The 72089-nt window shown below is 38.2% G+C and overlaps 1 protein-coding gene across 1 annotated transcript; it reads left to right on the top strand.

Annotated features, from left to right (window-relative positions):
• Positions 1–716: 716 nt before the first annotated feature.
• CA13 (carbonic anhydrase 13) lies at positions 717–30921 on the top strand (the record flags this gene model as incomplete). The annotated part of the gene is made up of 7 exons (XM_082858844.1): positions 717–783; positions 5139–5336; positions 11671–11789; positions 18034–18129; positions 19634–19696; positions 20229–20384; positions 30802–30921. Exons 1-7 carry the CDS (start codon positions 747–749, stop codon positions 30919–30921), a joined length of 789 nt encoding a protein of 262 aa, XP_082714970.1. The 5' UTR covers positions 717–746.
• Positions 30922–72089: the final 41168 nt, after the last annotated feature.

The following is a 72089-nucleotide window of genomic DNA, read 5'->3' on the forward strand; positions in this document are numbered from 1 at the left end:
GTTACTTAGTTTTTAAGCCTCATTCCCTTGTTTCCTAACTATTGGGAACTTATAGTGTCTTCCTCAAAAGACTGTTGTGAGGATCTAAAGGGAAAATGCGGGTAAACGTCTTGGCTAAGACCCTGGCCTGTGGTAAGTCCTTAATAAATAGCAGCAGAATTCTTTTTGTGGTTCTTATCATTGTCATTATTGCGCTGTATTGTCTTTGCAGTCGCCGCCACCACGACCATCCCCGCCCTCCTCACTTCTCCAGCCGGTTCCTCACCTCCCAGCCGGGCGGCTCCCGGCCTGGGTGGCTCATTCATTCCCTGGAGGGCCCGCTGGGCAACACTTGCCTCTCTACGATGACCGATTCTCAGAAGGCAGGAAAGCCCCTCTGGAAGCCCTTCTCTCTTTCTTTCCCTCCTCCCTCTCCATCTCCCCGCCTTCGTATCAAGCACTATGTCTTTCCCGAGTTCAAACAGTGAGAGGACTCGCACCGCAGGACTCAGCCCCGCTCCGAGCGCCCCCCCACTCGCAGCACCTTCGTCCTCCCTTCTCGGGCGCCTTCCCTGCCCGCCACTGCCCCCTGGCGGACGAGGCCGAGAGCGCCCTGGCCCCGGGGTTCAAGGGCCCTCCCGGTCCTCCGCGGCCCCCGCCCTAAGCTGGGCCCCCGCCAGCCCCACGCAAGCTCGCTCGCCCGGCCCGCTCCCTCCTTCTGCTCGCTGCCCCGCCACTTCTTCTTCTGCCTGCCACCCCGAGGGACCATGGCGAGGTTCAGCTGGGGATACGGCGAGCACAATGGTGAGCGCCTTCCGCGGATGGGAGGGGTGAGGGAGGGGGCTCTGCGCCGGGGACGGCCAAGGGGGACCGCCCGCTTCCCGGAGTCCGCCGACCGCACTCTGCCAATCCACACTTGGCGAGAAACTTTTCGGTTTGTCTTTTGAATGAGCAGCGCTCCCCGGAGCCACACGCAGGAAGCGGAGGGAAGGCATAGTCCTGCGTGGACAGGGAAAGCGTCTCGGAGGCTGTTGATAGTGGGGGTGAGTTGACGTGCGTTAGCCCTGTCACGATACCCCAGACCCCGAAATCTTCAGATATGTCCCCTCGCTTTCATTTGAAAAGCCGAAAACTTTCTCTAGTAGTAACTACTTATCAATCAAAGGCACCGAGTTTAGAAATCTGAGGACATATTTCAATGAATCGAGGACAAGTTTGCTTTCAGTCTTCTAAGCTCATTATCTCTACGGGGAAACAAATCATGGAAAATATTTGAAAATATACTTAAGAAATTTTAATGACTTGAATTGCAACATTGAAGATTTACGTTGCCTTCTTGTCAATCAATGTACCGCAACTTTCTTAATAGCTACCTGTTAGCTATAAAATATTCCCACAGCAACTTGCAGTTGGTTGACTGGTACTGCTGGTTTTACCAAGATTTTAGGTTCTTTCTTAGAAATGAAGTTATATTTTAAGCTACGTCTGCAGTCTGCATGCTTTCTCCTTCCCCTTCTACACATCCTTTCAGAGACTGAGGAATTAGCAAAGGATCATTGACATTGTAACACGTTGGTAAAAATGTGTTTATTGATGGGACCAACAGGAATAATAAGATGTATACTTTTCTTCTTGTATATCTTAAATTATCAAAAGTAAACCATTTTTCTTGTTTTTGTATTAAACTGAACTGATGATTTTCAAATAACCATTACTTGAAATGTTTGCAAAGTGACACCACGAAAGCCTTACAGTGAATCACTGTCAAAATTAGGTCTGAGAATAATGATAGTAATAATAATAATACTTTCTTGGATTAACATGCATATTATTCAGCAGTACTGTATAGTTAATTTTATAGAAAGCTTACTTTCACAAAGAAACAGAAAAGTTTCATTTCTAATTGTAGTCTTTTTGAGGCTATGACTAACTTGCCAGTTAAAAAATGGCAGCAGGTGAAAGAGTTTTAATAATGAAAGGTATAATTTAGGTGGATTTCTCTTTGAGACTGCAATTATAATCTTACATTTTGCTAATTTTCAATTTATGTTTGGGGAAAAAACCTACAAAACAAATTTCTTTTAATTTCCCTCTCTGCTGGAATAATTTCTGTTATTGTTATTTAATAGTCACTGGGTGTTAACAGTGCCCTCACTATGATTAGGAAGGAGAAGCGTATTTTCAATCAATGAGTATTGATTACTCTTTAATATGTTTGAAAATATTGGCTCCAATGAAGTGCATCTGAAATTTTAAAAATCCATCTTAGAAATATGTGAAGGAGGTTAAGAGGTACAAACTTCCAATTACAAAATAAATGAATCACGAAGATGAAATGTACAGCGTGGGGAATAAAGTTATGTAAACTTTTTACCTAAAGTAAAAAGTTATGTAATGTCTTTGTATTGTGACAGATGGTAAGTAGACTTATCATGGTGATCATTTTGAATTGTATAAAAATATTGAATCACTGTGTTGTGCACTAGGTACTAACATAGGTAAATTATGCTTCAAAAACAAACAAACAAACCTAGAGAAGAAGAGATCAGGTTTATGATTACCAGAGTGGGTGGGAAGGGGGAATTGGATGAAAGTGGTTAAAAGGTACACACTTCCAGTTATAAAATAAATAAGTACTAGGGATTTAATGCACAACATGCTACATATAATAAACACGGCTGTATGTTATATATATAAGTTGTCAAGAGAGTAAATCCTAAGAGTTCTCATCACAGGGAAAAAATATTTTTTCTATTTCTTTGATTTTGTATCTATATGAGATGACTGATGTTAACTAAACTTATTGTGGTAATCATATCATGGGGTATGTAAGTCACATCATTATGCTGTACACCTGAAACTTACATAGTGCTGTATATCAATTATATCTCAATAAAATTGGAGAAAACCGAAGAAAAAAATGAAAATTTGAAAACATAAAAAAAAAATTCATCTTAGAAAAGCCATTAACAAGGAGTGATTTTGTATTTCGGCTAAGAATTGTAGGACCATTCCCTGCTTTTAGATTCAATAGCTTTCTGAGGACCACACCTTTAAGTAGATCAACTTTGGCAAAATCCTATTGGAAATGTGTTGTATCCTGACTGGGCAAGTTTTGTTGCTTGCCAGTTTAGACTGGCAAGAGCAGTGAATGAGCAGACAAAAGGAAACTTTAGCTGGGAATAGTAGCAGTGATAAAATGGAACATCAAGAAGTGAGGCATTGGAAGTGGTTACCTTCACAAACAGCTTACAACTTCTTCCACAAACCTTTGACAGTTTTATTAATTTAGTTTAGGAAATGTGACAATCACTGAAAACTACCTATCTCTATGGATATTCAGAAAGTTCCTGAATCAATGGAAGAACTTCTGTATATCTCTATAACTATGTTTAAATGGGTTTAACGTTGCACGTAAAAGGCAAGGGAAAGGAACCTACCATTATGGTTAATAGATAATATTGACTAACGCAAAGTGCTATTATTTTTATCTTATTTTGTCTTGCCTCTGCTTTTAAAAATAGTTCTGGTTATAAAGGACTGGAAATAGGAGCATAAAGGAATTAAGAGGAGAAAGATGCTCTTTCCTGATTGGAAAAAAGTTAATATGACATATGTATTGCATACTTGAAATCTGATTCTCATTAGGTTAACTCATACTTGTGGGCAGTGAAATAGAACATTTTTTTCACATGAAAAAAGGACGAGATTGTATACAAAAAGAGTGTTAGAAAGGTAAATGAAAGTACTTAGTAAATAAGGAAATGCAATGCCTTTTCTGTAATAAGATGTAACGAAGGACTTTTGATGTTCAAGTTGCTTTCAAGTCCAAAGTGTATGATTCATAAGAGAACAATTTCTAAGTTATGTTTGTGGTTATGTATTCATGCTATGACTTTTTTGTACCTGAAGCATATGTAAAGGAAAGAATTTATGCTTTCTCTTTTGCAAAGAAGAAGAGTAATAAGGAGCGTTAGATTTAGAGATTGAAGCTGTTGATAATTATGATATATTTGCATTTCTTGAAATTTCATTCTAAATCTTATCTTTAAAAAATATTTGTTGTTAGTAACAAATGCTTAATTCATCGTCATGCTGTGTCATCTTAGTTAGTACTTCACTTTTAGAGAAAGCAAGTTAGTTGGTTAGTGGAGTAGGGAAAAGCTTAGTCAGCAGCCATGCTCTACAGACCTGGTGGAGGTGGTGTAAATTACAGGCAGAGTAGAGGAGGAAATAAGAACCTCTAACCTGTAAAGTCTGTAGACTGGCTTGGAGCTTACTTGAAGCTGCAACCTGGCTGTTGATTTTGAGAGGCAGAACTTGAATGAGTCTCCCAGAGAAGTGAGAGTATACAAGGGAATTGTCAGTTTATTGCTTCACCTCAATTTATCAAACATGTGTTCGATTTGGGAACTTGATGCGATTTTGACTTTGTGAATGAGGACCAGGATGCCAATTGTACCTTGTATTGGAATTCATGTAATATTGGCAAAACAACCCTGGAAGGACCTTCTGAAACACAGAAAGAGAGAAATAAATTGTTGCCTGACTCTACTGCAGAAAACCAACAATATTACATTTCCTGACATGGTGCAGTCATTTTATATGTGAAAAATTTACGTATTTCCTTAGTTTGCCTGTTGCACATTCACAGGAAATTGAGCTGAGAACTGGGTGACATGTGAAGATACAGTGAGTGATAGAAGTGGGGAGAGCATTTTAAAGAACTACACCCTTTTTTGCTACACAGCTTTCTCAGCTCTGTTAGTTCTTTCAGCCCATAAACCTGACCTGTGGAGCTCTCACAGATCATTCTTGGAGCTGAGACTGAATCTCATTGTTTTCAATGATGAATTGTAGTGTTGCTTTTAGTTCAGTAGAAGGCATTTGTGAAGTACTTTTAACATGCTCTTTTGTCTACAAGGGTGAGTTTAATTCTGAAGATGAATTAAGGCAAACCAGGAAGTTTCCATACCTATAATAAAAGCAGTTGGTCTTGTAAAACAAAACAATTAGATGTTAAAGTGCTGAGGGTAAAGATCGTGTTTTATTAATCTTTGTATTTTCTTCAATGTCAAGTACAGTGCATTGCACTCAACAAGTATTTGTTGAATGAAATAACTTATTCAGTCCTTTTCTTTTGGTCCTATATGTTAAAGGTCCTATTCATTGGAATGAATTTTTCCCTATTGCTGATGGAGATCAACAATCTCCAATTGAGATTAAAACCAAAGAAGTGAAATATGATTCTTCCCTCCGACCTCTTAGTATCAAGTACGACACAAGCTCAGCTAAAATCATCAGTAATAGTGGCCATTCCTTCAATGTTGACTTTGATGACACAGAGGACAAATCAGGTTGGCTTTTCTTTTTTTTCTTGGTTGGGGTGAGGAGCTTGGTTGATTGGATGGCACATTCTTATCTTTCATATTTGAACTACCTCAGCACTGTGTGTCCCTTATTAGTACTTTGCTAGAACTTAGAGTAAAAGTTTTGTTTGATTAGTTCATGGAATAATGTCTTTCACACGGTGAATAAATAATAGACCAACCAAAAAAAAAACAACTAGTTTATTTGTTAATTTAAAAACTGAGTGAAGTAGAAAAGAGCATTTCCTTTTAAAATGAACATTTAATCCTTATTCAAGTATACCTCCTGCCCAAAGAATAGATGATATCAAGTTTAAAAGTAAGATTAAAGAGAAGATCAGAGAGAATCATATTTTGGAACACTTTTTAAGGCTTCCGACAAATTATTTTTATCTTAAGTCTACTATTAGGATAATGCTGTATTTACTCTATTAATGAAAAATAAATTTTAAAAATCCTTAATTGGAAGAAAGTCTTCACTTATTCATTAAGCTCAGATTTAGTTTAGTAATAGTATCTTGTGTTTATGTAGTGCTATATTGTTAGCAAAAATTATAAGCCCATTACATTTCTTCCTCATATTTGTTAAATTCATATATGTGATTCGCTTTCATCAGAGCAATTTAAAAGATGCATAAGGAAAGATGAACACATGGTACTTTTCAACTTTTGGGTGGGTGGAGAAGTAACCTCACTTTTTACATATATTAAATTGTCTTTCCTTCAGACCCTCAGTTTTATGAATCTGTATTAATAGATATGGTTGATGTGATAGTACATTATAAAAGTAGTCCGAAGTTTCTAAGTACAAAGTTTATACCACCCATAATGGTAGTTTGATACTGTTTATGATCTCTCAAACAAAAAACTGAGGCTATCCTTTCCTACTTTTAGAATAAGAAATGATTAGATTGTACTTCATCTAAAACTTTCTCATAAAAAACCTTAGTCATAAAAAATTCTTACTTTAATTTGCTCAGTGATGATCCTGGTCTTCTCTCTCTCTCCCTCTCTTTCCCTCTCTCTTCCTCTCATTTTCCCTCTACTTTGGGTTAATCAGTGGAATTAGTTTGTCTGTGTTTCCAGATTTGACGCTGTGTCCGTGATGGGTAGTGTGTGCCCTCTCCCATAAGCAAAGGTCTCATTTCTATCTAGATCACAATGAAATTACCAGGGTTAATTGAAAATATCCATAAAGTACTTAGTATTCCTCTGAGACAGAAGCTACATATATATAGGTCATGAGTCTCATTCTTCTGTCTCAAGATAAATGAAGAGAATGTTTCATGGTAATTTGGGGGATTAAATTAATTAAAACATAGAAACCACCATGGCTAAAATAAATTGTTGCTGATTTTTCTTTTTCTTTGGTACAAACTATAAAAAACACAAAGATACTTCTGTAACAAGCCATTTTAACTTGAGTAAAACAGTCTCCATTTTATAAAGAAGCCATTCTTACCAAGGTTAACTCTCAATCCCACCAGTCAAGAGACCACAGGTGTGAAACCTTCCTCATGGTCCTGGCAGGGCTTCTCTGGCTGGGCAGCTGCACAACCAGTGGTTAAGCTGTGGGGAGCCACTCCTCAAAATTTTAATAGTCCTTTAAAAAGCGACAGGTAGATGTGAAATTCACACAGGAAGAAATTCATTAGAGATAACTCTCCAATTGGCTGTAGCAGACAAGGGTGTTCTCCCCCTAGCTTCTGGTTTTTCGGAACACAGACAAGGTCCCCCCTCCCTAGGAATCACACCTGACTGGCCCCGTCACCCCTCCTGTGGCATCCCAGGCCTGTCCTCTTACAGAACTTCCCACATTGCATTGTGACTGCCAGTTGGTTCTTTCCACTCAGCTAAAGGCTCCCTGTGAGCAACAGCTGTGTCTTACTCATTTACCTAGCCTGGTGCCTGGCACACAGAGGGTACTCAATAAACGTATGTTTCAGTTAAAAGCATTTTTTTGGTATGATGTTTCTTGGAGGATATGGACAACACCATGGTATGGCATTAGGGTACAGAATGCATTAGTATATGTAGGTGAAGTCCCGATAGAATTACAAACCACCAGAAATCAATTAATATTTACCGTTTGACACCTAAATAGTTTGAACATTGGTGGATTATTCATAGTTTGAACATGTAATTTTTAAAGGCTGTGGTACTAATTTTTAAGTTTTAATAAATGAAATAGTTCCTGACATATAGTAAATACTCAATAACTACTAATAACTAGTAATAAAAATAATAATAAATAATAATGGTCTGTGTCCCTTCTGTGGATAAGATATGTTGTGCTGAAATTTTAAAAAGATGTCAAAAGGAAGGAAGCTGCTTTCTTGCTAAGAAAGGCCTACTAGGAATGCTAGTAACTTGATGGATTCAGTGACTGTTCTTTAATTTTCATCTCTAAAAATTGTCAATTTCTCAGTTATAATCCTGTTATCTAGTTCTAGGTAACTGCCTGAAGTTAAACAAATGTACAAGGTCTTAAATTATATATTAAAAAAGAAAAAAACAGAGAAAGATGGGGGGTAAGCATACCTTAGTTGTGTGATCCATGCCCCGCCCCGCCCTGAGCCAAGATATACAGGAAACTAAATTGGCAATCTGTGACAGTGATGTATTATAAAACTTTATTATAATTATGTTTCCTTCTATAAGTTTCTTGAGGATAGGGATGGCCTTGCTCATTGTGTACTTAGTATTGAACACAGTTGCTGGCCCATTATAAGCTCTTAAGAATTGTTGAATGAATGAGTGATCAGAGAGTAACTTGGTGTGCACATGCTCAGAGCAAAGGAAGCCAGAAGCCAAACTAATGAAAACTGTCCTGGCTCTGAAAAGAATTCAAGGCCCCGTAGCTAGGACCATTCCTATCTTCGTTCTCTCTCTCTCTCTCTCTCTCTCTCTCACTATAATCCTGGCAGATCTGTGCTCTTTGTTCTTTTCCTAGATTCCAAGCAAAATATAGATGTGCTGTTCATTTAGTTTTACTTCAGAGAACTCTTTACCATACAGTGATCAGTCCATGACTTTTATTAGATTCACAAGTCCTAAGGCTATGCGCTTTAGTGATGCTCAGGTCACTTCAGTAGCATCCTTACAAACTGAAGTTTGTGGGGGAGTGTTTCTACAGGTGAGGTCTCTTTCTTACTTTATGTTAATAACATTTATTGATCCGGGAACTGTCCTAGGCATTGGGTATACAAGAGAATGAGATCAATTCTGCCTTAAAGGAGTGTGTATCCTAGTGAGATAGACAGTAAATGCATGAACAGACAAGTGTTTTGCTTTCCAAATGAATTTTTTTCTGATTTTGTTTTGCCAGCCTTGCTTATCATTTTAGGCAGCTGACTACAGTGTAGTTTCAGAAAGTGAGTAGAGTAAGCAAATTACTAACAATTAAAAAAAAAGTTAAGTTCAATAGAGTAATGCATATGTTCCTAGTTGGTCTTTGCAGCATATAGCAAATGACAGATATCCTTTTACTAAGTTATTAAAATTTTCTCAGACTTTAAAATTAACTCTGGTTTCTTGATCTCTGTAGATCTCTTATATGAAAGTTTTATTTGGAATAGACTTTTTTAAAAATCTTAATGGAGGGATACGTGAAGTATTATATATATATATATATATGCTAAGTGTGATTTTGTAGAAATAATTACTAGTTTTCAAACATAAGATGGAAACAATATATATTTATTCATCTAGGTTGGAAAGTAAGATGAAGAATTTGACTCTTTAAAACACTAAATCATCCTCATTAAAAAATAATTTTTGTCACCATTATTCATTTTATATCATAGTTTAGCTGTTTAGTTGTTTTATTATAGACCGTCTCAATGTTGGCGATTAACCTTGGTATTTTGACTCATTTTTTCCCACTCTGTGTTTCTTTGGTAGAGCACTGCTCCAGGAGAATGGTCTTCATGATTAGACATTTGATCATAGTCCCAGGTTGGATATTTTAGTTAAAACACTCCAAGTCCAGATATGTAAAGAGTAAGGCAATCTCTGTTGCTTAACTAAGCAGAGCTGTGCTAATCTGGCTTTAAACCCTGGATTCAGAGCAGACTTTCCAGAGATCAACCAGTACTCTTGGATGTTTCCCTAATAATGTGTGTGTTTTTTGGTATCACTTTCTTTCTCCTGAGCCAGCTTGTTTGCATCTTCTCCCAAAGTCAATTCCACACTGATCACTCAAGCTCTCTAAGCTGCTTTTTATCTGTGAAGGAATGACTTCACGGTTCAGCTCAGGTCTTATTACGCAATAGCGAGGGGAAAAGAGACCCTAGAGCTGTTGATTTCTTTTTGTTTGGAATGCCACTGCATCCATGCTATATGGAGTCAGGGAAATGAGCCTTTTAAATTAATTTCTCTGTGAATCATCTTTGAAACTGTTTGTTTAAATACAAATTAAATATTTTATTCATTCCTTCATCAAATATTTATTGTGCATCTCCTCTGTGATGGTTACTATGCTAGGTGATGGGATGGGTACAACAGAGACCCAAGCAGATGGTCTCTGCCCTCGTGAACATTGTTCCGTGGGAGAAGAAACAGTACAATTTTCTGTTTTTGACAGAGTAACAGAAGAGCAAGCCCTAGAGTCTGGTGTAAGTGGTTCTCCCTTCTCTTTTATTTTTCAGAGGGCTCTGAACATAGCTATCTTTATTTATTGTAAAGATATCTGGATGCAAATGAATCTAAAGGAAGCCCCAACCATTCAACCTTACAAAAGATTTTATTATATACACTCCCATTTTTTTTTCCTTAGGCAGTTTCAGGAATTGTAGAAGTTAAAGAACATCCAGTCCAATCTCTTAATTAAACAAACAATCACAAATATAGACAAGAAAGCTGAAGCCCATAGAGGCTTAAATGAGTTTTGAAAGGTGGCATAGTTTAGTAGCCAAGCTGGGACTATTCCCACATCTGCTGATTCCAACTACTATACCAACTCTTAATTACTGATGTTCAACTTCAGCCGAGTCAAACCAAGTAAGGGAGAAATGAATTCAGTTGTACTGGTCAATACAGATGGCAGTCTGGATCATTCTTTCTCCTACAGTATAGCTCAAAGAGGAGTGTGCCTTAGTCAAATGTATTATCTTGTCTTTTTTGTTGTTGTTGTTTGTAGAAAACTGCATGCGATACCTCTTAACATCTTTTGCTTCTTATGTAAGGTGCATCATTCTTGACAAATTTTGAGATATATATATATATATATATATATATATATATATATATATATATATATCTTCTGAAGAAGAGGGTAATTTAAATCAAACTATTGTTTAAGGCTGCACCATACCAATCCAACACTTAATCCTGTTGGAATGTCAATGAGAGATTAGCAGTGCTTTTGATGTAATCAGCATGAGATGCTTCCACATCTTCACATATCCTTTAAAACATGCTCAATAAAGATTAATTGGGAGGAGACAGTTTAGGACTATGTTTTCTACTAAAAAGCTTTTCTGTGTACTTAATATATGATTCTATTGCCACGGTTTTAGAGATCATATGTGTTGAGGCAAAGTACTAAAATATACTCTGCCAAAGTGACAAAGATATGATGGATTATTTTTAAAGTGTTAATTTTGTCCTGTATTTCATGTTTCCCCAAGAAGATAGAATTCAAGTATAAAAGACATGCTTACTTTGCCAGTTTTTGTAGTAATCATAACAGCAATAAAATAGTAATAATAGCTAACGTGTCCAGCATGCTGACTTTCTGCCAGGCAGTGATAAGTACTTTGTGTTCAATTTTTCTTCTGTTTTTACAACAGCATCAGGAGGAGGTAACATTACTCTCTGGAGGTTATAGACAGGAGAGCTGAGGTTTCAAAGTTAGAGGATTTATGCAAGATGACACAGTTAGTAAATAAGGCGTGAGCCCCAGAACTCCTAATGCTGAAGCCTGTTCTCTGACCGTATTGCTAGGCTGCTCTACCGTGTTCAAGATGGAGCTCTTAGCACATCACATTTTCATTTAGAGAGGCTGACATTCTCCATTAAACAGAGCAATTCTTTACCTCTACAAACTCCCAGTTTCTGCTACTTTTAACCAGTGTGTCTGTTTTGATTTACAAGATATTCCATAAAAACCTGTATTGTGGACTCTTTAACCTTTTAAAATGTTTGTTTTTACTCCTCATATATTTAAAAGTTGTATTCCTGTCAGCCATCTGAATGACATTTATAAAAAATTCCTTGAAGGACATGGAGATGTTGAGTGATCCAGGGAGATGCTGTGGGTTGTGACAGGATGTGTAATTTTTTTTTTCTTGCTGACAATTTAAAATGTATTGATGTTTAGTTCTGCGTGGGGGTCCTCTCACCGGAAGCTACAGGTTACGACAGTTTCACCTTCACTGGGGGTCCACCGATGATCACGGCTCTGAACACGTGGTGGACGGCATGAGATATGCCGCAGAGGTGAGCCATCAGACTTGTATTCATCATTCAGAGTTTTTCTATGTGATGGGATTTTGGGGACACAGAAGACAACTCTCCTTATGCCAGATTAGGTATCTCAGTGGCTGAAATCGCTTTATTCTGTCAGCATGAGAGTTTATCAACATGAGAGCCACACGTTTGGCCCTTCTGAGTCTTAGAGATTAAGGTTTTTGTGCCATTTTAGAAATGAATAAACTGGAGACTTAGAGAGACTAAGTAACTTATCCAGCTAGGAAGCAGTTGAGATGGCTTGAAACCCAGGTCTGTCCAATACCAATTACAAACTCTGTTGTATTTCCTGAAAAACCAGTGAGAAGGGAGAGAAAGAAACATTTGGTTGAGGCCCAACTGTGTACACGTTTGGTCCAGACACAAATATATACTAAGATCACGTAAAGTCCATATAATAGAGTTAATAGTAAGTGGCCAAGTTCCTCGTAGGGAAAAAAAGTAAAGTCACAAACCCTCCTAAACTCTACATTACCTCTACAACCTCAGGTATTAAAATGGAGTCTCTGTTAATTATTCAGGTCGTTGGTAAAGCAGAATAGGATGAAGTGTTCATTGACTTGTTTTTTTTCCATTGGGGAGTGAACTTCTTTTCCTTATAATCATATTCATTAATAATATTCTACTTTTTCTAATCCTCTGGTTAAAGGACAAAGCATAATATACTTCAAGCTTTAAAACAGTTAAATATTGGGCTTCCCTGGTGGCGCAGTGGTTGAGAGTCCGCCTGCCGATGCAGGGGATATGGTGTGGAGCGGCTGGGCCCGTGAGCCATGGCCGATGAGCCTGTGTGTCCGGAGCCTGTGCTCCGCAACGGGAGAGGCCACAACAGTGACAGGCCCGTGTACCGCCAAAAAAAAAAAAAAAAAAAAAAAAAAAAAACAGTTAGATATTGCTAACACCCAGCTTTATCATGAGATGAAAGTGAATTATTGTGTGACTCAACCAAAGCTACTTATGTGAAAATATATAATGTGGCTTGTGAGTCGCCTAGGCAAGACAGAGCAAATGTTACCAGGCAAGTACAGTTTTTCTTCATTTTTCTTGTGATTACTGACCTGTGGAGTTGAGACACTCTTTTATAGCCCTGCTGTTCAGAGAGATTCAGCAAACAGACTTCTTTCCAGTTTTATTTTTCTGTTGACTTATACATCTGCTCTCTGAGACTATCAACCAAAACGTCCTTTTTGCCTACTAAAACACTTTTGCTTGAGGCCAAGTGCTTAGGGTATGGGACCTGCTCTTTCCTTGGGGTGGAGGAATAAAATCTACATCCAAAGTGGACAAAAGATGCCAAGAATGTACAAAGCAGAACTCCTGAATCTGTACAGTGTCTCAGTTTATATCACCTACTGAATAGTTTTCATGTTTGCTTTCTAAAGTTTCGTGTTCTAAATTTGACATGTTCTAACTTTCAAAAGCTTTGTGCAGATTAAGAGCTGGCTTTGGATCACTGAACTGTAATTTTCCTAAGCCGCTTAGGAAAATTGGTCACATTGCTTTATGTTTACACCTTCTAACTTCATAAACTTCAAAGTATACTCTCAGAGAGGTTGACTCTGAGTTGGCAAGTGGTTTCCTGGAAAGGGCCCTCATATATCCTGAAATTAGTCAGAGGCTCAGAGTCCTTACTTGCAGAGCAAGGGCCATCTTTGTAGGTTTTCCTTCTTGAAGAAGATGAAGCTTTGACTGGAATTTCACACTGTTCTTTAATGTATGTTTAAGGCTATTTATTTCATTTGTTCATGCATGCATGCATTCATTCATTCTTTTAAGAATTCATTGAGATCCTAGCATGTCCCCCATCTTGGCCCAACTTACTCGTGCTCATCCTGAAGGGAGTGCTGTGAAGGAGGAGGGATGGGTCAGGAAACACTTCCTCATGGAAAAGGCTTTACCCAAACCTGAAGCAGGAGCAGGAGTGAGCCAGGCAAAGGGGAGAACGCCTGCATAGACTCATGTGTGAGTACTGGGGCTGGGGAAGAGTATAACATATTATCACATATTTGAAGAACAGAATGGCCAGTGTGATTGGAGCACGAAGTAAAAAGGGGAGAGTTGTCAGGGGTAAAGTTGGGAGGCTAGAGGCATCTCATCTTATTAAGGTAAGTCACGTGAGTATTGCAAACTTTATTCTTAGTGCAACAAGAAGCCACTGATTGGCTTTAAATCAGGAAGTGATTATATACATGTTTTAAAAATATCATTCAAACTATAGTTTGAGAATAAATTGGGTTGAAGCAGGAGTGGATAAAGGGAACCAGTCAAGAGGCTTTCGGGAATTTTCCAGGTAATAGGACATAGTGCAGCTGGAGGGCTGGCTGGCTGGAAGTGCCACTTCAGTGGGGTGATTGGTGATTACTTGTGGTTGAGGGTGAGGGAGGGAAGGAGTCAGTGTTTCTGGCTTGAGATAGGAATGTAACTGGAAGAAAAGGAAGTCTGGGTCAGACCTCAGGGTTGGTGGGTGTTCAAGGTCGACAATAAACAAATAAATAAATTGGATGTGGTAAGTTCTTTGGTAGGAACAGTACCACATGATCTGGTAGAGTAACTGGGTGCTTAAGAAAGGCCTCTTTGAGATGATCAGTGAATTGAGACTGAATGACCAGAAGAAGCCACTCTGAGGAAATCTAGGGAGATCTTTCTGGTAAGTGGGAACAACAGGTCCAGGTGCTCTCAGGAAGAAATGAGGTTGGCATGTTCTAGAAGACAAAGACATTGGCTTCCAGGATTGGAGTTAATGAGAGAGGAGAAATTATTAGCCATGTTCCAGAGAGGCCTGCAGGGGCCATACCAAGTTGGTCTTTGGGGGGCTTGGTGAGCAGTTTGGAGTTTATCTTCATGTAGCAGGACAAAGACAATGGAGGGTTTCGAGCAGGGAAATGGCATGTTCTGCTTTATATTTTATAAAATATAGCTAGCTGCTCCGTGGCTAAGAGTTTGGGCAAACATTGAAGAAGCAGGGAGACAAACTAGAAGGCTATGAACGTGTTCACATGAGCGATGATGGTGATTTGTACTATGGGGTGGTGGAGATGAAGAGAGCTAGACGAATCCATATGTTTGGGGGGTAAAATCCATGGGATTTGCCAAGGAGAAGGATGTCAAGATTGAAGGAAGGAAAAAGAGGAATCTAGAAGCACTCTTAAGATTTTGGCTTGAGGAACCATGAGAATGGTTGTGCTATTTGCTGAGATGGGAAAGTCCAGGGAGGAGCAGGCTGCAGACAGGAATGAACTGTCTGTTTGGACATGTTAAATTGGAGAGACAACTATAGATATTCTAGTCTCGTGTTCAAATAGGCTACTGGATACAAACCTGGAGTTTAACGAAAAGGTCAGGGTGGGAGACGGAGGTATTTGGGAGTCATTTGTGTTGGGTTTCAGGTTCAAAAGGATCCCTTTGTGCTTGGCTATCATAAGTGATTCCTAGGGGTTGTTTAGTTTTTCCAGCTACTTTTGTACCTAACTTCAGGACTATCATCAAGTTGTGTCCTCTTAAAAAATAAAAATATGGGGCTTCCCTGGTGGCGCAGTGGTTGAGAGTCCGCCTGCCAATGCAGGGGACACGGTTCGTGTCCCGGTCCGGGAAGATCCCACATGCCGCGGAGCAGCTGGGCCCATGAGCCATGGCCGCTGAGCCTGCGCGTCTGGAGCCTGTGCTCGGCTACGTGAGAGGCCACAACAGTGAGAGGCCTGTGTACCACAAAAACAAAACAAAACAAAAAAAACACAAAAAAACCCCACCCACATTTAAAGCTGTAACCTATAAAAATTTAATTTGGAGCCTAATCTAATGATTTGTGACATTATAGATATTAAAGTAATCTAAATCATGAAAGACTTTATCCCGAGAGTCACCTATCTACAAAAAGTAGGCTAATAGTTCACTGCATATTTGGAACTTTATCTGATTACAATTTATGCCAAATACATAATGAGTGTATTAAATATGTAGTTGATAGTAAAATTACAATTTCAACATTAATGAGCACATTTTATGAAGCAATAGTATGCAATTTAAAAATATTAAAGTTGAAAAATACTATTATTTAGAAATTGCTTTCCAATAGGGAAGAATCTTATTTCCCTTTTGTTTTGTTTTGTTTTGTTTTGTTTTTTTTTTGCAGTACGCGGGCCTCTCACTGCCGTGGCCTCTGCCGTTGCGGAGCACGGGCTCCAGACCCACAGGCTCAGTGGCCATGGCTCACGGGCCCAGCCGCTCCGCGGCATGTGGGATCTTCCCGGACCGGGACATGAACCTGTGTCCCCTGCATCGGCAGGCGGACTCCCAACCACTGCGCCACCAGGGAAGCCCTTATTTCCATTTTTGCAGTGACTACTATAACTTCTTGTCATTCAGTTCAAATCACTGTGACTGTCACTGTTAGAAAATGTGAGTTTGTTGTTTGTTTGAGTTTTAGTTCAAATACAAATGCTAATAAAGCTGATATCAGTGGCTCTGAAGATACTGCTGCCAGTTAAGCAAAGTGTGTGGCAGAGAGAAGGACTTGTTTAAGAAAACAAAACATTTTTCTTGCTTTAGTCTCCTATAATATTTCAAACAATTGTTGTTTTTAACCAGTGGAAGGATATACAGATAGATTCATGTCTCTTTAGTTACACATTCATTTTCTAATCCGTTGGAGTTGTGAACATAAAGAGGGCATTTCACATCTTTCTATCTCTTTGGTGTCATCTCTTACAAAGTGAACTATGTTGGCAAGGAGCCACTTGAAACAACTTCAGCATACTTTCCTACCTCTCCCTTACAGTGGAACATCATCTGTCTCATGTGAGCCACATGAATTTTGTTTCGTCATCCAATGTTTTCAGGCTTTGTGCCTCTCCCAGATATCTGACATCAACATAGAACATGGCACCAGAAGAATCGGCTTCTGTATTTTCCATCTAGATATGCCACAGTCTTCCTTGATTGTTTGTTAATGGTGCACTATTTTATAGTTTTATAGTTCCCAGTTTATGGTAACTCTTATTTATCTAGAAAGCCTCCCATATTAGTTGCCTGTGAGATGTGAAGTTATATTTAAAGGAAGGGGTAAAAATATTCATTTGAATATACTAAATTCTCTCTGTAACAGCCAGAAAGGTGATTTGTGCATGAAACCCTTCATAAATAAGTGTTTCCTCCCCGAGGTGTCAAAAGGACTCATTTGAAAGAGATCTTATCTGAAGTCCATCCTTCATGGAGGGTCCTTGGACAACATGGCCAAGTCATGATCTTGGCCAAGTCATTTGGGTGCCTGCATTGCCCTCTGGATTCTATCTCAGTTTGTCCTTCCCTTAACCAGGAATGAAGACCCTCTAAGAGTGGTCTTCTGCCTTACTATCATTCTACAACCCTTCACGCTTGTTTGTGAGTCTGGGATACTGCATTGTTTACTATTGTAGGACATTTAGGACACCTTTGGAAGTTGTGAAGTGGGTGAAGCCTGTTTTCTAGAGTTCCAACTCCTTGTCCAACTCCAACTCCTTGTCTCTTCCTTCTTTTTTCCCCCCTCATCAGTAGCACCAGCTGCCTCTCATTTTCTTCCTCCGATGCCTCTGTTTACAAGACCCTGAAGCCTCTTTTTCCCTCTTAAAACTTGCTCTCAACAGAGGATCTGAACATATTCTTAGAAGTTACAAAATGTGTAAATACCGCTAAAAATAATTACCCCTAAGGAGAATTTGCATTTTCAAGCCATAAAAAGTCTTAAACTGCAGTGATGAACATCTGACTGGCAGTTTCAGGAACAGCTGGCGCTGTTCTCAGCAGCAGGATTGTCCCCAAATACCTACTGTGTGGAGTTTGACTTCTCCGCTTGCCTATGACCCTGCGCTCGTGCGTTGGACTCAGCCACCAGCTGGGGTCTAATTGAAGGCTGCACAGTTGCAGTCCCATCTGTGGACATGGGGGAGCCCTGAGTCACCTGGGAGCAATGGTTGGAGATTGTTAGGGCTAGAGAGGCTTGACAGGATGCTCCAGAGCCTTCTAGTGATGTGGACTTCAGCACAGTACACCACAGACCAAAGTGACATGGTCCTTCACCTGTGTACTTTAGTTTTTAGACAAAAGTAAAGAGGAGGATTCTGGACATTATACATATAAGTGCACAACACCAGAAGATCTATATAAATGTTTTATTTGTGTTTATGTTTTTAAGGGTGTTTAAAAAAAAACATTTGAATTATGTTGTGTTCCTCCCTTTCAGCTCCACGTTGTTCACTGGAATTCAGACAAATACCCCAGCTTTGTTGAGGCAGCTCATGAGCCAGATGGACTAGCTGTCTTGGGCGTATTTTTACAGGTGAGAATCACTAATTTCATTTTGAATAACTAGTCAGCCATGTTGGATAAAGAGTTTCAATCATGGGGTAGACGGTCTACCATTTTTTAATAGTAAACTAGTTCTAGGTTTAATGTTTTCCCTTTGAAGTGAATTTTAAAGTTTTGTATATTATTTTATGGTTCATCTAAGGGCCCAGAACTACCCTAGGAACATTGTCTTATGAAACGTCTCATTGTCCATTGATCATTTTTTTGTGAATAGCAAACGCAGATGCAGCAACAATAGTAGCAGAAGTAACAACTGAGATCTTGAGAAGAAAATCTTTATAATAGGCTCTTCCTGACTGCTCAATATTTGGAGATACAGGATAGGGTAAAATTCAAGTTCCTGATTCTTTTTTTTTTTTGGCGGTACGAAGGCCTCTCACGTTGTGGAGCACAGGCTCCGGATGCACAAGCTCAGCGGCCATGGCTCACGGGCCCAGCCGCTCCACGGCATGTGGGATCTTCCCGGACTGGGGCACGAACCTGTGTCCCCTGCATCGGCAGGCAGACTCTCAACCACTGCGCCACCAGGGAAGCCCAAGTTCCTGATTCTTGAAGCACTAGTTTGACCACAATAGTATTTTGTCCCAAACACACTGACCATTTTAAAAGATTCTGTTGTATTTTCCTTTGTCTGATATCCACAGGAGGTATCACTGTCATAATACCTGTGGGTGGGCTGTGCCGCTCAACTCCCACTGCGACCACATTCCTTAGGGTGTGCACTTTCAATATGCCCCTGACTCTGCGTGATGTTGATGTTGTAAATCGTTGCACTGGGACAGGGGGAAGTATGGGGCAGAGCAGAGACTGGCATGCATAGCAGCAGCTCCTTTTTTCGGTCCCCAAGTCTGGTGGTGGCGGTGAGATCCAAGTGGGGCAAGGCATTATACTTGAATCCCAAGGACTTAAAACCTTCAGAGAGATTCAGGACACCCCAAATAAATGAAAAGAAGTATATATATTTTTCTGAAGGATTCTCCTCATGATGATACATTCCCTTGATTCAGGACCTCAAGTCATTTTAAGCTGAAAGTGGGAGATGTTTTCCTCTAATGTTTTGATTGTCACCAATAGTTGGTTTGGATCTAGGGTCTGAAAGTCACATCTGGTTTAATAGTGCAGGTGTTATGTAAGAGTTTCCTAAGCAAAGTTTCTCTCGAGAGAATCTGTACCCTGAACATTCATAAAGCTGACAAATAAGAAGCTGTTACTGCTAGTTTTGGAATCGAAGTTATAGTTCAGCCAAGGAGCCCTGTAATATTATCTTCTTGTTTTGATTTTTCTGGCGTGATAAGGCTGGCAGGTGAAAGAGAGCCTCACTATAGAACAATCACTGTTTGTTTGTTCTGGGCTGGCTTAGGTTTTTTGTTTTTGTTTTTTTTAAAAAAAAAGAATTTAAAAATAGTGACTGAAATGGAGTGATGCAGACCTGATGTGCTACAGTAACCATTTCTTCTGAAATGTTGTGTTTTCAGATTGGTGAGCATAATCCCCAACTTCAAAAGATTACCGATATTTTGGATTCCATTAAAGAAAAGGTAAAATTAATTGCTATGTACTAGTGACTAATATATTCCTTGGTTTCTCCTGAATTCTCTTATCTTCTTTTAAAAATTTAGACTTTGACATAGCATATGCTGCCAGCTTGGAAGCAGGTTTGGAACATACTTGACCAATAGAACAGAAGTAGTTTATTACCACTTATCTCTTGAAAATTATGAAGGGGTCTTAAGTTATCTAAAACAATCACTAATGCATCTATTTTTGCATAATTAGTTTCTTTTGTTGGAGTTTTGCAGAGTAAGCCTTTAGTGGCAACACATTTTAAAGACCACTTACATTAAAAAGTAAATCTTGAGCTTCTTAAATAAATCTAGGTGATGCGCTACTTCATCTTAAATTTTTAGATTAAGGCAGATTCTTTTTTTTTAAGATATGAAAAGTAGATACTAAATAATTCCATGAATTACAGAATTCCAGTGAAATAATATTTCAATGGAAGTATGTTTTTTTGAGGTCTGTGTAAAGCTTTCCCATTGTAATTTGTGGGAATTCTCTTTTCTTCCTCAGGGTAAACAAACTCGATTCACAAATTTTGACCCATTATCTCTGCTTCCTCCACGCTGGGATTATTGGACATATCCTGGTTCCCTTACAGTCCCACCTCTTCTAGAGAGCGTCACATGGATCGTTTTAAAACAACCTATAAACATCAGCTCTCAACAGGTATATCGCTTTTTCCACATTGATCCTGATTCACTAGAGGAAACTGGGCTTAATCTTGTGTGTGTGTGTGTGTGTGTGTGTGTGTGTGTGTGTGTGTGTGTGTTTTCAAACCCTGCCCTCATTTCTGCTGTTGTGAAGCCTGAAATTAAGGCTTTACCTTTCTCTTCATTAGTCAGGTGGGTGGTTGGACCAGATGAGGTTTATGTCCCTTTCTTATTTGACCTTCTATGATTAGATGATTTCTTTCCCATTTCCTAGAAATGCAATGTGCAAACAGGCACGGGTGGAAGTGAAGTGCCACTTTAAGGGCTATACTTGTTTGTTTTTATTTTCTTTTGTGTGGTCTGAGATATTAACAGTCTGGGATACAAATGGGAAAATCAGGAGAGAAGCTTATCTCAAAAGGTGATAGTCTCCTTTTTGACCTCAGTCCCTGGACCTGCCTCCCCTACAGATCTCACATTTAGAAAGGGACCGGTGAGAACTGCCTTGAGCATAGCACCCTAAGAAATGTGTGTACTTGTTAAATTTAAGAAGTCCATCTGATCTTTTGGCTTTTATCGACAAAACTGTTGTGAAGCTGCCTGAGGGGCTTTAAGCATTTTCTAAGAGGCTGTGGGTGGCTGCCTGTACTCTTCTTGTGAGGACATTTCCTCACTGGTTCTTCTGATAAATGCTTATAGAGCCCCCATAGTCAGTCAGTCAGTCAGTCTCGGAATGTCTTTGATGACTCTGGCCAGAGCTGTGAACCCACCCTGTGACTGACGAATCTGCCAGGTGGATGCTCTGTGCTCTGGGATGCTATACCTAACGGGTGTTGTTTTGTTTTCTGTTTCAAATTATATGCTGCAAAATCTTAGTAAGAACATAACCTAGTAATTTTTGCATCTAATAAAGTACTCCTGTCCTGGGCTGGCCCGCCTGCCTAGTGGTTTATATCTTTCGTCCAATCAAAGACTAGAGCTGTTTCACCTTTACGAAGGTCATATCAGGTAACTTCCCCTTGGGGTGTTGAACACATCCAACTTCTGTCGACCTTGTCTTTAGAATGAAAGCCAAATAATAATCTGGGGCATACGTATTAAAACACTTTATAAAAGTCTGGGTAGAAATCCAGAGCTTGACTGACACGGAAATTCCTGTGAATTTTTTCCATCATAAATAAGGTGAGTTGCATCATGAGAAAAACGACCTGTCACAGATTCAGTGGCTTTATTAATGGGGTTCATTTTCCTCCCCTTCACATGCTAAACTGTTTACTTTTACATTCTTTTATTAAATTTGAATAGGTTAATAGTAAGAGTTAATACATTATAACATCAAGTTAGTAATATTAAGGGAATCATATCTTCCCTCATATTTCAAGAATTTATTTATTCCTTAAAGCCGGTTGGAAAATAAGTTTTTTCAATCCACCTGTGATTTGGAAAACAATATATATCAAAATATATATTTAGTTACTTAAAATACATAAAGTTAACTGAATCAAAAATAACCCCCTGCAAGTTTAGGAATGACTGACTGCCTAGCTGTGAATTCACTACTGTATCTTATTTGAAGCTCAATTCATTAATGTTAATTATTAATGTGGTTTTTATGCAGTTAGAGTTTATAAAATAATAGCTGTACTTTAGAGCTTTAGTGTGAGTGGTAATTCACTTTGAGGCATTCACTTAAATCTACTGTAGCAGGAACACTTTCAGACATTTTATTTTTAACCAGATTGAAATGATTATCTGAGTAATAATCCCAATTATTATGATGATTATAATATCTTAATAATCCAAATTATCATGATGATTATAATATCATAATAATCCAAATTATTATGGTGATTTTAAGATTTAAAGAATGAAGCAAAAGATATTTTAAGAGTCAAATCCTATTTGAACCATGAGAAGAACATCAGAAAATGCCCAGTTGAGAGACATTCTCAATATACCTGATCAGTAGTCCTCAAAACTGTCAAGGTCATCAAAAACAAGGTAAGTCTGAGAAATTGTCATAATCACGAAATGCTCAAGGAGACAAGACAACTAAATATGATGCCATTTCCTGATAGGATCCTGGAACAGAAAAAGATGTTAGGTAAAAACAAAGGAAATCTGAATAAAAGATGGACTTCAGTTAATGATAACATATTAATATTGGTTCACGACTTGTGAAAAATGTACCATACTAATGCAAGATGTTAATAATGGGAAACTTTTGTGTGCATCCTTAAAAGTGAATGAAAAAAAATAAAAGGGGAAACTGAGTGTGGGGTATCCGAGAACTAATTATTCTATCTTTGCAAGAATTCTGTAAATCCAAAACTGTTCTAAAATAGAAAGCATATTTTAAAAATCCAAAGCATGAAAGGGTTGATAAGATTATTTAGTTGCTTAACTCTTCTATATAAAGTAAAATGAAAATGTCTTTTGTGTATACCATTGATTTAAGGATTACTTTTCAAAAGATAATTTTTAATCTCAATTTTAGCAGCTCTTTATTTTAGAAACCACTGGAAAATAGTATTTTTATTTATTTTTCAATTCCACCATATAATGTCACTATCTGTGAAGATTAAATCCTCTTTTTAGTAAGTTGGTGCCAGTTTTTTTCTAGGTTTTTTTCCTGCTGCTATTTCTTACCAAGTCATTGTTTGACCTAAAGGGCAAATCAGATGGTTTTCGTTTTCTTTTTCTTGATCCAAGTCCATTTTTCTCCCCAAAGAAAAAGAGTCATTTACGGGAATGCTTGATTTAACTGCCAGGCCAGTAAACAGATACACTGTTTTTTGCTACTTCTGATAACAGATCTGTCATTCTTTGGAAGGCTGACTTCTCTTGCCAAGTCTCTTTGGTTTATGCCAGATTATCTATAGTGGCTTACTGACCTGCTGAAATTTGATGTGCAGAATACTTGGCTTTAATTCTGTACTCCTTTTTAAAGAAATTTTTTTTCTTTTTTTGTTTATTACTATATTTGCATACAATAAGATTCATGAATTTTAGTGTGCAGCTGATGATTTTGCTTATTGTAACAACCACTACAATCAAGACATAGAGTGGATCCCTTGGCTGAAAAAGTTTCCTTGTGCCCCTCTGTACTCCATCTTCTTCCTTGTCCATGGCCCCAGGCAACCACTGAGATGTTGTCACTAGAACGTTATTTTAAAATTTTATTTAAATGGAATCATATAGTACATAAACACTCCTGCTCCTCCTTCAGGTTTGGAGTTAAAGGCCTTTTCCAAGAGGGAGCATTCAAAACAATCTGACAGAGTATTTTCTCTCAGTCTGTGGTTTGCCTCTCTTTTTTTTTTCACTATATCTTTTTTTTTTTTTCTTTTTTTTTTGCGGTACGCGGGCCTCTCACTGTTGTGGCCTCTCCCGTTGCGGAGCACAGGCTCCGGACGCGCAGGCTCAGCGGCCATGGCTCACGGGCCCAGCCGCTCTGTGGCATGTGGGATCTTCCCGGACGGGGGCACGAACCCGGGTCCCCCGCATCGGTGGGCAGACTCTCAACCACTGTGCCACCAGGGAAGCCCTTCACTATATCTTTTGAAGAGCAAAAGTTAAAAAGTTCTTAATCTAGATGAAGGTCATTTTATCAATTTATCTTTTATCGTTTGTGCTTTTGGTTTCCAGATAAGAAATCTTTGTCTAACTATATACCACAAAATACTTTTTCCTACTTTAAGTAATAGTTTTAGATTTTACATTTAAGTGTTCTATTATTTATGAGTTAATTTTTATGTGTGTTGTGTCCCATTTTCTTTCCTTCCGATATTCTTTTTTTTACTTGAAGTACAGTTGACTTACAATATTATATCAGTTTCAGGTATACAACATAGTGATTTATTATTTTTATTGATTATACTCTACATAAAGTTATCACAGAATATTGCCTATATTCCTCTGTGCTGTACATTACATCCTTATAACTTCTTTATTTTATACCTGGTAGTCTGTACCTCTAATACCCTTCCCCTATATCGCCCTTCCCCAAGCCGTCTCCCTTCCGCTAACCACTATTTTGTTCTCTTATCTTGAGTCTGTTTCTGTTTTGTTATATTTGTTCATTTGTTTTATTTTGTAGATTACACACATAAGTGAAAACATATGGTATTTGTCTTTCTCTGACTTATTTTACTAAGCTAATACCCTCCAGGTCTCTTCATGTTGTTGCAAATGGCAAAATTTCATTCTTTTTTTCTGGCCAAGTAATATTCCATCACACACACACACACACACACACACACACACACACACACACACACACCCCACCCCACATCTTTTTTATCCATTCATCTGTTGATGACACTTAGGTTGCTTTCATATATGATATTCTAATTATGCAAACATTTGACCTTTTAATAACATGTAACAGGTTCCTTCCAAGGCTCTATTAGTTTGAAATCTTTTAAAAAATCTCTGTTCTTCACTGTGGATAATTTCTATTGATCTATATTCAAGTTCATTTGCTCTTTCTCTGTCATGTCAGTTTGTCTGTTAATTTTATCCAGTGAATTTTTGTTTTAGAAATTATATTTTTTAGATCTAAAATTTATACTTGATTCTTTTTTATTATTTCTATTTCTCTGCTGAGACTTCCCATTACTCTGTTGAAATTTCTCACGCACTAAAAAGTATGCTGTTTAACTTCATATAACCCACAGGTAGTTGAAGTAGCCACTGTAGAATCCTTGTAATTTCCAAATTTGGGTAATCTTGAGTCTCACTTTGTTGATTTTTCTTTATTTAAGAATGTATTCCATTTTCTTGAGTCTTTGTATATTGAGTAATTTTCTATTGCATTCTAGATGTTACGAACAATAAGTTGTGGAGATTCTGGATCTGTTATTTTTCCTCTGATGAGTACTGTTTCCTTTGTGTTGGCAGGTAATTTTCTTGGCTGGGCTTGAGTTGCAGATTTTCCTTCTTGCACAGTAGCTTCAGTCTCAGTACATGTGTAGTTCTTGGGTATGAGTTTGGGGATCCTCTCTGTTGCTCTTTCCTTGCAAGACAGGTATGCCCCATAGCAGCTCTATGCACCTTGCAGACTCCACCCTGTCCAAGTGAAAAACTGGAGAGACAGGAACTCACTTGAGGGCTCCCATATCTCCAAGTGAGCATGAACTCCCCATCTATATCCCTCTACTTCTGTTCACTCTTTAGTACCTGCAGCTAGTTGTTTTTTTGTATTGTGTCTGGGTTTCACAGTTGTCTTTTTCTACAGGAAGGTTGTCTGCAGAGTCTTAGTCCAGTATATCTGGAATCAAAACTCTAATGTCCTTTTTTAATAGTAAAATTTTTTATTTTGTAATTAATGATAATTAACAATCTAGGAAAATTTCCCTAACTTCTGCATCTTCAGACTATGTGTGAATTGAGGAAAGAATTCATTCACTTGAATATTAATTTTGACTTACTATATAAAACTATCTAATTATCTTTGAAATTAAAGTTTTAAATTTTAGAAGACAGTATAAGTCAATTCTAGAATTGTTTAATAATTGCCAATTTTTGCAAGGCATGATGCAAGAGGTATAAACAAGTGTTAAAAAGGCCCTTGTAAACATAGGCAGAACACTCTATGACATAAATCACAGCAAGATCCTTTCTGACCCACCTCCTAGAGTAATGGAAATAAAAACAAAAATAAACAAATGGGACCTAATGAAACTTCAAAGCTTTTGCACAGCAAAGGAAACCATAAACAGGACCAAAAGACAACCCTCAGAATGGGAGAAAATATTTGCAAATGAAGCAACTGACAAAGGATTAATCTCCAAAATTTACAAGCAGCTCATGCAGCTCAATAACAAGAAAACAAACAACCCAATCCAAAAATGGGCAGAAGACCTAAATAGACATTTCTCCAAAGAAGATATACAGACTGCCAACAAACACATGAAAGAATGCTCAACATCATTAATCATGAGAGAAATGCAAATCAAAACTACAATGAGATATCATCTCACACCAGTCAGAATGGCCATCATCAAAAAATCTAGAAACAATAAATGCTGGAGAGGGTGTGGAGAAAAGGGAACACTCTTGCACTGCTGGTGGGAATGTGAATTGGTTCAGCCACTATGGAGAACAGTATGGAGGTTCCTTAAAAAACTACAAATAGAACTACCATATGACCCAGCAATCCCACTACTGGGCATATACCCTGAGAAAACCAAAATTCAAAAAGAGTCATGTACCAAAATGTTCATTGCAGCTCTATTTACAATAGCCCGGAGATGGAAACAACCTAAGTGCCCGTCATCGGATGAATGGATAAAGAAGATGTGGCACATATATACAATGGAATATTACTCAGCCATAAAAAGAAACGAAATTGAGCTATTTGTAATGAGGTGGATAGACCTAGAGTCTGTCATACAGAGTGAAGTAAGTCAGAAAGAAAAAGACAAATACCGTATGCTAACACATATATATGGAATTTAAGAAAAAAAATGTCATGAAGAACCTAGGGGTAAAGCAGGAATAAAGACGCAGACCTCCTAGAGAACGGACTTGAGGTTATGGGGAGGGGGAAGGGTGAGCTGTGACAGGGCGAGAGAGAGTCATGGGCATATACACACTAACAAACGTAGTAAGGTAGATAGCTAGTGGGAAGCAGCCACATGGCACAGGGATATTGGCTCGGTGCTTTGTGACAGCCTGGAGGGGTGGGATAGGGAGGGTGGGAGGGAGGGAGACGCAACAGGGAAGACATATGGGAACATATGTTTATGTATGACTGATTCACTTTGTTATAAAGCAGAAACTAACACACCATTGTAAAGCAATTATACCCCAATAAAGATGTTAAAAAAAAAAAAAGGCCCTTGTCCTCCCGTAGTTTATAATCTAACAGAGGGGATAAAATAAATGCATAAAAAACCGTTACACGGTGGCTTTGCTTGGTACTGTAAGAGAATATAAGGTGTAAGGCAATTTCAGAAGGGGAGAGACTAGTTTTCAGTGGAGAAATCAGGAAGAGACTTCATGAAAGAGCTTACATTTGGGTTGCTTCAAAAAGTGGGGACAGGTTGGGAGTATAAAGGAAAGGGGTATTTCAAGAAAGAATAGCATAAATAAAGGCAAAAAAGAGAAGTGCAAAAAATATGTGGGCAACTTTGTACCTGTGGTTGTCAAAATTGAGAGTATGCAAGAATCACCTGATGAAGCTTACCAAAATGTGGATCCTTGGGCCTCGTTAGAAACTCTAAGTCAGAAGTCTGAGGCGGGGGGTGGGTCCAGGAATCTCAAGTTTTAAGAATCACCTCAAAATCTTTTCATTCAGATGCTCTCGGACACCCCTTCACAAAACTGACCTAGAGTGGGACTTGTGTGTGGAATAATAGGAAATAATCTAGAAGGATTGGTTGGAATTGGGTGGTCAAGAGGCTTGGAAGCCGTGCTAACAATTTTGTTTTGGAGCCTTAATAGGGTTTGAAATGTTATATATTTTAGAGATATATTTTGAAATGTTTACACCTGAAATGATATGATATTTGGAATGTGCTTCAAAATAATACAGTTTGGGCAGGATTCGCAGGTGGAGAGAGAGAATGGGTGAGAGTGTGGATGAAACAGAATTGGCCACATGTTGATGACTGTTGAAGCTGGGTGATGGTTTATTATGTTACTCTATCTACCCTTCTGTATATCTGCCAGTTTCCATAATAAGAAACAAATAAGAAGAGATTAGGGGAAAATGGAAAAAAAAAAAGAAAGAGAAAAAGAAAAACACTTACAGATACAGTGTAGTGCTGTGGTTAGTGCATGGCTTATTTGCCAGATGACTTATTTATTGAAATTTCCTAACTCTCCCTCGAGTTCCTCATGTTTAAAATGGGTATAATGGTATATTATAGATAGGTTTGTTTGGAGGATTAAATGTGGTATGTAATGTAAAACACTTAGCATAGTACATGGCCCACCATGTTCTATAAGAGAGAGCTTATTTTTATTGTTAGTCAACTTCGGCAGGCAGTGGAGAGCTAGTAAGGACATTTGAGCACTAGAGTGACTAATCAAAGCTGTTTACAAAACATTAGAAAAGGGTATTTCTGCCTACTGGGGTCACTACAGAAGAAATTTAAACTTTCAGTAGTAGAGCCAAAGAAAACAGCAAAACAGCCTTCACCCTGAGCTGGGGAGATTCTTGCCAGGAGCTGGTTAGATACTGAGTCAGCCTTAGTGACAGAGGGACAGATTTTCTGCCTAAAGGAAGCCAGAGGCCTGGTGAGGGTATGACACTGATAGGAGCCAATCTAAGCAGAGCCTAGCAGATCAGGGTCTACCTAGCTGGGCTAAGGGACCAGGAGGACGATCCAGCACCAGAAAGGGAAGGGGTTTGATGAGACATCAGGACAGGTTCAGAGACTCTTACCAAAATGAGCAGGCTGGTCAGAGAAAGATCTAGAGTAAGTTCTAGTTCTAGATGGATGAGGCTAAGGTGTTGCAGAGGTAGGAGCCATGATCAATTTGCAGAGGAGTCAAAGGGGGATAGGGGGATAAATAAAGCCAAGATCTTCAGAGGAATAGGCAGTTTCCCTGGGAGGCTAGTTGTGTTCAGTGAGGCTGGCAAATCAGTGCACTGATTCAGGACTTGGGATTCCAGCACAGTCACCTGGAGTGGCCACTCCAGATAGACCTGGATCATCATGATCTGCAGAAGGCTGGACATCTTCTCTGTGGCTGTGGAGGTTAGATTTCATTAGCCTCTGCTACTTGACTTTACCAGAGAATTATATATGTCCCATCTGGCTTTAGCCATAATGATCTGGTATAATGAAACATGAGTAATAGCAAGTTGTAAATATTTGTCTTATTCTTCTCATATCTATACTCTTTGAAAAGACATCTCAAAATATGACTTGTGGAAATACACAGCTGCTTGTATATGATACCTGAACATACCTCCACAGAGTGCAGTTATAAACTATTGCCTATTTATTATGAAGGACCTGCATCACCTCTGTCTCCCATCCTGGCTAGTACTGTTAAGAGAAATATTTTAGGCTTCAGGTAAATGATGATGATGGAAACCTAATATATATGTCCTAGTCTGAATTTCCTTGACTCTTTGATTAGGTGACTAACGAAACTTAGAGAATGAAGGCTCTCATTCTCAACAATTTAATACTTTGTACTCACTCAAAACAGCAAAACAGACACCAAAAACTTACTTGTGTGGCAATATGTTTTTAGTGCACGTTTTTGAGACAGTAAAATTATTCAGGTAATTTACCCAGTCTTCATTTTACTACTATAGACCTGTGCTTAGTCTTAAAACGTGATATTAAATCACAAAGGAATTGCTAAATAATTTATAAAACAAGCTTATAATAGAAAACTTTTCAGCAATTAAAAATAGTGACATAGATATATCTATTGACGTGTGAAGGATATATATTAAGTGATAAAATAAGGTTTCAAAAGAGTAAGTATAGTTGAGCTTATTTTGCAATAAAACGTGTCAAGCGTGTGTACTGGTGCATGTGCATATAGTGCTTGTACATAAGGAAACATCTAGAAGGATATACTCCATAATGTTAACAGTGGTTATATTTTGTGATGTGATTTCTCGTAATTTCTGTTTTCTTCTTGACTCTTTGTGTACTATATGAAGTTTGTAAGATAATTAAGCATTGTGTGTGTGTGTGTGTGTGTGAGAGAGAGATAAGAAAAAGTAAGCCCTTGTGTTGAGAAATATGCCTATATCACTTAAATTGTATTGAAATATTATAAGTGGTTGAAGACTCCTAGTCTTTTCCCAGAGTTAGTTGCTGACAAGGCACACATATGGTGAGAGAAAAATCACTGTTTAAGGAAAACAGTGCATAAAAGATGAAAATTCTGTAGGATGAGTACCACATAGTTCCCTTGAAAATTTGGGCCATGTTACATTGGAGTGCTCGTGAGTATTCAGTGTAATTCCAAGAGCTGGATGACACCTATTGAGGTAATCTAATCCAATGGTTCACTTTATAGATGAGGAAACTAGAGACAATAAATGATTTTCCCAAGGTCACACAGCTCACTAGTGGCAGAACCAGGACTGGGACCCAGCTTGGAAAACCCTTTCCACTGTCCCATTATGCCTTTGCAGGTGACATTCTCTGATTTCTAGATATGTACTCTTTAAACCACATTCTAAATGTTGTTTCCTCTTATTACTTTGATCTTCAAATGAAGAAAGCTTATATACTTAATTTTTGAACCCATAGGTATTTGTATTGTGATAAGAATCTAGCAGAAGGTTTGCTTTATGATGTATGACCCATAACTTAGAAAATTTTCATTGAAGTACATTTAGTTCCCAGTAGAAGAAAGCTTATAAGTTTCTTAACTTTCTGTGCAGGGCAATTCATTAACATTGGCGTGACTTTCTATGCTAAAACTAACTCTTCTCTTTTTTTCAACAGCTGGCCACATTCCGCACCCTCTTGTGTACAGGGGAGGGCAAAGCAGCGGCTTTTTTGTTGAGCAATCACCGTCCACCACAGCCTCTGAAGGGCCGAAAAGTGAGAGCCTCTTTCCATTAAAAGTTGTCACCAACAGACCACCCCAAACGTGTCTGTGGAGAGAAAACAAAACAAAACAAAACAAACACAAAAACCCCTACTAACAGTTCTTTCCTAGAATTCTAATTTATGGGGTGCCATTTTGCTGTCAGTTTCAGCACAAAGAAAATCAGATCTTTTTAATCAAACTAACTTAAGTCATCTCTCTCAGATTTGCAGTTTATAAGCAGTATATACTTGGGTATATACGCAGTAAACACTGGTGTGTTTTAAAACACACGGAATACATCTACTTCAACCTGCGTGACAACATGGCAGGCATTGCAAACCTCAGAATGTATTAAAAATCTTCCCTTGCCATAAAGACTGATCAGTCACATCTCTCAGTGATGTTTGGTGAAAAACTTAAATGCATTCCCAGAATGATAGGATTGTGGTACCTTTTCCTAAACAAGGGATTCCGCTTAATATCTTGTTATCATTCCAATTCATAAAAGTAGATACTATTTCCTTTTAAAGTGAATTTTCATTTGGATCGTGTTGCTGATTCTCACTGCAGGATACCTCTAATAAAATGAACAAGAGGAGTGGGGGTGGGATATAACGAATTAAAGCATCTATTCCACAGCTCAAAAAGAGTCAATACAATTTTGGTGAGGAATTCCCCAGGATATAAATGGCTTTTTAAACTTTAATGACTTATGCCATACATCTTATTCACTTGGTGATGTTAATGATAAACTGGCTAATAATTGATCAAAGTGGTTGTCAATTTATAGCATTAGCATGGTTTGAAACAGATTACAAGGTACCAGTGCAGGCAGAGCTGCCCATGGGCATGAGGCACAGGTTGGCTAATTTTGTCCTGTGTTTTGGCAACAGAGCAGGGAGCAGTCCTGTGAAGGTCATTGTTTTGTCAATTGATGGGGAAACATTACTTGAGTTTCATAGATATAATCAGTCACAAACCCTTCAACCCATTTCCATGGCAACACCCCTCTCGCCTTACACACATGTCCCTCCATCTCTTAATTTTGTAAGTTGGCTCTTGATATTCACTTTAACCTATTATCTCTTGTATATTTTTGTTTGATTTTGGTGAAGGAGGATGGGGGAGGTCCTTCTGCTCTTTCTGGTACAAATACAGTGACACTAAGCATTAACTTAATAATCACGTTTAAGACTTGAACACGTGCTACACTTCTGTCATCTTCTGGGAAAAGTTTAACTGAGTTTCCTTAATTTTGATGATTTATTAAGACACTTCTCTTCCCCTGAATGTAGATTTTAATAATTGGATAGTCTGTGATAGTCTTCGTCTTCTTTTTTTTTTTTTTGACTGCACCACATGGCTTGTGCGATCTTAGTTCCCCGACCAGGGATCGAACCCAGCCCATAGCAGTGAAAGCACCGAGTCTGAACCACTGGACCACCATGGAATTCCCCGTGATAGTTCTTGATAGGATCACCGATTATCAGTAAATTGTGTAATAATGATAGATATGATTGCATTAAGATGAGTTCCTGAAGATGAAAGCTCCTTTGTTTTTTGTTTCCCCTTCACAGTATCTAGCCTGAGGCCTTGCAGGAGATTGACAAGTAGCAAATATTTAATTAATTGAATATTTAAAAAACTTTATTTTGTATCTTTGGTAATTATCTTGCTGCTTGCAATCAAATGCACTATAAGTTCATGTAACAAGTAAAGTGCAAGTTATCCCTTGAAAATTGTTTTTTCTTAAAGGAATACTTGTTAAATCTACCTGTGTAACCAGAAGTTCTCACTGGTTTTAAAAATACCAGTGTTGAATGAATTTCTTTAGTTTGGAAAGACATGTTGTGAAGTATCCTAGTCAGAGAAAGAAGTCTGTTTTCTCAGAGAAAGTAAATAGCATGTAGGATGGGGATTCTAATTACTGTGTATGAGCATTACCACTTCATAATTTAAGCTTTCTGCTACAGTATTCCATCAGTTCTATGCTACAAATTGGACTTTAGTAGACTAAAAACATCTACACAGCACTGATTTCCTTGAAGATTGTCTGATAATTTATCTCTTAGAGGCAAAAAGTTCTAAGTGTTATCTAAAGTCTAAGTTGTTATCTTTTGAAAAGATTAAAGAGTTGTAAATACTAGCATGGATAATCTTGTTTCCCACCTGTATTGGATTTATATTTGTTAAGCATTTTGTATTTTAACTTAAATTGGATTCAACCACAATAAATATTACAAGACAAACTTTGAACTTGTATATGCAAGATACAGAATGAGATTACATTTTTACACTTTTTATTTAGAAAACAATTTCAAACTCACAGAGAAATTGCAAACACAATTTTTTCCGCTGAATTATTTGAAAGTAAGTTGCCAACCTGTTAATGCATCATCCCACAAACTTCAGTGTATATTTTCACAAGTTAGGACATTATCCTACAGAGCCATAGTACAGCTAAAACAACCATGAGGTTAACCTTGCTTTATTATCACTGACTATGCCATTCGAGGGTAACTCGTTCACTTAGCTGTGTTTCCTTTGGTCGGGCACTGGTCCTCAGTCTTTCTTTGCTGTTTATGATTTTGACACTTTTGAAGATGATAGGCTAGTTATTTTACAGAATGCCCCTCAATTTGGGTTTGTTCGAGATTTTCTTGTGATTAGATCCAGATTTTGCATTGTTGTCAGGAAGATCACAAAAGCAATGCTGGGTCCTATCAGGCAAACTGATTTGTCCTCTAATGGAGTATATTCACTTCAGCACTTGATTAAGATGGTGTCTGCTAGGCTTCTCCACTGCAAAGTTACTCTTTTTTTCCTTTGTAATTAACAAATATTTGTGAGGGGATGTGCTTTGAGACTATGTAAATATCCTGTTTCTGATTAAACCTCCAATTTATTCATGTTTCCACGATGGATTTAAGGGATCCCTGTTTCATTCAGTGGGCTGTAAGACTGTTATCACTATTACCATCTATTCTCACATGCATATTTTTCTTAATTGGCCAGGAGGAGCATCTCCAAGCTGGCTTCTGTGCCCTTTTGACACTTCGTCCCCGTGTTCTTACTTTCTGACAGCAGTGTGATGTTCCTGGCTCAGCTCATTCTGCACCTTCCCCTGCCCTGGAATCTAACATTTCTCCAAGGAGCCCTGGTTTCTTTTAGTGGAAAATAGTATTGAAAAAACTAACATCTGGGTGCTAGATGGGTGCATGGCTATTGGAGCACTGCTACTCCTAGATCCTCTCAGTGAACAGAGGTCAGGAATGCACACACAAACACACACGCACAATGTGTACTCACATGTACAACATCTATATTTCTGCATCTATATTTTTAAAAATCACAATTTCACACTCATATCTCTAATTTCTTTTTTATTTTTTTTAACATCTTTATTGGGGTATAATTGCTTTACAGTGGTGTGTTAGTTTCTGCTCTACAACAAAGTGAATCAGTTATACATATACACACGTTCCCGTATGTCCTCCCTCTTGCATCCCCCTCCCTCCCACCCTCCCTTTTCCACCCCTCCAGGCCGTCACAAAGCAGCGAGCCAATATCCCTGTGCCATGCGGCTGCTTCCCACTAGCTATCTACCTTACTACGTTTGTTAGTGTGTATATGTCCATGAGACCCTCTCGCCCTGTCACATATCTCTAATTTCAATCCAATACTACAGGGTTCATTCTAGTTCTCCATTTCCATATTTCTAATCCCCTTCTCCAACAGTGAGAAACCTGGCTCTCATTATCCTCAATACATTTACTTCTTTGGCCACTTCTTCTGTGTGTAACCAGTATCCCATCACCACTTCCGACCTCTCACCCCCACAGGCATGGATGCCCTTTTCTCTCAGCTTGGATTGTGATGTCCTGCACTGGGCTGCCTTGTCCCCTGAGAGGAGGTAGGGCAAGGAGGGGAAAGCGAAAAGCAAGGTTACATTTTGAAATACTCACTGGACTGTTCACAGGGAGGTTCCTTATTTCTAACACAAGGTTATTGAAAATGTGGCTTTGCCTATACACATTTTATCATAGGTGGCAGTGAAATGCAATATTTTGTAAAAGGTTTTTAATACCTCTGAGTGGAGCTGCAGAAAATGTAGACCAAGGAATAGTGGTCTCATTTCAGAGGCTCGAAAGCCATCCAGGCACTTGGATAAGTATCACAAGTTGTTCTTATTTTAGATTTACTGAAGCAGATTAAATCCCTTATGTTGAGGTTTTTAATACCCACTGAAATGTAAACTCCCCTCAGAGGATAATTTTTACACTTTAGTATAACTGATTTTTACATGACAGGTTTTGGTGGGAATAAAGACTGGCAGCGGAATGTCAACATGATATAAAAGAGTCAGTGGTCTGAGTGCTTGGATAACCGAGATGAACTTGAACTACTGCACAATTTTGCTTACGTGCCTTATTCTTACCTGCACCCTTACACTTTGCACCATGATTGATGTATAACGAATACTCATTGTCGGTAAATGGAATGCATTCTTTATTGAAGTAATTGGAGATTTCTCTGATGTGGCTAGGAACTCACCTCTACCTTCCTAGAGAGGAATTATAACAAGCAGAGTTCCCCCCAACTCCTGTCATGGTCTGAGAGGAGTCTTCTTGCCCGACCTGTCCTTGCTTAACCACTCCCACCTCCATAGGTCACCCGGTGGAAGAAAGTGGGTACATTAAAGTTTCTTGTTTCAAATGAGTGTGTTTTCATTACAAGTGCCTTTGGGTGGAGAGAGGGCCAGTTTGTCTTAGCTGTTTTCATGGAGTGAGAGTTGCAGAAACTCTGGGTTTGTGACTCAATGAGATCAGATGAATCATAAGTCAACCCCAAGTTCCTTATGGAAGGTATGACCTAGAAAAAAGGACTTGTATGTTAACAGGGACTTCTGAGAATAACTGTCCTTATGGAGGTAATTCTTGATCTGCTATTGGCTTATACTGGAGGGTGTGGGAGGGCCCCATACACAAACACATAACTCAGTGGTGCTGGCATTTAAAAAACATGACAGTATCAGTCAGGTTCCATCAGGAAAACAGAACCACCCAGTATTTCAAACAGAGGGTATTAAATGTTTGGAATTGATTATACAAGTAATGGAAGATGTTGAAAAACCAAAGTGGACAGGTAACCAAGAGATTAGCAAGAGCAGGAAGCTTTCAGTTTCCTCAGGAGGAGGAAATGTTCCTGGAGCCCAGGAGCCATGGCCATCAAGCTGAAAGCTGAAGTTTAAACTAATGTCCTGACTAGGAGGATCTGGTTATTTTTTGGAGAGACACAGCCACTACCTGAGTCCTTGCTTGAAGTAGAGAGAGGAGGAGAAATATTGTGGCTTCTCCCTTTATTCCATCCTCTAAACTCCTACTGATACTCACTGGTAGAACCTATCCAGAAGTCAGATAGCATGGAACCATGAAAGGTCATCCTCCTGTTATACAGAGCAGACCAGTGGAAAGGTCCGGGAACAGATCTGAGAAAAAATGGGCTTAAAACCATCCAAGGCACCAACATCTGGGAACCTCTATTATGCAGGTCAAGCAAGTGACTATGATGCCAGGCTGGAATTCTCCAGAGATGAAAGACCATTTCCAAACTTTTCTCCTACTCCAGAAATTTAATTTGATCACAAGTTTTCAGGCATCTTCTATGTGGTAAATGTCGTGCTAAGTACTAGAGATATAAAGATGATTAAGATATGATTCCTTCTCTTAAACAGCTCAAAATCAAAGACAACTATAAAAACGAATTGCATCATACAAAATGTTAAGTATTTTAATTTTAGGTATCTGTAGAGTGCTAAGGAAACATGGAGAAGATGGAGCAATTAATTCTGGAGAAATTAACAAAGACATAAAGATTTGCAAGTGTGGTATATTTGGAAATTGGGCTCTCTGGTTTCTATGTAGTTTTGTACCTGGTGCTTGGGTAGGGAGATGTGTCAGTGAGGACTCCTTTGAGAGCAATGGAAACTTCAATACAAAATGGCTAAAGCAAATAATGGAATTTATTAATTCACATAATTGAAAGGTCCAGGGGTACAGCTTGCTTTCCTCATGCTGAAACCAGGGATTAAGATCAGGCCTCGATTTCCTTTCCTTTTGGACACCTCCGCCTCTGTGGGTGCCATCAATAGTCAGACTCGCCTTTCATATTGGAAGGAAGGAAGGCTCCACCTATATACTTAAACATCTCCTGCAAGCCACACCAGTGACAAAAGGAGAGCTTCTTTCTCCAAAGACTTAAAATTTTTTCTATCTACTTTGAATTCTCATTTGCCCACAATGAGTCACATGCCCATCCTTAATCAAGTCATCTTGGCCAGTGTATTTCTATCTGGCTCGGGAAAGCATGTGGAGTTAGCCCTTTCCCAAATTGTACAGACTAAGAGTGTTCATGTTTGTGTGTGTGTGTGTGTGTATGTGTGTGTGTGTATGTTTGCGTTGGGGGTGGGTGACTGCAGTAAAGGAAAACTGGGGTTAGTACCTGAAGAATGGAAAAAAGATTATGGGTGGCAAAAACAAAAGATTGTCTACTCTGAAATAAAAGAGTGGCTGAAGTAGGGCCTGAAAAGAATAAAACTCAGGAGATAGTTCAGTTTTTCTAGGAAATAACCATCATCCATCTAAAGAGAATCAAGTACCTCAAGTCAAATGCAAGGTCAGCATTTCAAGAAGGGCACAAGATTTAAAAGTTTTCTACTAATGCTTTGATGAAGTGATAAATTGATACTTTCCTACAGTGATGAGGAAGCACAGGGATTGTCAGAGTGAGGTACCCAATCTGGAATTGGGGAACCTGGCATTTTCAGCGGGACAGAACTACTTGCTGACCCAATCAGTGGGTCTTCCATGTAGGGTTCACGTGCACACACTGGATTCTGACCACTGTGGTCTGTCTCCTGCTGGGCTCTCCCAGGTTCCAAGGAGGCAGAGGTGTCTTTGTTAGAACTTGTCCTCACCTCTTTTAGCCTCCTTTGAACTTGTCTAGCAACCAGTGTGGATTGATCATGCCTATTGTTCACAAGGCCTTGTCTTTACAGGCGGCTCAAGAAGCTTTGGTTGAAAGAATTAATGAGTGAGCACAAGAATGAATAAGAAGTGCTCTGATTTTGTGTAAAATCAGCACATCTTGAAATCTATTCTTTCTCAATAAAATAACAACTGCCCATAAGTTATTGACCTAAAAATCCAAGCAACTTGTTACCTAAGGAAATGTTAGCGTATCAGTTGTGAAACTAATCCAAGATAAATGGGAGGGGGGTATAGGATGCACTGTTGTGTTGTAACTAAATGGGAACACCCTCTCCCCAAGATCATCTCCAGACAAGTATCGCCCTTCTTGTAAAAGCCAAGGTCCTCATATCTCTCCTCTTAAAACCTTCTACTGCCATCATCTGGACAATCAGGGAATTTTCTTCCACAGCCCATGCCAGAGACCAGTGGTTCTCAAAGTCTGGCCAGAAGACCCCTGAGGGTCCTGAGACACTTTCAAAGGGTCAGTGAAGTCAAAACTATTTTCTAATAGTCCCAGGATGCTATTTGCCTTTTTCACTATTGGACATTTGGAATGCTGGTGCAAAAGTGATGATGTTTAAAATTGTTGGTTTCTTAGCATCAGGGCTGTGACTGTAAATGGTATTTGTAGTCATTTTTTCTTCATCACCATGAAATCATAGTTTAAAAAGCCATTTTCTCTTAAAAATGTCCATGTCTTTAAGTAAAAATGATTAGTTGTGTTCATATTATTAAAAATTAGTTTGAGATTAATTATTAATCTCAACTCCTGAGGACATATTCTTTTTTTATGGCCTTTTTAAAAATTAATCAATTTTTATTGGAATATAGTTGCTTTACAATGTTGTCTTAGTTTCCACTGCACAACAAAGTGAATCAGCTATATGTATACATATATCACCTCTTTTTTTTATTTCCTTCCCATTTAGGTCACCACAGAGCACTGTTTATAGTTCCATGAGCTATATAGTAGGTTCTCATTTGTTATCTATTTTATACATAGTATCAATAGTGTATATATGTTAATCCCAATCTCCCAATTCATCCCACCCTCCCCCTTTCCCCTCTTGGTGTCAATAAGTTTGTTCTCTACATCTGTGTCTCTATTTCTGCATTGCAAATAAGATCATCTATACAATTTTTCTAGATTCCACATATATGAGTTAATATACGATATTTGTTTTTCTCTTTCTGACTTACTTCACTCTGTATGAGGGTCTCTATGTCCATCCATGTCTCTACAAATGACCCAATTTCATTCCTTTTTATGGCTGAGTAATATTCCATTGTGCATGCATGTGTGTGTGTGTGTGTGTGTGTGTGTGTGTGTGCGCGCATGCGCATGCGCATATATATATATATATACACACACCACATCTTCTTTATCCATTCTTCTGTCGATGGACATTTAGGTTGCTTCCATGTCCTGGCTGTTGTAAATTGTGCTGCAATGAACATTGGGATGCATGTGCCTTTTTGAATGGTAGAAAATATTTGCAAATGAAGCAACTGACAAAGGATTAATATCCAAAATATACAAACAGCTCATGCAGCTCAATATCAGAAAAAGCAAACAAACCAATCAAAAAATGGGTGAAAGATCTAAATAGACATTTCTCCAAAGAAGACATACAGATGGTCAAAAAGCACATGAAAAGATGCTCAACATCACAATTCTTAGAGAAATGAAAATCAAAACTACAATGAGGTATCACTTCACACCCGTCAGAATGGCCATCATTAAAAAATCTACAAAAAATAAATGCTGGAGACGGTGTGGAGAAAAGGGAACATTCTTGCCCTGTTTGTGGGAATGTAAATTGATACAGCCACTATGGAGATTACTTAAAAAACTAAAACTAGAACTACCAGAGGGAGACCTTCAAGATGGTAGAAGAGTAAGACGTGGAGATCACCTTCCTCCCCACAAATACATCAGAAATACATCTACATGTGGAACAACTCCTACAGAACACCTACTGAATGCTGGCAGAAGACCTCAGACTTCCAAAAAGGCAAGAAACTCCCCATGTACCTGGGTAGAGCAAAAGAATAAAAGAAAAAAACAGAGACAAAAGAATAGGGACAGGACCTGCATCACTGGGAGGGAGTTGTGAATGAGGAAAATCTTCCACATATGAGGAAGCTCCTTCACTGGTGGAGATGCGGGTGGCAGGGGGGAAGCTTCAGAGCCATGGAGGAGAGCGCAGCAACAAGGGTACAGTGGGCCAAGTGGAGAGATTCCCGTACAGAGGATCGGTGCTGACCAGGACTAACCATCCCGAGAGGCTTGTCTGCTCACCTGCCGGCCGGGAGGGTTGGGAACTGGGACCTGAGGCTCCAGCTTCTTCAGAGTTCAGACCCCAGGGAGAGGACTGGGGTTGGCTGTGTGAACACAGCCTGAAGGGGGCTAGTGCGCCACAGCTACCTGGGAGGGAGTCCAGGAAAAGGTCTGGACCTGCCTAAGAGGCAAGAGACCATTGTTTCGGGGTGTGCCAGGAGAGGGGATTCAGAGCACCGCCTAAGTGAGCTCCAGAGATGGGCGCGAGCCACAGCTATCAGTCCAGACACCAGAGACAGGCATGAAACGCTAAGGCTGCTGCTGCAGCCACCAAGAAGCCTGTGTGCAAGCCCAGGTCACTATCCACACCTCCCCTCCCGGGGGCCTGTGCAGTCCGCCACTGCCAGGGTCCCATGATCCATGGACAACTTCCCCAGGAGAACACACGGCACGTCTCAGGCTGTTGCAAAGTCATGCTGGCCTCTGACGCTGCAGGCTCGCCCCACATCCGTACCACCCCTGCCCCCGCCCCAGCCTGAGTGAGCCAGAGCTCCCTAATCAGCTGCTACTTTAACCCTGTCCTTTCTGGGCGGGGAACAAATGCCCTCAGGTGACCTACACGCAGAGGCGGGGCCAAATCTAAAGCTGAACCCCAGGAGCTGTGTGAACAAAGAAGAGAAAGGGAAATCTTTCCCAGCAGCCTCAGGAGCAGTGGATTAAATCTCCACAATCAACTTGATGAACCCTGTATCTGTGGAATACCTGAATAGAAAAAGAATCATCCAAAATTGAGGTGGTGGATTTTGGGAGCAAAATATGTATATTTTCTTCCTTTTTCTCTTTTTGTGAGTGTGTATATTTATGTTTCTTTGTGTGATTTTGTCTGTATAGCTTTGCTTTTACCATTTGTCCTAGGGTTCTGGCTGTCCGTTTTGTTTTGTTTGTTTTATTTTTAGTATTGTTTTTACCGCTTGTGATAACATTGGTGGATTTGTTTTTTGGTTTGGTTGCTCTCTTCTTTCTTTTTTTCTGTTTTTTATTACTTTAAAATTTTTTAATAATTATTTTTTATATTACTAACTTTATTTTATTTATTTATTTATTTATTTTTCTCCCTTTTCTTCTGTGCCATGTGGCTGACAGGGTCTTGGTGCTCTGGCCAGGTGTCAGGCCAGTGTCTATGAAGTGGGAGAGCAAATTTCAGGACATTGGTACACCAGAGACCTCCTGGTTCATTGTAATATCAAATGGCAAAAGCTCTCCCAGAGATCTCCATCTCAGCGCTTAAACCCAGCTCCACTCAACAACCAGCAAGCTGCAGTGCTGGACACGTTATGCCAAACAACTAGCAAGAAAGGAGCACAACAGCACTCATTAGCAGAGAGCGGCCTAAGATAATAATAAGGTCACAGACACCCCAAAACACACCACCAGATATGGTCCTGCCCACCAGAAAGACAAGATCCAGGCTCAACCACCAGAATACAGGAACCAGTCCCCTCCACCAGGAAACCTAAACAACCCACTGAACCAACCATAGCCGCTGGGGGCAGACACCGAAAACAACAAGAACTACAAACCTGCAGCCTGTGAAAAGGAGACCCCAAGCACAGTAAGTTAAGCAAAATGACAAGACAGAGAAACACACAGCAGATGAAGGAGCAAGGTAAAAACCCACCAGACCAAACAAATTAATAGGAAATAGGCAGTCTACATGAAAAAGAATTCAGAGTAATGATAGTAAAGATGATCCAAAACCTTGAAAATAGAATGAGAAAATACAAGAAACGTTTAACAAGGACCTAGAAGAACTAAAGAGCATTAAAAAAAAATGATGAACAACACAATAAATGAAATTAAAAATTCACTAGAAGGAATCAATATCAGAATAACTGAGGTAGAACAATGGATAAGTGACCTGGAAGATAAAATACTGCAAATAACTACTGCAGAGCAGAATAACGAAAAAAGAATGAAAAGAATTGAGGACAGTGTCAGAGACCTCTGGGACAACGTTAAATGCACCAACATTCAAATTATAGAGGTCTCAGAAGAAGAAGAGAAAAAGAAAGGCAATGAGAAAATATTTGAAGAGATTATAGTTGAAAACTCCCCTAATGTGGGAAAGGAAATAGTTAATCATGCCCAAGAAGCACAGAGAGTCCCATATAGCATAAATCCAAGAAGAAACACACCAAGACACATATTAATCAAACTATCAAAAACTAAACACAAAGAAAACATATTAAAAGCAGCAAGGGAAAAACAACAAATAACATACAAGGGAATCTCCATAAGGTTAACAGCTGAACTTTAGGCAGAAACTCTGCAAGCCAGAAGGGAGTGGCAGGACATATTTAAAGTGATGAAAGGGAAAAACCTACAACCAAGATTACTCTACCCAGCAAAGATCTCATTCAGATTCGAAGGAGAAATTAAAACCTTTACAGACAAGGAAAAGCTAAGAGAATTCAGCACCACAAAACCAACTTTACAACAAATGCTAAAGGAAATTCTCTAGGCAGGAAACACAAGACAAGGAAAAGAACTACAATAACAAACCGAAAACAATTAAGAAAATGGTAATAGGAACATACATATCGATAATTACCTTAAATGTAAGTGGATTAAATGCTCCAACCAAAAGACATAGACTGGCTGAGTGGATGCCAAAACAAGATCCATATATAGGCTGTCTACAAGAGACCCACTTCAGACCTAGGGACACATACAGACCAAAAGTGAGGGGATGGAAAAAAGATATCCCATGCAAATGGAAATCAAAAGAAACCTGGAGTAGCAATTCTCATATCAGAAAAAATAAACTTTAAAATAAAGACTATTATAAGAGGCAAAGAAGGACACTACATAATGATCAAGGGATCATCCAAAAAGAAGATATAACAATTGTAAATATTTATGTGCCCAACAGAGGAGCCCCTCAATACATAAGGCAAATGCTAAAAGCCATAAAAGGGGAAATCGACAGTAACACAATCATAGTAGGGGACTTTACCACAACACTTTCACCAATGGACAGATCATCCAAAATGACTATAAATAAGGAAACACAAGCTTTAAATGACACATTAAACAAGCTGGACTTAATTGATATTTATAGGACATTACATCCAAAAATAACAGAATATGCTTTCTTCTCAAGTGCTCATGGAACATTCTCCAGGATAGATCATATCTTGGGTCACAAATCAAGCCTTGGTAAATTTAAAAAAATTGAAATAATATCAAGTTTCTTTTCCAACCACAATGCTATGAGACTAGACATTAACTACAGGAAAAAATCTGTAAAAAATACAAATACATGGAGGCTAAACAGTACACTACTTAATAACCAAGAGATCACTGAAGAAATTAAAGAGGAAATTTAAAAATGCCTAGAAACAAATGACAATGAAAACATGATGATCCAAAAGCTATGGGATGCAGCAAAAACAGTTCTAAGAGGGAAGTTTATAGCAATACAATCCTACCTTAAGAAACAAGAAACATCTCAAATAAACAACCGAACTTTACACCTAAAGCAATTAGAGAAAGAAGAACAAAAGAAGCCCAAAGTTAGCAGAAGGAAAGAAATCATAAGGATAAGAACAGAAATAAATGAAAAAGAAATGAAGGAAACAATAGCAAAGATCAATAAAACTAAAAGTTGGTTCTTTGAGAAGATAAACAAAATTGATAAACCATTAGCCAGACTCATCAAGAAAAAAAAGGGAGAAGACTCAAATCAACAAAATTAGAAGTGAAAAAGGAGAAGTAACAACTGACACTGCAGAAATACAAGGGATCATGAGAGATTACTACAAGCAACTATATGCCATTAAAAGGGACAACCTGGAAGAAATGGATAAATTCTTAGAAAAGCACAACCTACCGAGACTGAACCAGGAAGAAATAGAAAATATAAACAGACCAATCACAAGCACTGAAACTGAGACTGTGATTAAAAATCTTCCAACAAATGAGATCCCCGGACCAGATGGCTTCACAGGCAACTTCTATCAAACATTTAGAGAAGAGCTAACACCTATCCTTCTCAAACTCTTCAAAAACATAGCAGAGGGAGGAACACTTCCAAACTCATTCTACGAGACCACCATCACCCTGATACCAAAACCAGACAAAGATGTCACAAAGAAAGAAAACTACAGACCATTATCACTGATGAACATAGATGCAAAAATCCTCTACAAAATACTAACAAATTGAATCCAACAGCACATTAAAAGGATTATACACCATGATCAAGTGGGGTTGATCCCAGGAATGCAAGGATTCTTCAATATATGCAAATCAATCAATGTTATACACCATATTAACAAATTGAAGGAGGAAAACCATATGATCATCTCAATAGATGCAGAAAAAGCTTTCAACAAAATACAACACCCATTTCTGATAAAAACCCTCCAGAAAGCAAGCATAGAGGGAACTTTCCTCAACATAATAAAGGCCATATATGACATACCCACAGCCAACATCGTTCTCAATGGTGAAAAACTAAAACAATTTCCACTAAGATCAGGAACAAGACAAGGTTGCCCACTCTCACCACTATTATTCAACATATTTTGGGAAGTTTTAACCACAGCAATCAGGGAAGAAAAAGAAATAAAAGGAATCCAAATCTGAAAAGAAGAAGTAAAGCTGTCACTGTTTGCAGATGACATGATACAGTACATAGAGAATCCTAAAGATGCTACCAGAAAACTACTAGAGCTAATCCATGATTTTGGTAAAGTTGCAGAATACAAAATTATTGCACAGAAATCCCTTGCATTCCTATACACTAATGATGAAAAATTTGAAAGAGAAGTTAAGGAAATACTCCCATTTACCATTGCGACAAAAAGAATAAAATACCTAGGAATAAACCTACCTAAGGCGACAAAAGACCTGATGCAGAAAAATATGACAATGATGAAAGAAATTAAAGATGATACAAACAGATGGAGACATATAACATGTTCTTCGATTGGAAGAATGAACATTGTGAAAATGACTATACTACCCTGAACTATCTACAGATTCAATGCAATCCCTATCAAACTACCACTGGCATTTTTCACAGAAGTAGAACAAAGAATTTCACAATTTGCATAGAAACACAAAAGACCCCGAATAGCCAAAACAATCTTGAGAAAGAAAAACGGAGCTGGAGGAATCAGGCTCCCTGACTTCAAACTATACTACAAAGCTACAGTAATCAAGACAGTATGGTACTGGCACAAAAACAGAAATATAGATCAATGGAAGAGGATAGAAAGCCCAGAGATAAACCCACGCACATATGGTCACCTAATTTTTGATAAAGGAGGCAAGAATATACAATGGAGAAAATCAGCTTCTTCAATAAGTGGTGCTGGAAAAACTGGACACCTATATGTAAAAGAATGAAATTAGAACACTCTCGAACATCATACACAAAATAAACTCAAAATGGATTAAAGACCTAAATGTAAGGCCAGACACTATCAAACTCTTAGAGGAAAACATAGGCACAACACTCTATGACATAAATCACAGCAAGATCCTTTGTGCCCCACCTCCTAGAGAAATGGAAATAAAAAAAAACAAATGGGACCTTATCAAACTTAAAAGGTTTTGCACAGAAAAGGAAACCATAAACAAGACGAAAAGACAACCCTCAGAATGGGAGAAAATATTTGCAAATGAAGCAACTGACAAAGGATTAATCTCCAAAATTTGCAAGCAGCTCATGCAGCTCAATAACAAAAAACAAGCAATGCAATCCAAACATGAGCAGAAGACCTAAATAGACATTTATCCAAAGAAGATATACAGATTGCCAAAAAACACATGAAAGAATGCTCAACATCACTAATCATTAGAGAAATGCAAATCAAAACTACAATGAGATATCACCTCATACCAGTCGGAATGACCATCATCAAAAAATCTACAAACAATAAATGCTGGAGAGGGTGTGGAGAAGAGGGAACCCTCTTGCATTGTTGGTAGGAATGTACATTGATACAGCCACTAAGGAGAACAATATGGAGGTTCCTTCAAAAACTAAAAATAGGGGCTTCCCTGGTGGTGCAGTGGTTGAGAGTCCGCCTGCGATGCAGGGGACACGGGTTCGTGCCCCGGTCCGGGAAGATCCCACATGCCACGGAGCGGCTGGGCCCATGAGCCATGACTGCTGAGCCTGTGCATCCGGAGGCTGTGCTCCGCAACAGGAGAGGCCACAACAGTGAGAGGCCCGCGTACCGCAAAGGAAAAAAAACAAAAAAACAAAAAACAAAACCAACCAACAAACAAAAAACTACAAATAGAACTACGATACAACCCAGCAATTCCACTAATGGACATATACCCTGAGAAAACCATAATTCAAAAATAGTCATGTACCACAGTGTTCATTGCAGCTCTATTTATAATAACCAGGACACAGAAGCAACCTAAGTGTCCATTGACAGATGAATGGTTAAAGAAGGTGTGGCGCATATATACAATGGAATATTACTCAGCCATAAAAAGAAACGAAATTGAGTCATCTGTAGTGAGGTGGATGGACCTAGAGTCTGTCATACAGAGTGAAGTAAGTCAGAAAGAGAAAAACAAATACTGTATGCTAACACATATATATGCAATCTAGAAAAAAAGGTTCTGAAGAACCTAGGGGCAGGACAGGAATAAAGACGCAGATGTAGAGAATGGACTTGAGGACCTGGAAGGGGAAAGGGTAAGCTGGGACGAAGCGAGAGAGTGGCATGGATTTATATATACTACCAAAAGTAATATAGATAGCTAGTGGGAAGAAGCCACATAGCACAGGGAGAACAGCTTGGTGCTTTGTGACCACCTAGAAGGGTGGGATAGGGAGGGTGGGAGGGAGATGCAAGAGGGAGGAGATATGGGGATATATGTATATGTATAGCTGATTCACTTTGTTATAAAGCAGAAACTAATACACTCTTGTAAATAATTATACTCCAATAAAGATATTAAAGAAAGCAAAAAAAAGAAAAGAACTACCTTATGACCCAGCAATTCCACTACTGGGCATGTACCCTGAGGACATATTATTTTAATATTTGATGTAAAATCAAATATGTGGAAAGTCTGCAATAAGTCCTGATGCACATTAAAGCATGATGGTTTTCATTAGGGAAAGCACTTACATGATGGTTTGAGTTGCAAACTAAATTAACCACTTTTTTCATGAAGCATCATGTTGACTTGAAAGAGCAACTGACAAACTACAGATGTTCAGACTTGGCTAACTGGCAAATATTTTCTTGCAAATGAACAAAGTGAGTTTGTCACTTCAACAAAGACAACGAAAAGTGTTTGTTGGCAAAGATAAAATTAGAACTTTCAAGAGAAAATTAGGATTTTGGAAAATTTCTATCTGCCTCTGTGAGCATGCCCGCTTCTCAATGCTTAAAGATATTTCTGATGAGACCAGGAGTAAGTTTAAAAAATGTGATTTTTTGATATTGTATAATGAGTCATGTCAACATTTTGAACATATGTGTCACTTAGTGAATCAATATTTTCTAATGAGACAGTATATGGTGTTACAAAATCATGCACAAGTAAAATATCTATTCAAAATACGAGATAGACCAATAGATTTTAATGGAACAGAGTATGGAAAGTTCATTCATATGGTTTATTTATGCACAAATTTTAAGAAACTACCACTTGTTAAGCTTTGGTGTAGTACTGAAGGAGAATACTATCCACAGTTACTGAAAAGGCTGTTAATATGCCCCTCCATTTTCTAGCTACACGTCAGTGTGAGACTGGATTTACTTCAAGTAGTTCAAATAAAACAGCTGATCACAACAGACTGAATGCAGAAACAGATATAAGAATCCAGGTGTCTTCTATTTAAGCAGATATTAAAGGGGTTTAAAAAATGTAAGTGCAACTTTTTAATTACATTTTTTGTTTTATAAAATATTGTTATTTTTATAAAATCTGCTATGTTACTTTATGATATGAATCTATTATCCTTAAATGAATTAATAAATACTTCTGCTTTAGTTTCTAGTACAGTAAATATCAATAAGATATAACCCACATAAACAAAAGCTCTTTGGGGTCTTCAGTGACTTTTAAGAGTGTAAAATATCTTGAGATCAAAGGATTGAGAAACACCCAACCACCCCCCTGTAGACCATACCATGATTCAGTGTCCCATCCCTTGTTCTTCTCAGCACTCTTTTCCTCTGAAAGAGCTGTAATCAGTTCTAATAAACAGACTGGGTTATGCTGTAATAAAACCATATATATATACATATATATATATATGTAACTCACATATAAAAAAGGTAAACTGTAGTCACATAGTCTCACATTATTTGATATAGGATTTTTTTTAATGAAACAGTAAAAAAGTTTCTTGATATAGTTCTAATGAAACTATATTGCATATTACAAATAACCTTGAAGAACTATTACTTATAAATTTTGGTGGAATATCAAAGAAGAATACCCACTATTACCTGAAAACTCTACCCTTTTCCAAGTTCACGTCCCTGTAAGAATAGATTTTCTTCATATACTCAACCAAAACAACATATCACAATAGATTGAATGCAGTATTTGGCATAGGATTACGCTCTATTACAGGTACTTCTAGATTTACTCTTACCAACATCAAATTCAAGGCCAGGAAATTTGCATTAATTCCTGTTTAGGTGCTGAATTAACATTATAATTTTCTCTACATTTAGGTTAACTCCTTGAATTCAAGGCTGAACTGCTTATTATAGTCACTTGAGGTCCTGGTCCAACTGTTCCCTGGGTTCTGCCAACAGAAATTTCCCATCTATATTTTGCTCCTAGCAAACTGCTCTTCCTCCCGTTCTGAGCACTCAGTTTTGAAAAATTTCTTTTCAGATCTTTCTCTTTTTCTCATTGTGTGTTTCTGAATGTTTCTGACCATGAACTGCAAGTTTCTTTCCCATACCCTTTCCTAACCTCATCTTTTACATTTATTGCGACCTTCCCCTTTCCATCATTCCTTCTAGTCCACCCTTAGGGCATTATCTCTCTAAGGCTTCTACCTTTGTTCTTGCTTCTTCTCTTCAAAAAGAGTAATAATCTATCTTGGCAGATTAGTTAGAATTCAGCTTTCTTGCTATGTCAAAGCAGTACAAAATGGGGATGTGTGGTCAGATGTTGGCCATCACGCCACTTTCCTAAGGAGTCTCACAAGCTGATATACTTTGATAGAGTTCTCCAAGTCTAGAGACCTTCTGCAAGGTCAGAAATCTAATTTGTCACAGCAATGAATTATATAGTGATAAAGGGATCAATACAAAAAGAGGCGCAGACCCAACATAAGTGAGCTTACAAAGCTGAAATACAAAACAAAAGTCAAGTTATTAATTTAGAAAGAGTAATACGAGTCTTACCTTAGCTGGAATACCCAAGTCAACATGAGCATTCATTCAAGGAACATTTACTGAGTTCCACTAGGAAGGTTACCATACACAGAAAACTGAATCAAAAGTTTGCTTGGTGAGCATGGAACTCAGAACAAAGAAGATAAATAGAAGCATTAGAGCTGGAAGAGTATGAAACATCCAACTCACTAAAAGGGTGCGTTTTTTTTTTTTTTTTTTGTCATTCTACCAAAGATTCAAATTCTTGGGAAACAATGCAGTTCCCCCTCTCTTGGCTAGGGAAGAATAGGGCGCCATGCCTAACCATCTTGCCAGATATCTCCAATGGGGGAGAGATGTTTCTTTTTTTTTTTTTTTGCGTTACGCGGGCCTCTCATTGTTGCGGCCTCTCCCGTTGCAGAGCACAGGCTCCGGACGCGCAGGCTCAGCGGCCAGGGCTCACGGGCCCAGCCGCTCCGCGGCGTGTGGGATTTTCCCAGACCGGGTCACGAACCCGTGTCCCCTGCATCAGCAGGCGGACTCTTAACCACTGCACCACCAGGGAAGCCCTAAAAGGGTGCTTTTAACAATGAGACTATAATGATAGAATTCTGTTTGCTGTATCTCCACAGCATTATCTCTAAAATATGGATAATTTTGGCAGAATGACATGGTCTGTTGGCTAATATTTTCTCAACATTGGATCATGCTTGGAAAAACTCTATTAATACTTCCGTGGTTTTCATTTTTCTGTTCTATTGTGACAAATCAACCTTTTCCCTAGTTGGCACATCCTTTTTTTGGACATGTCACATTCACCCAAGTAAGAGTTTCAAAGCTGAAGGCTACTCTGCCCTTTAAAGAGAGTTTTCAAATGTCAGCTCTTATTCATAATACATAGATTATAAAGCCCAACTTTAGAGCTGTTTAGCTGATATGTAAACTTTTAAACTTATTTTTCTTATTCTCAAGTTTTTCTTTTCTTTTTCGGAAAGTTTCAGTAAATCTTCCAAGGCCTGACAATGGTATCATTTAAATCTATTTATTGAATGGATAAAAAAGAAAACAAAAAATGAGACAGCATACCTAAAAGAATTCAATATAGCCTGTTTATTAATTTTATCCTGTTTTATTTTTATGGTAATTTTCCTCTAGGGAAACAACTTTTTAATTTAATTTTATTTTATTAAAGTATAGTTGATTTACAATGTATTGATTTCTACTGTACAGCAAAGTGATTCAGTTATACATATATGTATATATTCTTTTTCATATTCTTTTCCATTATGGTTTATTACAGGATATTTAATATAGTTCCCTGTGCTATACAGTAGGACTTTATTGTTTATCCATTCTATATATAATAGTTTGCACCTACTAATCCCAAACTCTCAATCTATCCCTCACCCACCCCTCCTCCCCCTTGGCAACCACAAGTGTGTTTTCTATGTGTGTGAGTCCGTTTCTGTTTCAAAGATAAGTTCATTTGTGTCATATTTTAGATTCCACATATAAGTGATACCGTATGGTATTTGTCTTTCTCTTTCTGACTTACTTCACTTAGTATGATAACCTCTATGTCCATCCATGTTGCTGCAAATGACATTATTTTATTCTTTTTTATGGCTGAGTAGTGTTCCATTGTATGTATGTACCACATCTTCTTTATCTATTCATCTGTCGATGGATTTAGGTTGGGAAAACTTAACATTTTTTATAAGTAGATGCACTGTTTTCTTAGCCAGCTGAGATGAGAAACAAAAGGATAAAATCAGGGATACAGATGGGGGGCATTGACTGTGGTAAATATGAATCAGACTAATCACAATTCTGTGGCTAAGTAAAGATTGTGCATGTATAAAGACTTTTAAAGACAATTTTCAGGGTTGTTATATAATAATCTTTGGGACCCAGGAAACTTCTGCATCCCTGATCCCAAGGGGTCTCCCAAATATCATTTACCTCACCGTGTCTTTTTCTCTTGGTACAGGGACTCTGCTGTGTGGGCTTTCCAGCCACCACTCGACCCAGACGTCCTGAGATCAAGCAGGGAAAAAACAATTCCTAAACTCACATCTACTTACTGTTTTTATTTGCTGTGTAGTCAATATACTTTCTGTGTTTTTCCCTTTAGAAATGGGAGCTTGGACAAACACAAGCTTGAAGTGCTCCTTCCTTAAACAATGGAAGTTTTTGTTGTGCTTTGTAGCTACCCAGCAGCACACTTTTGACCTAGTTTACTTATTTATCACAAGAGTTTGAAATCTGAGCCCCAATTATTCTTTTACATAAAGGATTCTATTTAGAAAAAGCAAAGCCAAATCTGGCTTTCCAACCAGTATTAAGTAAGAGAGGAAGCGAAGAGCTCTAATTACTTTCTTTATTATGAGGATACACTTCATTCCTACCCAAGCAAAAAATCCCTGTCATATTTAATGAAGATGTATCCTTTTTAAAAATTAGTAAGAGTGACAAGGTTATGAAGACATATTCTATTTTAATATTTTTAATAAGATAAATATTTCAGATATATCTCTGAACTGCTAATGTTCAACAACAGTTAATTCTTGAATTAGTCCCTATAACTGATTATTGTTTATTATAGATGTGTCAATTTATCATCAGGTCAGATAGTATGTTGCAAATGACTTGGTAGAACTTAATCACATGCCATTGTTCTGTAATAATTTCATATAGCTAGGCTTACACATGAAGGCTCTGCAACAAAGTCATAAATCAAGGCCCAAAATGGTCTATTCTCCTTCTTCACCTTCCTTTAATCTCCTTTAGTCTTGGCAGAGAATCAGAGAAACACTATGTGCCTAATTATGAATTTAATTATTTACTACTACGCATGGATATACATACGCACACATACATATATACATACACATGCACACACATACACACTTATACACACATATGTATATATATACATCCACACGCATATACACACGCACACACCTACACACACATGCATACACACACACACACACGTGAATGCATCTTTTCACTTTTATGAGGCACACCTCCTGGATTCCTCCCTCCTTTCCAGCTGCTTTTTTCTCATCTGCCCTTCTCTCTACTTCACTCTCTCTCTGGGTGAATTTTTTCTAGCACCATCACTTTAAACAAAATTTAATTATACTGATGATACCCAACCTTGCCCCTGAGATTCCAATTCCATGCATCCAACTGCCTGTAGGACAGCTCCATAGCATGTCTGTTGGACACTCACAATAATGCGTCCAGACGAGACCCCGTGTTCTTCCCTGCAACCTCTCACTCTCCCAGGAGGCTCATCCCAGTAAATGGCACTCACACATCTGGCATCACACTTTCTCACTCCAGACTCATCTCCAGACTCACAGTCATCTCACATTACTCTCTTTCTCTCAAACCATGTCAATCTGTCAGCAAGTCCTATGGACTCTGCTCTTAAATGATAGCTCCTAACTTGTTTCCCAGCTCTATTCTCACCTCCTACTGTCTTCTCCACAAAGCAGCCAGAGTGAATCTTTTAAAAAAAGTACATCAAAGTGCTTCTTTCCATTGAGCTCCACACTTCAGTGACTTCCTCTTACTCAGAATAAAATCCAAAGTCCTTATGGGGGCTGGTGGGGCTCTGTGGGACCTGTGTGCTGGCTGCCTCTCTGTCCTCACTCTCTACTACCTTCCCCACTGCACTTCACTGCCCGCACACTCCTGTGGTTCCTCCAACAGGCTTTTTCAAGCTTTTACATCTGATATTCTCTTCACCTGGAAAGCCCTTCCCTGGATCTTCGCATGGATCACTCCTTCATTAGTTCAAAGGTCACCCTGTCAAAAGGCCTGACCATGCTCTCTGAAGTAGCACCATTACTCTCTCTTTACTCTGCTTGACTATTTCTTCATAGGACTTAATATAACATAATATTGTTTATTTCTAGTGTCACCTTCTCCTACAAGAATGTTAACCTTCTTAAGAACAGGGGTTTTATTTTGTTAACCAGTGTTTTGAGAGTTGAAATATTCCTTGGCACATGATAGAAATCAAAAAATATTTATTTAATGAACAAAGGAATATTTTTTCATGCATATTTAAAATAAACATAGTTGGTCAAATGGTAAAAACTTGCAACTAGAAGATGAATAAATTCTGAAGATGTAATGTACAGCATAGTGATTATAGCCAACGATACTGTGTTATATATTTCAAAGTTGCTGACAGACTAGACCTTAAATGCTCTCACCATAAAAAAAGAAATGATAATTATGTGGCATGAGAGAGGAGTTAGCTAATGCAATATACAAAGGTATCAGATCAACCCATTGTATACCTTAAAAGTACACGATGTTGTATGTCAGTTATATCTCAATGAAAAACAAGTAAAACAACACAGAGATTCACAAGATAATCTTAAATTTTCTGCAGTAGTTTTGTGCTTCTGTAGAAGATTGAGTGTAGACTTATAATTATTTGTCAGCTTTGGTAACATATAGAGTGTGCAGTGTTCCTTAAAAGAACTTTTACATGGGCTGCCCTGGTGGCACAGTGGTTGGGAGTCCACCTGCCGATGCAGGGGAAAACGGGTTCGTGCCCCGGTCCGGGAAAATCCCACATGCCGCCGAGCAGCTGGGCCCGTGAGCCATGGCCGCTGAGACTGCGCGTCCGGAGCCTGTGCTCTGCAACGGGAGAGGCCACAGCAGTGAGAGGTCCGCATACCGCGGGGGGGGGGGGGGGGGGGGGGGGGAGAAAAAAAAAAGGTGAAAAATGAAGGTATAAGACAGCAGTGATTGTTAACCTCCAGATGGTGCTGTTGGAGAAGAAAAGCTAATCTGCTCTCCTGGGAGTGGACAGACCGCAGGGAGACTGCACACCATGGGGCTTTAACATAGAACCCCATGCTTTATTTCCATTGGCTGGTGTTGGATTCCAGTCCCTGCCAAAGGCTTCCTCTCCTTTACTCTTTAGTACGAGACAGAGAGTGTCTAATTTGTGCTCATGAATAAGTCAAGTCAGCTCATACTTGGTGTCCTGTAATTCCTTCTCTTTTGTTCTTAACTCCTTTTCTCCCTTCTCTCCTCCAGGCTACCATTCCCTCTGGGCACATCTCTGCCACCTGCTCTGGGTATATTTTAATCCTTTGGGCACTGTGCAGATCCCACTGCACAGTGTCTCTGCCCCTGCCAAGGGAGAGAAAGCTGAGGAAGTACTCGTTAACAGTAAACATTTGATGTACCTACTCTCTGTGGTCTACTTTTACTAGCAAGTAATCAGGGGAAGCGGCCTCAGGTGGAAGCAAGTTTGCATGAAATTTTCCTGGAGTCAAGGCTGCTTTAATGCTTCACTTGTACTTCTATAAAAATGTCATCCTTTCCTGTGTGATTTTTGTTTTTTTTTTATGAATGGCATAGAGTCTCATCTGTGACTGTTGTTCTCTTTCTATGTAAAAGGTATGGACTAAGTCAGGGGTCTTCAAGCAGTGCTCAGGATTTATCAGCAGATATAAGAGACTTACTTATTAAAAGCTTTCTTATCAGAGGCTTACTTACAAAGGCATCTGTGTCATTTTTACCACATAGTCTTTCTCTTTAGCTCCGCCTCAGTCTTGTTGAGATTCATGGTGGTGTTAGGAGACCAGCTGGTATTCTTTCTTCAATCCTCATTCTCTGTTAGGTCAAAAACTAATAAGAACCTGCTGTATAAAAAAATAAATAAAATAAAATTCAAAACAAACAAACAAAGAAAAAACCTCACCCCTGCCTTCAAGGCTCAGAGATTTCATTAAAGTCAGTCTACTGCCTTGCTCAGCTTAGCTTTCTCCCTCAGATCCCCATACATCCATCCACCATACACACACTTCTTCTCCTCCCAGGCCATTCTTACAATTAGTGGAATTAAAAAACAAAATATTCACAAAAATATTCACAAGAAGGGGAGCATAACTAGGATTTTTCTAGCCATAAAATTCTAGAGAAATCAGGTTACTGCTTTCTCATTTAAAAGCAATTTTTAAAAAAATCTTTTCTCAAAAAGATAAAGGCTTTTGAAAAGTCTTCAGGGTTTCTGGCCCTTCCCTCCCACACTGAATCACCTGGGACCAATCTGAGCACTTCATTCTGCACATTATTAGATTTGAGGTTAAGGACAGTGGCCGCCTAGGAGTACTGATTCTAATCAGAAGGAGGGAGGACAAAGTGTAATGGCTTGTGAGCATGGGCAAGTTTCTTAACTTCTTCGGGTCTCACTTTGCTCATCCACAAAAAAAAGGAGAAGAGTTTCAACATAATAAGTTGGTTCTGCATCTTAGACAAGCAGAGGCACTTAAAGGAATCATCAAAGGGAAACTCCAAGAAGTCTCATGCTTTGAATGAACACAGTCTGTCAATGAGGGAGATACAAGAACAATCCAGTAGTTCCAGATTCCTTTTAGATTTAGGCACTCAATGTCACTGCCAATGTTTGGTACTTTCCAAATGAAGGTTAAAAAAACGTTCCAAAGGAAAAAGAGGGATGGGGGTGGGGGGATTGCTTTCTTAAGAACATGAGCCCAGAAGCATTCCTTTAAATATCATAATAAAAGTGAGTCAACTTTAGAAAAGTCATAAGGCTTTAATCAACATATTTAGACATCAAGTAAGCCAGGTATTGTTTGCTGATTAACAGATTCAAGTTGATAAAAAATATATACTGATACTATATTTAAGATGCTGCTGCTTCTGATGTAAGCCTAAAGCAAGGAAATCAGCCTCAGAAATTAGAGGCTTGGATGAGAAGATGGAGAGGGAATGTTAGCAAACAGATGAATAACAGAAGGAAGAAAAATAATAAGACATAAAGCATCGTACTGACCCTGTATTTGTATGACAGGTGACATCATATAAACATAGGTCTTTTTCTTCCCATTAAATATTTAGTCAATGTACTTAAATACTGTAGCCTTATTTCAAGTAACTTCTTTGATCTGTATGTGTATAGAATATCAGATTAAGTGAAAATATTCTAAAGTAAAAATTCCTGAATTCAGTATACACCCAAGAAGAATGGAGTTTCAAGGTGTTGTGCTGATTATGTTAATCGCATTAGAGGTCTGAGAGGGAAATACTATTTTTATCAAGAACAATATTGTTTCCTGGGGTTCCTCTACAGCAGCGGAGAGTCCTAGCTCAGGGGTGGCCCTCCATAGTCAGCATGGGCAGGCATTTACTGGGTTTAGCAAAAGAGGAAGGAGATGGGCATCTGGCTAAATCTGAACTTTTCTCTTTTGCTATCACACTTTACCTCAAAAATGTTACAATTGAGTGTAAGGGACTGATAATATTACTAATGATGGCTAATATCTGTTGAGGCATTGCTCTAAACTCTGTACAAAAATAAATCCATTCAAGGCTCACAGTAACCCCATGACACGGGTACTATAATTATTGCCATTTTACAGATGAGAATGCTGAGGAAGATCAGGTTAATTGTCTAAAGCATTGGGGCTAAGCAGTGATGTTGCTAAAATACATTTCCATTAAGTCAAGGCGTATGTTTCTAAAACAACCTCGTAAGATAAGACCAATTATGTTCATCTATCCACCATCTTTCCATACTTCTTAATTATGTACATTTTATACAGTTGTATGTATATATGTATGTATAGTGTGCCTGTGTTCCACCCTCTTCATTCATTATCACTCTATAGCATTGTCTCAGAAATATTTTGTGTGGCTATACACTTATTTTTCGTGACAACAGAAATGGTATACCGTGGTGCTTCATGGTGCTCTACGGTGGTCTCAGTGGTGGTTTGGGGCCCCATGGAGGGTGGATGGGAGCACAAACAGGAAGACCTCGGGTCTAGCCCCTATCCCCTGCTTCACTTAGAGGAGTTGCTCTTTAAAAATAAAATATTTTACATCAACTTGCATATTTAGCTTACGTATAATGTTTCAGTGAGGATATTTAAACTTGCTAAACCAAGTTTAAATATCACTAAATCATAACTTATAATTCCTCTATTGAACATTTAAGTTAGTTTCATTTTTTATTTTTATAAATAATATTGCTAAGGGCATCTTTTATTCTCTTTAATTTTTTCCTTTTGTTTTAATTTTTCCTTTTAAAATATATCATAATTTATAATTCTTCTATTGAACATTTAGGTTAGTTCTGTTTTTTTTATTGTTATAAATAATACTCCTAAGAGCATCTCTTTATTTCCTGTAATTTTTTTCCTTTTAATTGTTTTAATTTTTAAACAGTAATCATTTACATGATTTTGCTTTTGTTTCCTTACTTTAAATTTCCAAGAGTTGATTTAGGCCCACAGGGCATGGATGTTTATAAGCGTTTTAGGCAGCATTGCCAAGCAGCCCTGTCTAAGGCAATTTACAATTTACACTGCCAATGGCAACGTGGGCACACATGCAGTTTGCCCACAACCCAAAAGTAACAGCTTTAAAAAACAAAACAACAACAACAAAAATCAAACAAAACCCCAACCAATACAAAAATCAGCAACATAATTCGTGTGTTTAAAATAACCTAATTTAAGAGGTGCCTCCAACTGGAGGTTGCCCGTGGTTGAGCTGGGTTGGCTGTGGTAGTGTTGGCAGAGGGTCCATGCGAAAATGGTATAACTCTGTCCAGGGAGTCTGTGGAAGTAGAAGACGGTCAGGAGCTGTTCCTAAAAGGTTCTTCAGGGACCATCGAAAAGGTAAGAGGCCCTGGTCCTCCTGGAATTGTGAGGGGCCATCCTAGAGGCATGTCCAACTTGGGCAACTGGACTTTCCCAGAAGATACCTTGCCTCTGAAAGTTAAACAGGAAGAATTTAATTGGCGCAGCTCTTTCACAGGTTCTATTGGGAAAATGGTAATGCATTTACCACATGCAGATAGTGGCTTTAAAATATCATTTATTGAAGACAAGAAAAAAAAAGGGATAAAGATCACTCATATTCTTACTTCCATGCCAATATCACTCTATTTTGCCATTTTTTAAAACATCTTTATTGGAGTATAAGTGCTTTACAATGGTGTGTTAGTTTCTGCTTTATAACAAAGTGAATCAGTTATACATACACATATGTTCCCATATCTCATCCCTCTTGCATCTCCCTCCCTCCCACCCTCCCTATCCCACCACTTCAGGCGGTCACAAAGCACCAAGCTGATCTCCCTGTGCTATGCGGCTGCTTCCCACTAGTTATCTATTTCACGTTTGGTAGTGTATATATGTCCATGCCACTCTCTCACTTTGTCACAGCTTACCCTTCCCCCTCCCCATATCCTCAAGTCCATTCTCTAGTAGGTCTGTGTCTTTATTCCCATCTTACCCCTAGGTTCTTCATGACCTTTTTTTTTTTCCTCAGCTTCCATATATATGTGTTAGCATATGACTCTCTAGTGCGTCTTGCTTCCATAAAGTTTTGACAATTTGTTTTACTTTTTATAAATTGGATCATGCAGTGGAAAATTGAAGGAACCAAATAAATTGGGTGTAACTCCATCCTTGTAAGTTCCATATTTGCAGTAAGTTACAATGTATTGTATAATATGAAGGATAAAGGCTGTTTTTTATCCGAAAGCACTAGTTTACTTTCCTCAGTCAAATATAAAACCTCCAGCTGGCTTTTCTGCCTGCAAGGCAGAAAATAGGACAGGAGGAAAAATTGTACTATTTCCTCACCTCCACATGACACCATCCATGGCAGGGTGGTGACAAATGGTTGAAGAATGTCATACAGTGCCCTACGGTGCTAAACTCTGTTCTCATAAAGCAGAAACAGTCAGTCTATGATGTCACACAGATGCTAGGATTAAGGGCAGAGCAAACAAGGAAAGAATATGTCTTTTTTGTTAAATCTGTGTGCAAGGAGATGCCAGGATTTTAACTGGCAAAAGTCATATGTTTGCCTTTTTGCATAGAGAAATTCATTTTAAGTTTGGTTCTGTGGGATGCAGTAGGGATTGGACGAATGGGTCCATTGAATACTCCCCTTCACACATTCACACAGATCTGTGAACCTGGGAATCCTGTGTGCAACATGAGGGTCTTTGGAGGCAGGAACGCTTCCTCACACCCATTGCCCAAGTTCAGGTCTTTACTGTGATCACCTCCCACTGTCTTGCCTTCAGTCCAATGCCTCACCGCTGTACTGATCACCTCTCTACCACACAGAGCTGGTGGCTCTTCCCAGACTACACACCTTTGATGAGCACTACACAGTCGACAGAGTCTTAACATTCAAGAGTTTTTGCCTTCAAAAGCTTACTCTGTCTGTCTCCAGCTCCCTTTTCCAGCCTCATTTCCTGCCACTCATGCCAGGCCAGCACCTCACCCCTACCCTCCAGCGTCTGGACTCTTCAGACAACCTGCCAAGCTCTAAGCAAGCCCTGTTCTTTCCTACCTTTGCTCGTGTTCATGCTTTCTTCTTTTCCATTAAGTTCCCTTTCTCTATTTCTTTGGCCTGTAAGTACCAGCACAAATGTAGCCTCCTCTCAGAATCCTTCTTTGACCATCTCTCTCTGTTGTGCAGAACTAAGAGCTTTTTCAACTCTGCTACCATGTATTTTTTTGGAGAATGCCCGCCTTAATACAATTCTTTGTATTTACCTCTTCCACTCCTGGCAGATTGCAGCTCTTCTGGGGCAAGGGGTGTGTCTATTTCATGTTTTTACCCCCAGAACTAACACAGTTCAGACACATAGCGTTTGTTTAATTTTTTTTTTTTTCGGTATACGGGCCTCTCTCTGTTGTGGTCTCTCCCGTTGTGGAGCACAGGCTCCGGACGCGCAGGCTCAGCGGCCATGGCTCACGGGCCCAGCCGCTCGGCGGCATGTGGGATCTTCCCGGACCGGGGCACGAACCCGTGTCCCCTGCATCAGCAGGCGGACTCTCAACCACTGGGCCACCAGGGAAGCCCCTATTTAATATTTTTGAACAAACTCATTTATTTATAAATAGGTTATAGTTACTGGTGAATTAATAAAAAGTAAGTAATGGCTGTTTACTATTTGTTGCTTATTTATTCAACCATTCTTTCCTGAGTCCCTACTATGTGCCAGGCATTGTGATGAGCACTGGTATTGGAAGATGACTAAGTCATTGCTCCTGATCTGAAAGGGGTTTACAGCCTTGTGAGGGAGATAGACATATAAGTGTGGAATATATTCATTTATTTATTTTGCAAAATAGAGAAAGGTTCTTAAATTTGGATTTTTTTCTGCATGAATTTAGAGTAAGTAGTGGCATGTTAAGAGTGTAAGTAGCAAAAACATCTAAACTGTATTTAATTTCTGGCCTGTACTACTCAGAAAATATATGTTTAAGAGTAATACCTCTTTCTTTAACCAGCAGGGGCACAGTCCTGGGTGTTTTTGTAATGCCAGGGAGAAGAGCAGTGGTGCTAGAAAGAGAGAGAGAGAGAGAGAGAGAGAGAGAGAGAGAGAGAGAGAGAGAGAGAGAGAGAGAGAGAGAGAAAGAGATTGCATCCTTCATTGCCAGAACCCTGCTGAGACTCTCTACTGTTCCAGGAGTCCTAGCAGCAAAGCAATAGTACCTCCACAAACATCCTCAGCCTTCTTCTGGTAAAGTGAGAGTTTAACCAGATAACTAGAAGAGAGTCTTGCATTAGTCTTTGATTTCAGTATAAGCCTACCTTATAGGCTTGGAGTGAGGGTTTTCTAGAGCCGTCCTCTAGTCTGGCAGTGTGAGACCAGGAGTCCCAGTTATTAATGAACGCTGACATATAAAAGGACAACCTGAGATAGTCAACTGGAATTTAGTAAAGGTCAGAGTTTACTATAAAAGGACTTAATGACCCAGCAATTCCATTCCTGGGTATATATTCGAAAAAAGCAAAAACACTAATTTGAAAAGATACATGCACCTCAATGTTCATAGCAGCATTATTTATAACTGCCAAGATATGGAAGCAACCTAAGTGTCCATCGGCAGATGAGTGGATAAAGAAGATGTGGTATGTATATACAATGGAATACTACTCAGACATAAAAATGAAAAAATGTTGCCATTTGCAGCAACATAAATGGACTTGGGGGGCATTATGCTAAGTGAAATAAGTCAGACAGAGAAAGACAAATACTGTATGATATCACTTATATGTGAAATCTAAAAATTACAACAAACTAGTGAATATAAAAAAAGAGAAGCTGATTCACAGATATAGGTAATAAACTAGTGGTTACCAGTGAGGTGGGGAGGGGCAATAAAGGGGTGGGAAAGTGGGATGCACAAGCTATTGGGTGTAAGATAGGCTCAAGGATGTGTTGTACAACATGGAGAATATAGCCAATATTTTGTAATAACTGTAAATAGAAAGTAACTTTAAAACATTGTATAAAAAATAAAAATAAATAAATTTTAAAAAAGGATTTGTGCAGAGGCAACAATCATTTGTCCAGATGCATAGAATTATAAGACTAGAAGGGAACATCAGGAGGAAAGGCAGTTCAGCCCTTGCCTTTGAGAAGGACATTCAATCATTCAAAACACCAAGAGAAAAGAAAATGAACTCAATAAACCAGATCCTAGTTTTGGAAGTCAAATGGTTTTCCAGCAAATGGCTCATTAACACCTGCATGGTATATGAGCTGATGCTGTAGAACAGCAAGGAACTCTTAAGACATTTTACAGTTTTCTTACCTGTATTATCAGTTTTCTTTGTTCATCTCTTGAGAGTGAGGTTTTTTTTTAATCAAGAAAGATAATACAATGTTGCTTCTATTATATCAGGATGTGATACAGTACAACACTGTGAGATGCATGCTCTTGAAGATACTGTAGAAACAAATGTCACCTCTACCGTAGGAGGAAGTGAGCTGCTCGTCGCCTTGGGAGTATAGGGGTGAGTATTGGCTCCAGATGTGCAAATGCAAAACTATAGACCCAGGGTCACTGGAGCATCAGAAGGGTCTATTATGATTTTTTTTTTTTGCAAAGGCACAGTAAGCTCTTCACAGTATAAGTAATAATATTTATTAATTACCAGTTCTGTGGTATTATTTTCAACTATTTTAATGTATTGTCTTCTCTCCCTTGTCAGCTTTCCCAAAGTTTAATACAGCTTCTAAAAATGTTTTATGCCTTTTGCTACCATTTTCCAGAAAAGGTAAAAGGCACATTGGAAATTAAATCTGTTAATCTGTGATGTAGGAGTCTGTAAAAATTGACCTGGGTAATGACAATAAGTTTTGGCTTGGTAATGGAAGAATATGACTTAAACCAAGGCTTAGTTGGACTAGGTTTTGGGTTTGAGATCAGAGCACTCTATGAGACGGATGTAGGGAGAAGCATCCTCAGAGCAGGCATTGCGTGGAGATGTATATCCTCATTGTTATAAAATGGCCCTGAAAGATGCTCATATCTGAACGCTCAGAGCTATGGATATATTAGCTCACATGGGAATAGGGGTTTCACAGATATGAATAAAGGCAGAGACATTGAGATGGGAAGTTATCCCAGATTATTCAGATGGGTCCAATCTGATCACATAAATTCTTAAGAGCAGAGAACCATATCTGGCTGTGGTTAGAGAAAGAGATGTGACCAAAGAAGCAAGGTCAGAGAGATGTTACATTTTGTGATTTATAATATTAATTAAATTTTTTTATAATTCCCCTCCCCAGCTTTATTGAAGTATGATTGAAAAATAAAAATTATATACCTTTAAGTTTTTTAAGATGTATAAAGTGATGATTTAATATATATACATTGTGAAATGATTACCACATTCAGGTTAATTAGCACATCCATCACCTTACATAGTTACCTTTGCTTTTTGGTGATGACAACTCTAAAAATTTACTGTTTTGGTAAATTTCAAGTGTATAATACAGTATTATTAATTAAATTATTATTAACCATGCTGTACATTAGATCCCCAGAGCTTATTCATCCTATAACTAAAAGCTTGCACTCTTTGACCAACATTTGTTCATTTCCTCAATCCTTCAGCCTCTGGAAACCACCATTTTACTCTTTGCTTCTATGAGCTTTATATTTTTAAACAACTTTATTGGAGTATAGTTGATTTACAATATTGTATTAGTTTCAGGTGTACAAGAAAGTGAATCAGTTATACATATACATATATCCACTCTTTTTAGATTCTTTTCCCATATAGGCCATTACAGAGTATTGAGTAGAGTTCCCTGTGCTATACAGGAGGTTCTTATTAGTTATCTATTTTATATATAGTAGTGTGTATATGTCAATCCAAATCTCCCAATTTACCCCCATCCCTTACCTCCTGGTAACCATAAGTTTGTTTTCTACACCTGTAACTCTATTTCTGTTTTGTAGATAAGTTCATTTGTACCCTTTTTTAAGATCCCACATAAAAGTGATATCATATGATGTTTTTCCTTCTGTGTATGACAATCTTTAGGTCCATCTATGTTGCTGCAAATAGCATTATTTCATTCTTTTTTATGGCCGAGTAATATTCCATTGTATATATGTACCACATCTTCTTTATCCATTCATCTGTCGACGGGCATTTACATTGCTTCCATGTCCTGACTATTGTAAATAGTGCTACAATGAACATCGGTGTGCATATATCTTCTCGAATTACAGTTTTCTCTAGATATATACCCAGGACTGGGATTGCTGGATCGTATTGGAGCTCAATTTTTAGTTTTTTAAGGAACTTCATAGTGTTCTCCATGGTGGCTGTATCAATTTACATTCCCACCAACAGTGTAGGAGGGTTCCCTTTCCTCCACACCCTCTCCAGCATTTATTGTTTGTAGAATTTTTGATGATGGCCATTCTGACCAGTGTGAGGTGATGTCTCATCATAGTTTTGATTTGCATTTCTCTAATAATTAGTGATGTTAAACATCTTTCCATGTGTTTTTTGGCCATCTGTATGTCTTCTTTGGAGAAATGTCTGTTTAGATCTTTCACCCATTTTTTGATTGGGTTGTTTGTTTTTTTTTTTGATATTGAGCTTCATGAGCTATTTGTATATTTTGGAGATTAATCCCTTGTCCATTGCTTCATTTGCACATATTTTCTCCCATTCTGTGGGTTGTCTTTTCATTTTGTTTATGGTTTCCTTTGCTGTGCAAAAGTTTTTAAGTTTAATTAGGTACTATTTGTTTACTTTTGTTTTTATATTTATTACTCTAGGAGGTGGATCAAAAAAGATCTTACTGTGATTTATGTCAGAGAGTGATACTGTATATAGAAAAATATACAGTATATTTTATATTTATTACTCTAGGAGGTGGATCAAAAAAGATCTTACTGTGATTTATGTCAGAGAGTGATACTGTATATAGAAAATCCTAAAGATGCTACCAGAAAACTACTAGAGCTCATCAATGAATTTGTTAAAATTGCAGGATACAAAATTAATGCACAGAAATCACTTGCATTCCTATACACTAACAACAATAGATCAGAAAGAGAAATCAATGAAACAATCTCATTTACCATCACATCAAAAAGAATAAAATACCTAGACATAAACTTACCTAAGGAGGCAAAAAGACCTGTACTCAGAAAACTATAAGATACTGATGAAAGAAATCAAAGATGACACATACAGATGGAGAGATATACCATGTTCGTGGATTGGGAGAATCAATATTGTCAAAATGGCTATCCTACCCAAAGTAATCTACATATTTAATGCAATCCCTATCAAATTACAAACAGCATTTTTCATGGAATTAGAACAAAAAATTTTACAGTTTGTATGGAAACACAAAAGACCCTGAATAGCCAAAGCAATCTTGAGAACGAAAAATGGAGCTGGAGGAATCAGGCTCCCTGACTTCAGACTATACTACAAAGCTACAGTAATCAAGACAGTATGGTACTGGCACAAAAACAGAAATATAGATCAATGGAACAGGATAGAAAGTCCAGAGATAAACTCACACACCTATGGTCACCTAATCTATGACAAAGGAGGCAAGAATAAAAAATGGAGAAAAGACAGTCTCTTCAATAAGTAGTGCTGGGAAAACTGGACAGCTACATGTAAAAGAATGAAATTAGAACTCTCCCTAACACCATACACAAAAATCAACTCAAAATGGATTAAAGACCTGAATGTAAGACTGGACACTATAAAACTCTTAGACGAAAACATAGGCAACAGAACTATTAACTCCCTCCAACTGAGTGACACTACTGAATGGGAACTACCTCCCAGCAGATGGCCCCCATGAAGAATCACAATGAACTGTGCACTGCATCCTTCTCTATGAGTCAGACTCAACTCTTCTTGTCAGATATTTATAATTATTATCATAATGTATTCCTGAGTTAGTTTTCTATTGCTTCCTTAACAAATTAACACAAACTTGGTGGCTTAAAACAAATTTGTTACCTTACAGTTCTTTAGGTCAGAAATTCTACATGAGTCTCTCTAAGCTAACATCAAATTATTAGTAAGGCTGAGTTCCTTTTTTGGTAATTCGAGGAGTGAACCTGTTTCTTTAACATGTTTCTAGCTTCTAGAGGCCACCTGTTTTTCTTGGCTCATGGTCACTTTCCTCCATCTTTAAAGGTCACAGAGAAACAAATGGCCAACAGATATATGAAAACATGCTAATCATTAGGGAACTGCAAACTATAATGAGATACCACTTCATACCTCTTAGGATGGTTATTATCAAAAAGATGAGATAAGTGTTATTGAGGGTACGGAGAATAGGGAATCCTTGCAACCTGTTGGTAGGAATGTAAATTGGTACAGCCACCATGCAAAATAGTATAGGGTATTCTCAGAAAATTAAAAATTAAACTACCATATGATCCAGCAACCCCACTTCTGGGTATATATCCAAAGGAAATGAAATCAGTATCTCAAAGACATACTGGCTCTCCCATATTCATTGCAGTATTATTCGTAAATAGCCAAGATAATGGACAACTGAAATGTCCATCAATGGATGAATAAAAGAAATGTGAATATTATTCAACCATAAAAAATAAGGTAATTCTGCCGTTTGTGACAATGTGTATGAATCTGGAGGACATTATTTTTTGAGGACATTATTTTGTTATGCTAAGCAAAAAAAGTCCAAACACAAAAAGACAAATACTGTATAATCTCACTTACATGCGAAATCTTAAAAAGTAAAGTTCAAAGCAAAATACAGATTCAATGCAATCTCTATCAAATTACCAATAACATTTTTCACAGAATTAGAACAAAAAACTTTACAATATGGATGGAAACACAAAAGACCACAAATAGTCAAAGCAATCGTGAGAAAGAAAAACTGAACTGGAAGAATCAGGCTCCCTGACTTCCGACTATACTACAAACATACAGTGATCAAAACAATATGGTACTAGTGCAAAAACAGAAATATAGATCAATGGAACTGGATAGAAAGTCCAGAGATAAACCCACACACTTATTGATGGACCTAGAGATTGTCATACTGAGTGGAGTAAGTCGGACACAGAAAGACAAATATCATATGACATTGCTTGTATGTGGAATCTAAAAAAAGGGTACAAATGAACTTATCTACAACACAGAAATAGAGTTACAGATGTAGAAAACAAACTTATGGTTACCAGGGGGAAAGGGGGAGGGGTAAGTTGGGAGATTGGGACTGACATATACACATTACTATATATAAAATAAATAACTAATAAGGACCTCCTGTATAACATAGGGAATTCTACTCAATGGTCTCTAATAGCCTATATAAGAAAAGAATCTAAAAAAGAGTCAGTGTATGTATATGTATAACTGATTCACTCTGCTGTACATGTGAAACTAACACAACATTGTAAATCAACTATACTCCATGAAAAATTAAAAAAAAAAACAAAACCCTACCCACTTATGGTTCACTTAATTGGTGACAAAGGAGGCAAGAATATACAATGGAGAAAAGACAGTCTCTTCAATAACTGGTGCTGGGAAACCTGGACAGCTATATGCAAAAGAATGAAATTAGAACACTCCTTAACACCACACACAAAAATAAACTCAAAATGGAATAAAGATATGAATGGAAGGCCGGATACTATAAAACTCTTAGAGGAAAATGGGCAGAACACTCTGACATAAATTGCAGCAAGATCTTCCATCCACCTCCTAGAGTAATGAAAATAAAGACAAAACTAAACAAATGGGACCTAATTAAACTCAAAAGCTTTTGCACGGCAAAGGAAACCATAAACAAAATGAAAAGAACCCTCAGAATGGGAGGAAATATTTGTAAATGAAGCAATGGTCATACAGAGTCATACAGAGTGAACTAGGTCTGAAAGATAAAGACAAATATCATATGACATCACTTAAGATGTGGAATCTAAAAAAACGGTACAAATCAACTTATTTACAAAACAGAAATATCGTCAGACATGTAGAAAACAAACTTATGGTTACCAAGGGGGAAAGGGGGGGAAGGATATATTGGAAGATTGGTATTGACACATACACACTACTATGTATAAAATAGATAACTCATAAGTACCCCGTATAGCACAGGGAACGCTACTCAGTACTCTGTAATGTCCTATATGGGAAAAGAATCTTAAAAAGATTGGATATATGTAGCTGTATAACTGATTCACTTTGCTGTACACCTGAAACTAACACAACATTGTAAATCAACTATACTCCAATAAAACGTAATTTTTAAAGAAAGAGTTCTTTTGGAAAAAGGAGAAAATAAAATCTGTAGCCACTGCCCAGGAAATCTGGAAATGATCAAATTATTATTAGCTGATTCTTACTTGGCATTACTTGTTCATTGCTGAGAAATAAGATGCTATTGATCACTTTACAAAATATTTCATTTGATCTTCACAACTACCCTGATTTGTATCATTCTTATTTTATATAAGAAAAACTGTGGGTAAAAGTTAAGTGAAACTACAGGTAAGATGTTAAATGGTCCATACAAAAAGTGGGGAAGAAGGACTCAGAGCCCATCACGATGCCCTGCAGGCTCTCCTCATCCTCAAAACAGATGTTTTCTTTTACCGTAAGACTGTGTCATTCTCTTTCCTAGTCTTGTTACATATCGTTGAGTATTGAAACACAATAAAGATTTCCTCCAAAAGTTGTGCTTTGTTTTCTACCTACGGTGCAAAAATGTATATCTACTATTTTCCCCAAACTGTTTTTGAAAATATTTCAAAAATTTAAAAGTTGGAGTTATCTCAGCCTTAGGTTAGCTAATGTTTGCTTAGCATCATTGAGAGTGGTTTATACCCTTTTCACAGCAGGAAGCCTAGCTCTGATGGAAACCATTAGTATCAGCTATGCTTTATTCAGATAATGTAAATTAAGCAGCTACATAGAGAAATGTGTACTCCTACAAATAAATATAGTCAAAATGTAGCATAGTGCAGGTAAGGCATTTTTCTATACTACCAGGAGTTGTAGGTAGGAAAGAGGAAAATAAGCCCCTGAAAGACAATTGAAAAAGTATTAAACATGTTTGAAATTTACCTGTGCTTTCTTCTTAACCACAGTATTTTAGATGCAGAGAGGGAGAATTTTTATAAGTGAAATTAAAAAAAAACACAATTGAGACATAATTCACCCATTTCAAGTGTAAAATTCAATGTTTTTTATTGCATTACAGTTTTGAGTTTTTTCACTGCAATAAAATATACATAAAATTTGTCATTTTAAGTGTGCAATTCGGTGGCATTTATTACATTCACAATGTTGTGCAACCGTCACCACTATTTCCAAAACATTTTCATCACCCCAAATAGAAACTCTGTAACCATGAAACAATAACTCCTCATCCCTCCCTCCTCTCAGTCCCTGTAACTTTTTTTTAACATCTTTATTGGAGTATAATTGCTTTACAATGGTGTGTTAGTTTGTGCTTTATAACAACGTGAATCAGCTATACATATACATATATCCGCATATCTCCTTCCTCTTGCATCTCCCTCCCATCCTCCCTAACCCACCCCTCTAGGTGGTCACAAAGCACCTGAGCTGGTCTCCCTGTGCTATGCGGCTGCTTCCCACTAGCTATCTATATTACATTTGGCAGTGTATATATGTCCATGCCACTCTCTCACTTCGTCCCAGCTTACACTTCCCCCTCCTCATGTCCTCAAGTCCATTCTCTACATCTGCATCTTTATTCCTGTCATGCCCCTAGGTTCTTCAGAACCTTCTTTTTTTTTTTAGATTCCATATAAATGTGTTAGCATATGGTATTTGTTTTTCTCTTTCTGACTTACTTCACTCTGTATGACAGACTCTAGGTCCACCCACCTCACTACAAATAACTCAATTTCGTTTCTTTTTATGGCTGAGTAATATTGCATTGTATATATATGCCACATCTTCTTTATCCATTCATCTGTCGATTTCTGTTTTTACAAATTTGTCTATTTTAGTTAGTTCATGTAGTAGAGTTATTTTGTGTCTGATTTGTTTACTTAGTATAATATTTTCAAGGTTTATTCATTTTACAGCATGTATCAGAACATTTCTTTTTATGACTGAATAATATTTCATTGCATGTATATGCCACATTTTGTTTACCGTTCATCTGTTGATAGACACGGGTTGTTTCCGCGTTTTGACAATTGTGAATAATGCTACAATGAACATTGGCATATAAATATCTATTTGAGTCCCTGCTTTCAATTCTTTGGGTATATACCTAGTTGTGGAATTGCTGGATCATGTGGTAGTGTATGGTTTAGCTTTGTGAGGGACAGCCGAACTCTTTTCCAATGTGGCTGCACCATTTTACATTCCCACCAGCAGTGTACAAGGGTTCCAATTTCTTTGCACCCTCATCAACACCATCCTGTTAGGTGTGATGTGGTATCTCATTGTGGCTTTGTGTAAATGAACTTTTAAACTCAAAACAATTGCTGAAAATTTTAACTGCAATGAACAGAAATCATTTATGTTGTTTTCCCATGATGTTTGCTACTACTCCCCAAGTTACTCCCAGATCGTTAGTGGTCTAGCTCTTGCCCTTTCTTAGAAAGAGCCAGGTCATCTGGAAGGAGACTCAGGAACAGGAAATAAAATATAGATGTAGGAATTCTGTGCAATACGGAAGTGTATGTGGTAAATAAAAGAGGGTGAGAAGGGAGTGTACATAAAGAGGTATATAGTTTATAAAGGATTATAAAAATTACGTAAGATAGAAAACATGGGTGTATTCATGGAAACATGATAGAGAAAACATAAAGCAGCTGAACTCTGAATATAAGTCACAGTTGGAAGAGCCATGGTTCAAAGTTGTCAAGTCTATGACTTGAGGCTTTATCATAGAGAGAGGATGGATTTGGATTCCCTAAATCCCTATTAATGAAGAATGACAATGTCCCCTTCTTCTCCCCTAGGGCAGGTAGGAGCTCCTGACACCCTGTTAAAGACAGGAAACTCATTTCCCCAAGCCACCTTCAACTGCCACAGATGATCAGACATGGCCCAATGGATCTGCTGTGGGTGCTAAGTCTAGTCTGCAAGATTTAGGGAATCTCAAATTTCCCTCAAGTGAGAGCAAAAACCCGATATTATTTTTTCCTAAGGAGATTCTCTTTATCAAAGCATTAGAGCCTATATTTTGTTGATTGTCCCTGAGCAATGACTGTGATCCCATATGGAAGAGGACTCCTCACTGTCCCTAGGACACCAGGTGAACCTTTCAGAGGAAATTATGCACCAAAAGCTTGAAATATGCCTACTCTTTCATCTTTTGTAAATTTATGCCAAGAAAAAAACTGAAAGTGTGTAAATATTTATGTACATGTTGTTCAATACAATCACCTCAGAGTCACCTGAAAAAAAATATTGACAACTCAAATGTCTAAATGTAAAGGATTTGTGAAATAAATTATAGCATTTACTAGAATACTATGACTTACTAGAATACTATTTTGTTATTAAAGATTACCTTATAGAAATGTATTAACCGACATGGAAGAACATTAAACAATTATTGACAAACAAAAAAAGCAAATCAAAAAAGCCTCCCTCCCTTCCTTCCTCCCTCCCTCCCTCCCTCCCTTCCTATCTCTCCCTTTTCCCTTTCTCTCTCTCTTGCTCTCTCTCCAGGTTGATATTGTATATCTAGAGATTGTGTACCAAAATCTGAGTAGTGGTCTTTGTGTAGTAAGATTATGGATAAGTTTTATTCATTCATTAGGATGATTTGTATTTTACAAAATGAACTTGTATTACAACCCTGCATCCTCTACACACACATCCTGGAAAATGCCTGATGGTGGCAACTTCACAGTTCTGTTTATGAAAGGGGATGTTTCTCCTGCATATATATAGCATCATATCTCCTAATCTCCATATATTCAGAAGACTAGCATGATATTCTGGGCCTCTTTTTTAAAAAAAAGCATTCTAAATTCTTCTTAGAGAAGACCAGCAAGATACAATGCTACAAGGCAGCAAATGCTGATGGGGAGAGTAGAAGTGAAGATGGTTCAGCAATGACGAATCGTACTGGTTTGGTTACAGAAAAGGGGAGCGTTGCCAGTTCCCGTAGTCGGGATGCCTTTTGTGTTCTGCGTCGTTTT

Source organism: Leucopleurus acutus (genome assembly GCF_964270905.1).
Source record: "Leucopleurus acutus genome assembly, chromosome: 17".
In the NCBI taxonomy this organism is placed as follows: domain Eukaryota; kingdom Metazoa; phylum Chordata; class Mammalia; order Artiodactyla; family Delphinidae; genus Leucopleurus; species Leucopleurus acutus.